This window comes from Misgurnus anguillicaudatus, chromosome 5 (assembly GCF_027580225.2).
Source record: "Misgurnus anguillicaudatus chromosome 5, ASM2758022v2, whole genome shotgun sequence".
Classification (NCBI taxonomy): domain Eukaryota; kingdom Metazoa; phylum Chordata; class Actinopteri; order Cypriniformes; family Cobitidae; genus Misgurnus; species Misgurnus anguillicaudatus.
The window spans coordinates 5,133,102-5,205,190 of NC_073341.2; the positions used below are offsets into that span (position 1 = coordinate 5,133,102).

The following is a 72,089-nucleotide window of genomic DNA, read 5'->3' on the forward strand; positions in this document are numbered from 1 at the left end:
TTGCTGAATACAAAAAAAGAAAAGAGTTAAAAATGTCAGTAACCAAAATCAGTTGATGGATCCCATTGACTTCATATGTAGGAACAAAATAACATGGCAGTCAATGGGGTTTATCAACTTTCTGGCTACTAAGATTCTTCAAAATATTTTATTTTGTGTTTAGCAGAAGAAAAACTTATACAGGTTTGAATGTTTGAACTTTAGGATGAGTAAATTATGACAATTTATTTAAAGTGAACTATTCTGGAACAGAACTGTAATTAATACCATCTATATTAGAGCACGTGGCATTGCACAAGATTTTGGGAACCATGAAATATATTTAACTTAATATTTAATATTTTCTAAACCAGTATTTATTTTCATTTGAATTTTCTGATTAGCCCTCCCTGACTGGTTCTTGGTCCCCCTTGTGCCCCCCCATTTATAAAATCCTGGAATCGCTCCTGGCTGTTGCATGCTGACAATGCAGGCGCATGCAACTTAGCCGAATGGGCTAGGTGCTCTGCGTCTCATATTTAGGAGTTCATCAAACTAAACATTAAAAACAGATGTTTTTCGACGGGTATACGTTTTAATTTGTATTTAAAATAGGGTGGTTATCTTGTCAAAAGTTAAACTACAAAACATGTAAGCCATTTCTTTCGGTGATGGCACAGAAAATATCTGCACCGAACCTATATTTATGCCTGACACGACTGTCTTTCTTGTGATTTAATATTGTGGTCGGTGTACACTTTCAAATGTTAGAAAAGAGATCCCTAAAATAAATAATAAAAGAATTATCAGGTGCTTCTGTACCTAAAGTGAATAGAGATGATCAAATTAAGCAAGCAGGTATTTCTGTGCATAGTGTCTATAAATTCATTAATTTCAGTGTTTTTGTTGTTATAAATTAATGTATTGAAATGAATTGTATAAAAGCTCAGTTTTATATTTTTACAGTAACAATCACAAATTATATGTCATTTGTCGTTTTTTGGTCATGACTGCTTTGACACGCTAAATCTCCAAACTAAATAAAATAGCCGGGGTTTCAAAGGCAGGATCACATTTGGGTTTTTTTTAGGTTTAGCTATATAAAAATGTTTTTTTGTTATATCTTTGTGTGATGTTCTGTAGATCATGGCTTTAAAATGAGGAATTATTAAACAAATGTTTATGTTGCCTCACATTTTACCTTAAAAAAAGATATATAAATGCATAGTCAGTTTTGTCTTCGTACATCACTTGAAAGACAGTTTTGGCCACTTTATCAAAAAGTTGTTTATGTGTGCTGCTTGTGAAAGGAAGTAAAAGTTACCCATTTGTACCTGGGCTGCGTTCAGCCCCGATAAAACGTTGCACAACGTTTATTAAACAGAACCGGTGATGCATTGAACGCCCTGTTGGGATGACGTAAGAGTTGCAACTACGGTAACTGAGAGGCCATTCTTTGTGTTTTTAAATGTTTTGGAAGCCTGATGAAATCGTTATCAATGTGTGTTTAATACTGTAAAAGACCCTCAATGTTACAGTCACTGACCTTGCCCGTCCAGAATGAAAGGCAACATTCCAACTTGAACCCATTGAGCGAGCTGTCTCTTTACTACCGCATGGTTTTATACATCTTGCCGCTGATTGGGCCGACATTTCTGACACACCCACCAAACAAGAGAAAACGCATCTAAAACCTGTTGCATTCCGTTGCACACCGTTTCCAGGAAACATGTTGTTCAACCCGGAAACCGTAGCAAAAAAAGTCCTTAATGTAAAATCCTTAATCGAGGACACCCATACTCTTCTGCCTGTGTTAATTTGTGTCTCCGCCCCCTTGTTCATCACCATGGACACTCATTGTTCCCTTGCATTACCCCTTGTGTGTTGTCATAGTTACTGATTGTTCCTGATCTGTCATTAGTCAATAGATGTGTTCGACTTCATGCGGCGCTGCACAGACGGATTGGCGGCTGACTTGAAGCAGTGCATTCCGGTTAGTATTAGTGCTGCACAATTAATCGCATCGCAATCGCGATGTCAGCCTGTGCAATATGACAGCAAAATGTTGCAATTATATTAAATAAATAAATTTGTGGACTTGTTAACACAAACTTTCTGATAACAGTTTGATATTTTTCCTTGCTGTTTAAAAAATAAAGAAAAACAAACAAAAAAAGGCAGTGCGCGTGTGGCATGCACGTGTGTGGTGTGCGTGATCACTTATACCAGAGCGAAGATGGATGCAGAGGAGGTTGACAGTGATCTGGTAGCTAAAAAAAAAACTACGTCTGTTGTATGGCGGTATTTTTAATTTAGGATTACTGACACTGAGCAGTTGCTACATCACGTGGCAATACGAAAACATTTCTAGTTTTACAAATACACATTTTAGCATAATCACTAAACTGTGTGTGGATTTTCCTTAAAACCCATCAAGTTGACTCATGATACCATTTAGTATAACCGCAATCGCACATCGCAATATTATCATCAATAACCGCAATGGGAAAAATTACCCAAATCGTGCAGCCCTAGTTAGTATTTTTGTCCGACTTCAGCTGGCGCTTCAGGCACGTGACTGTGTCATATGGTTTTTAACTCATTCACCGCCATTGACGAGTTATCTCGTCATTTATGAGTTCATATTTAACTAATAAATATGGCTTTTTGGACGAATTTCAAAGTGAAAGTGTAATACCGCTTTTATCCACCAGATGGCGCCAAATCGAATTTAACGGAAGTTAAAAAGAGTTAATGATTTTTTTTAACTGCCTTTATGTTTGAAAGTCATTCTGAGTCTGATCTCTAACACAAATTCCTTTACAAAAATGCAATTTTTTAAGCTTTTTGCTCAAAATGTTGTATTTTTGAAGATAAATATCCATATTTCAGTGGTTAAATTAAGTAGAAAATGTAAATATATAATGAAACGTTTTTTCCCCATTTTGTTTGTTTGTTTATTGTTTGTTTGAAAGCAGAGGGTGTGTTCTTTAATTTGATATAATTTGTATGTTTATATATTTATAGAAAATGATTTTTCCTGCAAGGAATTTTGTGAAAATTTTGTTAAAATCACAAAAATGCAGGTGGGCAACTTTTCTCAAAAAAGCTGGCGGTGAATGAGATAAGTACCGCGAGAGCGTTTCGAGAGTAGCCGGCTAGCTCAGCCGGTGCAGCTTCTCCAGAGCGGCTGCCCGGAGTTGTGATGACGTAACAGCTTTACGTGATTGGTCGCCTCATTGATAACAACGATCACGTGCGTTTCAAGTTTAATCCAACCTTTAGTTCCACTAATAAACATTACAAATTCATGTTTTAAAACAGGAAAAAACACTTTAATATGCTTAAATATGTTATATTGTGTCGTGTAATAAAATAAAAATGAAAATAACAAACTCTATTGGTATTTTAATAGTATAGGCTTGTTTCCCGTTATTTTCGGGTATACAGTATAAAGCAGCAATTAAAATATTCGATATAAAATGTTTCTGGTTGCAACTTTTTATTAAAAGGTTTGTTTTTATCAAATTCAGCATCTAATTCACCTGATTTGCGATTAAAAACAAGGAAACACGGCGCACACGTCACTACGGCAAGCAGCAGGTGTCCGGCTTGACGGCTCCGTCTTCAGTTCCTCCCTCGACTGCAAGCGGCAAACCTCGCCGATCGGTCTGCGCAGCGCCGGTATGTATATGTATATGTATGCATGTATACCCTGTTTTCACACTTTTTGTTTGTCGGTCAATGTTTATAGTTATGCCTGGTGTTATCAGTGTTTTTGTTTTTCCTTTGCCTGTACGTTACCTTTAAAGGAACAGTATGTATGAAATTTATATCATAAAATGGCCCTGATATGTCACTAGCAATGTTCCCTCTAAGCTGCGCGCGCGCACGGCCGCGCAGGCCAGTCAAAGTGGCCGCGCAATAGATTTGTCAGACCGCGCACATTTTTCAGACCGCACATAAACATTGATGCATTTGCTGTAGTAAAAGAATTAGAGAGAGAGAAAGCAAGTGTTCTAGAAGGAGAATAAACTTCCAACCAATCGCTGATCTTGCTACGGTGACAGACACTTTTATGAGCCAATGGTAGCAGCGCATTCAGTTCACACAGGTCCCAGCACGAGCACAGAGTGAGAGCAAGTCAGATGAGCAGCTGCACGGGGCAATCTCAAGAAACTAAAATATTTATTAAGAGGAAAAAGTGATTCAAAACAGTGATTTAAAACAAATTATTGGATTCCTGAAGTGATGCGATAACTTGGAAAAGCTGTCTCTAGAGTGAGGAGAGAGCAAAATAGAGAATTAGAACGGAGGCAGATGCAGAATCACAGAGCATCAAAACACTGCGAATGAACTTCTTTTAAATAAGAAGTTAAAATGTATGCTTTGGTGAGTTATATTCTAAATATTAACAGTCAAGTAACGTAAATGTGATTAAAAAATAACATTTTAAGTGTCAATATGTTCAATAAGTGTTGAAACCCTGAGTTAGGTTGATATTTGAAATGTTTACATGATGCTTATTGATAAATCTGTTGAATTGAAGATTAATTACTGTTCTGCCTTGTGTTTTTACAAGGCTGGGTTTTTTGTGAGAATTGCGAACATCTGTGAAGTTATCCTGCTCCATCTTGGACACGCGAGACAATTAAGTATATACTGAAGGTGTATACAAAAAGGTGAGCCAACCAGAACTGTGCTTTGAACTCATCAGAACTGGTAGGAGGATATTTTTCCTTTTTGTTTCGGACAACTACTAGGACGTGAATTTGCTGAAACTTAATTTTCCGTATTTTCTTGGATTTTCTTCAAAGGACACTGACTTTGAACTGAACTATTTGAACTATTTAAAGGAACAAACGGTCCTTTGAACCGAATCAACTGATTCATGACAGTGTTTCCCATACATTGATTTATTTGTGGTGGCCCACCACAGAATCAACACTGACCCCCACAAATAGAATTTTCATGATTCCCATTTACATTTTTATTCCACTATTTAAAACAGCTTAATTCGGCTTAAAATATAATTTGATATATAATACAGATCAAATACAGATACAGATCAAAGAGTAGAAGTGAAACATATTTCAGGTGCCAACACTAGATCAAACGCAAACACGACATGATGACGTCAAATATATGCTAATTAGCGGGTGACGTCATCACCACCACAGTGTCTCAAAATCCTGTGGGAAACACTGCATGAATTCAACCCAACTGAGTCATTTAAGTGAATCATGAATTTGGATTACAAACAAAATGAAAAAGTGTTACACTTTTACAAGTATTTTATTTATTTATTTATTTATTTGCACTGTAGTATATGAGAACTGATTTTCAGCTTGAGTTGAACGGTTCAATCTGCTAAACCCAGGTACCTGGTAAATTCAAAGAGAGTGTTAACCCTTAAGAGTTCCTAGGGACATTTGGTGCCATTTTGATTTTGATTTTTAAACCATCTTGACTGTGATGATTGAATATTGCCCAAACTTGCCAAAGGTTAATCATTTTTGATACATTTTAGAATATTGGTTTCAGTTTTTTAAATTAGCTTAAAATGGCTAAGCTACGCAAAAACCGATTAATGTGTTCCCAAGGACAAAAAATGCCCCATTGAAAACCATTATAACTACCATTTTTGACCCCCCATTTATCTTAACATAAACTAATACATACCTTTATGTCAATATATCATTTTAAACTACTGGCCTTGAAGTTTTCATTTTTATACTTGTCCACCAGGTGGCGCTACTTTTTACCATTTAATGCATTCATCAAAATGTCACAATTTTTGCTGTTTTCTGCGGACCGCATAGCTGCTGAAAAGATAAACCTTTAATGTTGAAAATTGGTGTGTGTGTAAAAAAAGTGTGTCTGAGTGGTAAGGGGGTGGGGTGATGTCGGGGTGGGGTCGGTGATGAGTGGGGCAGGGGGGCATATTCAACATATCCAAATTCTTCTCTCTTTGAAAGGCACATTCTGCGTTATAAACTAATTCAGTAATAAAAACGATGAGAGGCCAGAACCGAAACAAAATCAATCTTCATTTTGTTTCTCGCTCATGTTGTTTATGCAAATACACTGCTATAAGTATGAACAGTATCGCAGAAGTAGTGAAAATGGCAAGGCATTACAGCACACATAAGGCTCCTGAAATAATCATGCACTTCAAGAGTGAGGATGGCTCCTCATCTTCCTCCGAGGATTCTGAGGTCGACACGGAGGCCTCAGAGGTAGAAGTAGACCAGCTGGAGTCTAATTCATTAGAAGGATCTTCAGAAGACTTGTCAGAAGGTGAGAGCGGAGAGGAGATGGATGAAGTGGCGGCAGGATGGACGTAAAAAATTGAAAAATCTTCTGGTCTCCCACAAACATGGAGACGCTCTGCTACTTTCCAACAGCCAGAGATTTAATCCCAGGGCTCACACACTATGCCACTGCCCGAATCAGCCCTGACATCAAGCTTTTCATTGATGCTGATGCATGAAATCCTGCAGCATATTGGGGCCATGACAAACCTACATGGGAGACAGTCACAGACTGGAGAGATCTTGAGACAGAGAAACTGCAGGCTTATGTGGGGCTGCTCATTCTGACCGGTGTTTACAGATAAAAAATTAATTAGCTCTCAGTCTCTGGAGTGAGAAATCAGGACAGGTCACTATTTGGGCTACGATGTCCCACAAAAGGTTTTACGACATCAGCCGAACACTGTGGTTCGATTAATGTTAACATATTGGCATTTAAAGGTTTAAAATTTCTACAAATTTAATTAATATTTGACATGTAAGTTTCAGGAAGAAGTAGTGTTAAAAGATTTAATAGTTTAAAGTGGAAAAAAATATTTATGTATGATATTTTTAGAGCAGGTTTTGGGAAGGTGTCATTTTGGCCTTAGGATCACAAGTGTGAGTTTTGTATAAAATCTGACCCTGTTCAAAAAATAACAATGCATCAAAATCAATGTTGCTACCAATCTTTGACCCATCCCAGGGTATTATAATAATTATAATCAAATGGTAGTTCAAATGTTTTTTTGTGGGAAAATTTTTTGTTTTTTCTGTTAAAAAAACATGGACTAATGTAAACAAACAGGCATATAAAGGGTTAAAATTTCCACAAATTATATTAATATTTTATATGTATGTTTCAGGCAGAAGTAGTTCTAAAAGACTGCATCGTTTAAAATGAAAAAAAATATTCACGTATGATATTTTTAGAGCAGTTTTTGGGAAGGTGTCATTTTGTGGCCTTAGGAACACTAAAGGAAGTTTTTTTTAAAATCTGACCCTGTTCAAAAAATAACAATGCATGAAAATCAAATGTTGCTACCAATCTTTGACCCATCTCGGGGTATAATAATAATAATCAGATGGTGGTTCAAATGTGTTTTTTGGAAAATATTTAGTTTTTTTGTTTTTTCTGTTAAAGGAATAGTCTACTCATTTTCAATATTAAAATATGTTATTACCTTAACTAAGATCATCCCTCTATCATCTGTGTGTGTGCACGTAAGCGCTGGAGCGCGCTGCGACGCTACGATAGCATTTAGCTTAGCCCCATTCATTCAATGGTACCATTTAGAGATAAAGTTAGAAGTGACCAAACACATCAACGTTTTTCCTATTTGAGACGAGTGGTTGTGCGAGCAGGTTTGGTGGTGCAGGATGGAGCGTGGCGCTTTTCTGAGCAGATTTAGAAGAGTGGCTGTGTTTTATGGCGTGATAGCGCTTTTGGGAGTACTTCAACTCGCCTGAAAAGTCCGCTCCCCTTCTCACTCTCATAATGGGAGAGGGAGGGTGTTACTGCGCCGAGTCGAAGTATAAGGTGTCATTTTGTGGCCTTAGGAACACTTAAGGAAGTTTTTTAAAGGAACTCTTGAGGGTTAATTACATGTATTGGGATTCATACACAGGCCCACATTGAACATTATACGTGTGTATACACTAAACCCCGTTACACGCTACACTGTCATCTCTTTAAATCTCCTATGGTTAACGCAGGCTCGTGGTCATTTTCGGCAGGTCGTGTGGTTGCGAATTGCTCACAGTACTGAAATGTGCGCTCTGAAAAAAAAGAATTTGCTCAGGGCTGAAAAAAATAAGAGGGAACATTGGTCACTAGACATTAAGAAATCATGTTCATTTCAAATACTTATATCACTGACAACAGTGGTCTGGCAAAGATATTGTCATTTAAAAAGTGGAGTTGCAGCCCTCAACTGATGTTTATGTTGTCATTTTGTGTATTTGCCACCAGTTGTGTAATTGCAGTACCAGTTTTAGCCACAAGTTTTGTGATTGTAGTACCAGTTTTGGCCACAATCTTACATAGTGTTCCTTTAAGTATTGAATTAAACTGCATTTGGATCCGCACCTTGCCTTGCTTTGCTGCTGCCCGTGACAGATTGATCGACCGTACAGGATCCAGCAGCAAATCCTCTGTTCCCGTGTGTATTCCTTGGACCCTAGTATGTTTTGATATCATGATGTGAATGTTCGTAGCATGCCTCTTCGGACGTCCAAATCACCTAGCCGAACTAAACCGAGAGAGTCATTTGAATCAACTGTTGCAAATAATTTGGTGAAGTTGTCCGAATCAACCGAATCGGCGAAAATACCCAAGCCATCTAACTCAGCGGAATTACCCGAGTTAACTGTGGGATTATCGGAGTCAGTTGAATCTCCAGAACAGCTTTGCTCAACCAAGTCATCTGAACTATTTGAATCTTCTGTGTTTGCACTGGCTTTGTGTTGTGTTTGGTCTGTTTTTTGCTCCTCTGTTTCACAGAAAATCTCTCATGCTCCTTCATCCAAGTATTCGGAGTTTCCTGTCATGGCTGTTTGCTATGGCCTTGTGGTGTGTGTGGTCTGTCACCTGTTTCATGTGAAGATTCTTAAGCCCATGAAACTGAGTCATGTGAATCACCAGAACTAAGTGAATCACCAAGCACTTTCTGCTTCGGCTAGGAAGTTGAAACCTGAATCCTTTGTAACATCTGTTGTGGCCAAAAGGTATGACTGTGAGTCTCTTGAGCTTTTTGTGTCGACCAAGCTAATTCAACCTATGTTTCCTGAAGTTTTTGCCCAGACCATAAAGCCTGTTTCCAAGTTCTCTTCCTGTTTCCTGTTAAGGCTGAGATGATTACTCCCGGGTCCCCTTGTGTTCAGTAGGCTAGCTGATATGGTCCCTTCCAAGCTTCATAGACCTTCACCCCTTGCCAAAATGACTATGCATAATTCACAGAGTCTCTGCCCTCACCAAAATGGCCACGCATGACTTCCAAAGTCTCTCTGCCCTGCCCAAGATGGCCAATATTGAACTCTGTGCCCTGTCAAAGATGGCTACTCCTGAGCTCCATGAACTCTTGGCCTGGCCCAAAAAGCCTTTGCCTAAACTGTGTGTTTTTTTCCTTTGTGGTCTGTCTTGTGTTCTGTTCCCCTGGCTTTGCCAGCCTCTCTCACCTCTGTCTCTGTTCGCCAGCCCCGCCGTGTCATGGATGTGGCCATCTGTCCCTCCCCCTGTTCTGCCGCCGCTCCACCTCCCACCTGGACTTTTTGTCTGGTGGAGCGTCTGGAATCTGCGCCTTAAGGGAGGGCTATGTAACAGTTAAATCTCCATGCGTTACCTGTGTTTGTATTGTGTTCATGTATGCCCTTCTGCCCTGTGTTAATTTGTGTCTCCGCCCCCTTGTTTATCACAATGGACACTCATTGTTCCCTTGCATTACCCCTTGTGTGTTGTTATAGTTAGGGGTCAAGCACCGAAGGTGCTGTGACACCTTTTGGAATTGTCAGTATTATTATTCTTCTATTTCTTCCCCAATGGGAGTCTATGGCATAAAAAGTAATGTGACCAAAAATGGGGTCTCTAACATTAACTCTATAGCGCCACCAGCAGTTCAAAATTCAATGTTCATAACTGGTGATCTATTTGATCTATGAAAATTCTACTTATTACACGTGATTGCTTTCCTCATGCTTATTGTTTTTAATACTTTACAGTAAAGCAGGGACGTGCACAGGGGGGCCCTTCTCGACTCAAATTGCCCTTCTGAGGTGGAAAAAAATAAATTTACTTTTACTTTTTAAAATAAACTTTCACTTCGTTACACTGTGCGGCGTTTCTTCGTTACTGTATTTTAATTAATTACGAAATGTGTATTTTATTTTTAAATTGCTGTCTCGTGTTTCTGAGGCATTCACGAATTAATGACTTGTTTGAGTCATTTACTTACAAAGTATTGCAAATAAATAAGTATTTTGAGTCAATTCTTTACAAAGCAAATGGGCCAAACGTTTTGAATTTGTTCGCTAATCAGTTTGAATGAATTGTTCAGATGCTGCAAAAACTGAATCGTCTGATGCGGTTATACTCGTAGCCTATGTAGATTGAAACACGCAGAAAATGATGACGTGGATATATTATGAATGTACTAATCTTTTAATTAAAAGCAAAACTTTACACATGTAACCACCATTATATACGCGTGACCTGTTCGTCGTCAAACACAGTTAAACGCGTGCAACCTCCAGAAACACTGTAACACAGATTGAAGAAAATCCATCGATGATTGACGTCTGATTCGCTGTATAGCTACTGTACTGTATGATGTAAGTGCTTCTCACAACACACACGTGAGATTACAACATAAGAAAACATGAGTTTTGTCTAAAATCAGTTTGTATCATGTAAGTGTAAACTGTCGAGACCATCTTAGGAGATTCTCTAATGCAAAACTCTTGTCAGTTTACTTATTATTTCAGCTATAAGCTACATCAACATTTAGACTAGAGTTAATTTTATAGAAATGCTTGTCTATTCTGTGTTTGTATTCTTTGATTTGTACTGTTTGTGTATGTTGCAGTTTTACACATACATACTGTATAAGTGCCCTTCATAAGTATTGGGAAAATACAGGCAAAATTCCTCTGTTTGCTGTGGAGCCAAGAAATTTCTAATCATTAAAAGATGAACATTAGACAAAAGTACAAAATCTGTCACATAATTTTTTTATCTGTTTTAACATGGACAATATTCAACTTCATGGAACAACACATTTGTATTTTACTCTTATATAATGTGGGCATATTGAGACCATTGGCTCAGAAGTGTTGAAGTGATAAATGTGTAGGATCAGTTTGATTCACTTATGTGCATTTGGGTACAACACACATAAGTCAGCATTTAATGCTGTTGTTCTTTGTCGGTAAAGCATGTATGTGTTGAAACATAAACAAAGTTTAATAAGATGTGACATTCTGAACTTCTGACAAACTGATATTCATCTTAACAATTTATGGTCTCCGCAGCAAACAGAAAAATCAAGTAAATTCAAGTAAATTTTAAAATCTTTTACTAGTAATTCTTTATTTAGTTACTTGTACTTTTACTTAAAGGTGCCCTTCCACACAAAACCGTTTTTACTTGTATTTTTTGATATGTGTTAGGTCTATATGTGTTTGTGTTGTTTCGGGAATGTGAAAATGAACTTCTACCTCCTATGTCAGCTCTAGCCACTGAAAAGAAATAAGCAGAGAAATTAGGTCAGTTGGAAAAGCTGATCAGTGTGACGTGGAACTGATCGAGCTCATTATTATTCATGAGCTCTCCCACTTGAGACCGTGCCCACAAATTTCGTTCAGCTCTGTGAGTTTTCTATACCGCAAGGATGGCTGAACGTCAACGGGCTTGTGCCCTATGCAGGAATAGAGGTTCAACTATGCACATGTGACCCAAGAACCCAGAGTTAAGAATGAAATGGCTTCAGTTCATTTTTGGAACAATGCCAAACCAGGATCATTCGACTGTATTTCTATGTTCATCACATTTTGAAGAGAGTGACTTCATCAACTTCGGGGAGTACAGCAAAGGCTTCACAACACGGTTGCGGTTGAAGCCTGGAGCAGTACCGTCGCGGCAGTCTACGGCCAGTGTCCAGCCTGTAAGTAAAACAATTATCTCAAGGAAATGCTATATTATACAGGTTTAATGCACTCGCTTGCCTAGCAGGTTTTATGTTGATTTGGACTATTCTAGCACTCGCTAGCCAAGCTTAGTTCATCCAATAAAGCTAAAATTAGTTGATAACAGCTGTTGCCAAGCTGTAACGTTAATGTTATTGATGAAACCGACGGAAAGCATATTTTTGCAAATGATATTATGAATTAAAAAAGTTCAGAGCAATAGTAAATCCTCAGTTGGCTAAGCACTGACGTGATTTACGAGACGCCGTTGCAAGTCATGATTATGTTACCTAAAAACATAGCTATTCGGCGATTTTGTCGTTCTTACCAAACAAAATTAAGTTGGTTAATCAAGAGTAAAACCCTACTTTGAACAAGGATCTCATGCATGGTTTGACTTTGTTTTTATTGCATTTAGAGTTACATTCATGTAAGTTTTTGGTCAGATTGTTTTCTACCCTTTTAGTTGGTTTCAGGACACGATTTGATTTGCTTTATTAGTTTTTCTCTGCTAACATCGTTGTGTCGTGTCTTATGCCACAGAGCACATCGGGGACACCTTTCAGCCATGCATTTTCACAAACCGACCCACCTAGTCTGTCATCTCGGGGGACTCAGCTATCAATGGGTACTTTACGACATCATGTCAAAAGCAGAGATTAGTGATTTGATTTTTATTTTTAAATTGTTCATGTGTGTAATAACTGCAATTATGCAGTGCTGTAGTTGTGGCTGAAAAGATAATGGTTTCTTGGTTCATAAATCTTTCAGACTTCAGAAATAGTGTTTGTCGACCTCAAAATAGAGGTTATATACCTCCTAATATACTATGCACTAAATGCCAACTGGACTTGGAGCTTGCTAGATATTGTATCCAACTAAACATGAAAGTCTCTGCATTTTCCACATTTAATTTTCCACTCTGCAACACTCCATCTGAGTAAACTTGTAACTGCCACTGGTATTTTAAGTAAAAGAAGACAACCATAATCATCAAACATGGGCTGAATGGGTTTTTAATTTGTATGATACAACATGCTGTCATCCTCCTTATCATAATCACTCATGTTTCGCAGACCACCCATAGTTTACACTCCCGAGGCAGTACTTTATGTAACCTGTCTGTTATTGTTATTTAAATTCAGTTACAAACCAGTAATATACAGCAATGTGCTTTAGGAACACAAACTACTGGCTGTTCCGAAAGTGTGAACATTGGCACAACTACATCAGATGCACATTGGGGACCTCTGACCTCCACGTCAATCAAAGTTCGCACGCACATCCAAGGCCAGCTAAAAGAATCCGGTTAGAAGAGGAGGAGGAATATGACACCAGTCATTCAACAATCATCCCAGAACCACATGACTCAACATATGACCCAGCTAACTCTACACCGTGTGCAGAATTATTAGGCAAGTTGTGTTTTTGAGGATTACTTTTGTTATTGTACAACTACAGTGCTCTTGGTCAATTCAAAATGTTAACAAACCCTCAAACCTGAACATTTAAGTAGTAAAAGTGAAATTTTGGCTTTCTTAAGAGAATATTTCTATGTACATCATTATTAGGCAACTATTAGTGTGCAGAATTATTAGGCAACTAAATGAAAAACAAAGATTTTACCGTCTCACTTGGTTTTTTCACCTGTTAAAGTGAGAATAATAAACAAACTCTACATTTACAAATAAACATGTAATAAAAAAATGTAAAATAAAAAAAATATATAAACACAATGACCATATAGCCACCCTTCTTTTCGATAACAGTCACAAGCCTTCCTTCACCCATTCAGTCAGTTTCTTGATCTGAACCAACATTTTGTGCAGACGCAACCACAGCCTCCCAGACACTGTTCAGAGAGGTGTACGGTTTACCTTTACTGTCATGAAACATGAGAGGACGCAAATGCAAGTTAAGATGTTTATTGAAAACAGAGTGAATTGATGAATGATGACAGCTGAGCGGGTGACACAGGCATGAGAGGTGGCCAGCGTGGAAGTAGATGAAACCGGTCGATGATAATCCAATAATAATCCAGACATGAACACAAGAGCAGGAACACAGCAGACTGGAAACACACAGCACGAGACCTCACTGACATCCACAACGATCTGACAAAGGACATGAGAACTGGGTGAGTATATATAGGTGAGTAAATGAGCTGCAGCTGGAGCGAGTTAATGACAATCAGGTGCGCTGGAGGTAAGTGCCAAACACGCCCACTACACACACACACATACACAACATACACAACACAGCCATGTGAATCAGGAAGGAAACAATGCATTCATAAACCGTGGCAGTACCCCTCCCCCTAGGAATGCCGCCTGGCGTTCCCAGACTCCTTTACCTGCCGATTGAATTCATCAATAAGGGAGTGATCCAGTATGTCCCGAGCAGGAACCCAACTTCTCTCCTCCGGACCGTAACCTTCCCAATCCACCAAGTACTGAAATCCACGTCCCCTCCATCTAGAGTCCAGAATACAATTTACCGAATACGTGGTCACCCCATCTACGAGACGAGGCGGAGGGGGACCAGGGTAGGCGGAATAAGGCGTGAAAAAAACACAGGTTTGATTTTGGAGATATGAAAGGCGGGATGTACTCTCCTGTACGCAGGAGGAAGACTAAGGCGGACAGTCACTGGATTAATGATTTTAGTGACCTTAACGGGCCCATGAATTAAGGAGCTAACTTATTAGATACGGATCAGAGAGGAATATTCTTGGTAGAAAGCCACACTCTTTGACCAACGACATATTTCGGAGGCCTAGACCGGTGGCGAACGGCTTTGGCCTTGGTGCGCGCCCGCACCTGGAGTAAAGCCTCACGGGCTCTAGTCCAGGTGCGACGACACCTCTGAACAAATGCGTGAGCAAAGGGGAACGTGACTTCGGATTTCAGACTGGGAAAAACAGGTGGTTGGTAACCTACACTACACTGAAACGGAGATAGGCCCGTAGATGATACCGGTAAAGTATTGTGGGCGTACTCCACCATAGAAAGTTGTTGACTCCAGGATGAAGGATTCTTGGAAACCAGACATCCCAACACTCTCTCCAAATCTTGGTTGGCTCTTTCGGTTTGACCATTGATCTGGGGATGAAACCCAGAAGAAAGACTAACAGTCGCCCCTAGTAACTTACAAAATTCTCGCCAAAATTTGGACACAAACTGGGGACCCCTGTCGGAAACCACGTCTGTCGGGAGGCCATGTAAGTGAAAGACGTGGTTTACAACAATCAACACTGTCTCCTTGGCTGACGGTAATTTGGGCAAGGGAATGAAATGAGTCACCTTCGAAAATCGGTCCACCACGGTCAAAACAACCGTGTTGCCCTGGGAGGACAGGAGGGCGGTAACAAAATCTAGAGCGATATGGGACCAGGGTCTCGAAGGGACAGACAGCGGTTGAAGTAACCCATCAGGAGGTCGATTGGAAGTCTTACCACTGGCACAAACCGAACAAGCCAAAACAAAACTGTGAATGTCCCGAGCCATACGTGGCCACCAGAATCGTTGCTTGACCAAAAATCTGGTTCAACTTACTCCGGGATGACAAGCAATATTGGAACAATGACCCCACTGAATAACATTGGACCTTAACCTCTCCGGCACAAATAAGCGGTTCGGTGGACACCCGGACGGAGGCGTTACCCCTTCTAGAGCCGCTTTGACTCGATTTGACCTCCCATACGAGTGTGGAGATAACTATCTTCTATAAGATATCGTCAAAATGCGTGATAAAGAATAGAGTTTGATGTTTTTGGAACCCAGATGATACGAGAGAGAAAAATCAAAACGACCGAAAAAAGTGCCCACCGAGCCTGCCTGGAGTTCAGTCATTTAGCAGTTCTAATATATTCCAAGTTCTTGTGATCGGTCCAAACAATAAAAGGTTCCCCGGAACCCTCTAACCAGTGGCGCCATTCTTCCAATGCTAACTTGACTGCCAGCAACTCTCTATTACCAATATCGTAATTACGTTCCGCGGGAGATAAACGATGGGAAAAAAACGAACAAGGGTGCATCTTGTCATCTGAGGAAGAGCGTTGGGATAGCACTGCTCCTACCCCCACCTCTGACGCATCGACCTCGACCACGAACTGACGTGAAGGATCAGGGGCAATGAGAATAGGGGCTGAAACAAAGCAACCTTACAGTTTGGCAAACGCAGCCTCAGCTGCGTCCGACCACCTGAACGTAGTTCGTGGAGAGGTCAAGGCGGTCAGAGGTGCGGCTAGTTGGCTGAAATTGCGAATAAAACGCCGGTAAAAATTGGCGAACCCCAGAAACCTTTGCAGGGCCTTACCGGAATCTGGACTTGGCCAATCTACCACAGCCTTAACCCTTTCAGGATCCATACACACTCCCTCAGTAGAGATGATGTACCCCAGAAGTGGTACGGACTGTGCCTGAAACGCGCATTTCTCCGCCTTGACAAAAAGCCCATTCTCTAGCAACATCTGAAGCACTCGTCTGACGTGCTGCACATGTTCCTGGAGAGATTAAGAAAAAATCAATATGTCATCCAGGTAGACATATATGAACTGGTCAACCATATCTCGCAGCACATCATTATCATTGACGAGTGCCTGGAAAACTGCCGGCGAATTAGATAGCCCGAAGGGCATCACCAAATATTCAAAATGGCCTCTAGGGGTGTTAAAAGCAGTTTTCCATTCACCCCCTCCCTAATGCGGACCAAATGATAAGCGTTATGTAAATCCAATTTTGTGAAAATGGATGCTCCCTGCAACCTCTCAAAAGCTGAAGACATCAACGGCAAAGGATAAGTATTCTTAATCGTGATGTTGTTCAACCCTCGGTAATCAATACAAGGTCGCAGAGAACCATCCTTCTTCCCCACAAAAAAGAACCCCACCCCTGTTAGTGAAGAGGAAGGGCAAATGAACCCGTTTGCTAGAGAATCAGAAATGTATTTCTCCATAGCCTCCCTTTTGGGAATCGAAAGCGAATCTAACTTGCCTTTAGGCGGAGACTTACCTGACATTAATTCTATAGCACAGTCATAGGGACGATGCGGAGGGAGAGAAGCAGCCCGCGACTTACTGAACACTTTCTTCAGGTCATGGTACTCTGCGGGCACGTTAGATAAATCCACTGCCTCCTCCTGAAACACAGACAAAGGCACAGACAAACAAGCAGAAACAAAACAAGACTCATGACACTTTACACTCCAAGCACACACTGAATTAGTTTGCCAGTCCACTTTGGGGTTGTGTAATGTTAACCAGGGATGTCCGAGTACAACAGGAGCCAGGGGTGAGTCCAGAATGTAAAATGAAATAGTTTCAGTGTGGTTGCCAGAGGTGACGAGTGTAATGTTCTGAGTGACGGAAACAATGGTGGGAAGATCTTGTCCGTTGACTGCGTGAACTGAAATCTGGCGCGAAAGGGTCTTAAGTGGAATCTTGTGTCTGACTGCGAATGAATGGTCCATGAAATTACCTTCCGCACCCGAATCCACCAGTGCCTGACAATCATGATGATGTGCTGACCACCTCAGTCTCACCGGGAGGAGCGTAGATGTAGATGAGGACTTCCCGGCTGAGACCCCGCCCGATAGTAGCCTCAAACTTACTACCGGACTGGGCCTTTTACTGGACAGTTGTATGCAAAGTGACCAGTCCCGCCGCAATACAAAGGATCTGGGACCTCCGCTGCTCCTTCTCCTCCCGAGAGAGTCGGGCTCGACCCACCTGCATGGGCTCGGGATCGTTGACAGGGCTGACCGCATCTCCGCCAGTGGCCCAAAACATCTCCGTTCCGCTGACGCCGGATCTGGGCGTGACTCTTCAGTTCACTCTAGATAACCGGGAATTGACTCGCAAAGCCAGTTCAATGAGTCCATTGAGTGTAGTGGGTAACTCCATAATGTAGATCTCCTGATGGACGCGGTCAGCCAACCCATGCAGGAACAAGTCCCACTGCGCCTCCTCATTCCATTGACACTCGGCAGCTAACGTCCTGAACTCGATCGAATAATCCGAAACGGACCTCTCTCTCTGCTTCAACTCCGCCAGTAGACGAGCCGCTTCTCTACCAGCGAGTGCCCGGGCAAAGACTTGCTTCATCTCAGCTGAAAGTGTCTGGAATGAGGCGCAGCATGGATCTTGATTCTCCCACACCGCCGTTCCCCAGAGCGCCGCCTTCAGCGTAAGGAGGGTTAGAACAAATGCCACCTTGGTTTGTTCGTTGTTGAAGGTTCTAGGTTGCAAAGAGAAATGCATTGAGCAACGTGTTAGAAACGCTCTACAGAAATTTGGCTCACCAGCGTATGATTCAGGAACAGGTAGGCGGGGCTCAGAGGATGTGTTGTTATCCGGCGGTATGGGCTGAGCGGGCGGTGTGGGCGGCGCAGTGGGAACTCGCAGTTGTTGGAATTGTTGGGTGAGCTCCGACGCCTGTGCCACCAACGCCTGAACAGCGCGACCCATCTTACAGAGATTACGTTCCTGGGATTCGAGACGTCGGTTGCTAGTGTTGAAAAATTCCTCCATGGATGTAATATTTGAACTCGCTGCTTCCATGATTTGGTCAGATCGTTCTGTCATGAAACATGAGAGGAAGCAAATGCAAGTTAAGATGTTTATTGAAGACAGAGTGAATTGATGAATGATGACAGCTGAGCAGGTGACACAGGCATGAGAGGTGGCCAGCGTGGAAGTAGATGAAACCGGTCGATGATAATCCAATAATAATCCAGACATGAACACAAACACAAGAGCAGGAACACAGCAGACTGGAAACACACAGCACAAGACCTCACTGACATCCACAACGATCTGACAAAGGACATGAGAACTGGGTGAGTATATATAGGTGAGTAAATGAGCTGCAGCTGGAGCGAGTTAATGACAATCAGGTGCGCTGGAGGTAAGTGCCGAACACGCCCACTACACACACACACATATACACAACGCAGCCATGTGAATCAGGAAGGAAACAATGCATTCATAAACCGTGACATTCACTGTAAATGTCCTGCTTAAGAAGGGCTCAAAAGTTCTCAATAGGGTTTAAGTGAGGTGAAGAAGGGGGCCATGGCATTAGTTTTTCATCTTTAAGGCCTTTACTGGCCAGTCATGCAGTGGAGTATATTGATGTATGTGATGGAGCGTTGTCTTGCAAAATAATCAGTCTTCATGAAAGATGCAAACTTTTCCCTGTACCACTACTTGAAAAAAGTTTCTTCTACAATACAGGCAGGCAGGCACAGACAGGTATTAATAAAGATGAGCTAGTTGGACCTTTTTGGGATGAAAATGGAAATAAAAAACAACTCTCAGACTTACTGACAATTTTTAGAATTTAACTTTTTATCACACTACTTAAAATCAGTTAATAGGCTACCATTAATCAGGAAAACTAAAAACAATTATCAAAACATTAAATAGAAACAATTATATGCATAGTAATTGTTAAATTAATATATTTTAATTAAAACAAACAGTGAAATGTTAAAGCCAGTATGTGGAAAATATGCCATTTGTCAGCCAAAATCGGACCAAATGCGCATATCCACAGCCTAGCCGAATCTGGCAACTTTTGCTGGGCCAGTGCTGGCTTAATGCTGGTTAGCCGCAGCCAGAACACAGCCGCGTGTGCCGACACTCAGCCGGATCTGGCCCGAGTGCACTGGCTACCTGGGTAAGGAATATCCATTATTATTTACCAAGAATATAGGTAAGTCAAATCAATATAAATGAAAGAGGAGTGAGTAAACATCAATTTCTGAGAAGAACCATATACTGCACGTCTAAGGTCTTCACAATTGCTGTCATACTTTATCCACCTATGAGAAATTCAGCTCTGCAGATATAATTGTAAAGACTTTAAGTATTGATTCTGGAGATTGACAAAATTAAATGACACACTAACACATGAAGTAAAAGCAAGCAAACAAATTAACATTAAATTAAATGGTGGCCCCAATGTACTGTCACTAACATGAATGTCACCTCCTCCTGTCCTGTCAGCATTCTTGTCCCACCTCTTTACCTGAAGCAAACACAGCAGATGATTAACAGAAAATTATTTCACAGTATTCCATATATTCAAAATAGCTGTAATTTTACAATTTTCCTTTGTATTCAACAATGCAATTCGAGTAACTAAAGTAATGTTAGGCTATGGTCATTTCTTAGTTACATAATCAATGAAACCACTGTCCAGCTCTCTGTATTTATCAGCTTTTACTGAAATCAGGTCATCATACTTAAATGAACATACTGCAAGTTTCAGAATTGAAAACGTCCGTGCTACTAAAATATATAACAGTTTCTGGCACCAAGCCAGTAGTACAGCCACGTGAGGAATTCTGAGAAATATGACTTCAGAGTAGAATTGAAGCACCTCCCCAAACCCAAATACAACAACCTTTTTTTTAGCCCCGCCCACAGCTTTGCGTGACACGTGTGGGCCAGGGGCAACGCAAACCATGCCGTGTCTCAACAATCAGTAAACATGTCTTTAAAGATTTCCAAATGTAACCTAAATTACTTTTAAATACATTTTTCCTGAGGGACTTTTATTTTGACGCGGTGATCTGTTATGATATAGTAACCATGGAAACGGGGTCTTCGGTTGTGGAAGCAGCGTGTGGAAACACCACAGAAGCTGTATACCTTGATTCGAAGGCTCTGAACATAACATTAGGAATGTGTGGTTAAAGTTTGTTTTTGAAGAAGTTACAGCTTGCGTGGGGAGTGTTTGTTTACTTTGTGTACCGCGGATTCATTTGTAAAGAAGCAAGTCGATGCTGGATTTGCAGAGAGACTGTGATTAAAAGCACCACTAATATTGGATCTGACAAAAATGACACGGCAGCATACATAGTAAGTAAAACATTTTACTTTAAGATAACTTACTGCGTTTTACTATTGCTTTGTAAGAGATGTCCTGTTGTTACATCCGTGTCTAAACATGTATGTTTGACTATTATAATTTACAAAAAACATTAAACGATTAATAAAGGTGCAACACTTAACAATACGACTGTAATATAACAGCAGAAATATACAAAGTTAGTGATGAGGAAAGACTTACCAGCCGCAATTTCGATTCTGATGCCCGTTTACTGTGATGTTTACGTAATTTAGGCAAGTTGTGTTTGAAAGGTCCAAAACTCAACAAAGCTTTTTTTTTATCATATAACTGTGGTATGTAACGTTACGTGTATGTAAGAGCAACCTTACAAGCACAGTAGAAATATATAAAGTTATTGATAAGGACTTATCAGCCGTGGTTTAGATTCTGATGCCCTCTTACTGTGTTGTATACGGTTATTTAGTCACGTCGAGTTTAAAGTTTTGTTCCTACTTTACTATACGTATTGTCAGGGCCGGTTCTAGACATTTGGAGGCCCTATGCAAAATTTATGTTGGAGACCCCCTGCACCACTCATTTCTTCCACTTTTTAGAGTAAACACAAAGCACCAGAAAAAATATGGTTCTTAACCTTTTATTATATATCTTTTATTACTATTTGTACATTTTCACTAATATATGTAGACACATACAAGAACTGTAGGTTTTTTGTTTACATGTAAATTTTAATTTAACGAACACTAAATCAAGTTAAATTAAAGAATCAAATAATCTTAAACAAATAAAGAATGAGAAGCATCTGGACCATCTCTAGCTCCTTTGTTAAGGATGATATAATGGCAAAGACCACCTACAAAGGCACTCTTCTGCTTTTTGTTGAAGCAAAGTCATCAATAACTGATTCATAAAAAATCGGCCGTGCAAGTTCTCTGTTAATGCTAATTAAAGCAAGTCCACTAAGCCGTTCCTGATTCATTGTGGATCGCATATATGTTTTTATAAGCTTTAATTTGGAAAAGCTTCTCTCAGCACCTGCTAGTGTTACTGGCAGGGTAACTGAAATTCTGAGTGCGATACAGAGATTTGGATAAATGTCCTGCAGTTGTTTCTGGTGAAGAAATTTCAAAAGCTCCATCTTTTTTTATGGTAATGGTGGAAGGTTGAGGATCTCCTCGGCCAATTCTATTTCAAAGATATCTGCATCTCCTTCCTTGCTGAGTGCCTTCTCAATGTCTTCACAGTGTTTTTTCACTGTACCTCTTGACATGGATGAAACATCATTAAAATTCAAAAGAATACCAAAAGTGTCCCTGACATTATCCATGCTCTGAAATCTCTCCTCAAGAGAATTAGGGGCTACATCCACAACTGTGTTGAAAAAAGTTACTTCCAAGTTCCGTAGTGCATCATGTAGAGGTTCATCAGCAGCCTCATTAGAGAACTGCTTCTTGGTGGTTCGGAGTCTTTTCTGTACAAGAACTGCCTCTATATTCATCTCCTCACAAAGATCCTTTGCATTTGCTAGTGCTGCGGCAAAGCCAGAGGTCCTGTACTGTGAAAGTGCTGCTTTGGTGGAATTAATTAGGTTTGAAGCAACATCCAGTTGCATAGTGGATGACTGAAAAAGCTTATTAACTTGGTTGACAAGTGTCAGAATGTCATACCACACAACAGAACAAATCAAAAAGCGATAAGATCCCAGTTCTTCAGCAAGCGCTTGGGCCTCCACCTTAGAAACAGGGTCAGACAAACTCTGACGTACTGCTAGAAGTGCTTCCCTGATTTCGGCTACCTGGAACCTGACAGCCTGAACACTGTGTAATCTGCTCTCCCACCTTGTGTCACTCCATGATTTAAGAGTGAGGTCTACGTGTTTTTTCAAAATAGACCATCTCTGTGTGGATGATGAAAAAAAGTGAAATAGCTTCTGCAGATGTCCAAAGAATCCAACAGCATCCTTTAAAGCTCTTGCAGCATCTGCCAGGACCAGATTTAATGTGTGTGCCCCACATGGGACAAACAGGGCTCTAGGGTTCTTTTCCAGCAGCCTGGCTTGTACACCTTGCTTCTTGCCCTTCATATTGGATCTATTGTCATATGACTGACCTCGACAATCCATAAAGTCAATCTGAAGGTCCTTTAGCTTATTTAGGATCACTGTTGACAAATTTTTGCCAGTTGTCTCCACCACAACCAAGAATCCCAGAAAATGTTCTTTAATTTCTGGCTCTGGCTGTAGTTCCACGATGCGTATAATGACAGACATCTGTTCCTGGTGGCTAACGTCTGGTGTACAATCAAGGATTATTGAAAAGTACTTTGCAGTGTGGATTTTTGCAACTATTTCTTTGATTAGCTGACTACTCATCAGATTCAGTAGCTCATTTTGTATGTCTTTCTCTAAGTGGTGTGTGTGTGTGTGTACTCCCATCTTTGATTTTTGCCAAGTGCTCCTGCATTACTGGGTCAAACTTTGCTAGGAGCTCCACTTCCTTTATGAAATGACCATTATCAGAAACATTGAGTTTGTCTGAAGATCCCCTGAATCCAAGATTTCTCTCAGCAAGAGATTGTATTATTGCTAAGAGTCTTGTAAGAACATTTCGCCACCTCTGTTTTTCTTTCTCCAAGAGGGTCATCTGCCTCTGGTCTATGGTTTGACCTGTTGCAGAGCGCAACTCAAATTCTCTCCACTTCTGCATGGTGCATATATGATCAGAAGTGTTCTCATGGCTGCGCAGGATGGTGTGGATGTTCTTCCAATCTTTTAATCCTCCCCTTTTTAATGAGCTTAATTACTTGAGTAGAGAAAAGTTTGCAACTGAAACAAAAAACTGCATCATCTATTTCTGAATATAACAACCATGACCTTTTGACTCTTTCACCTTTAGGCATTTTTCTATAAAACAGACTGTGGTGAAAAGATCGTCCATTTTCTTTTTGGAAAAACATGACTTTCTTTAACTTGAAATGGTCCTCTGCGTACTGCCTCTGCTTTGAAACTTTGTGTAATTGTGTCAGGCCACAAGGCTGGATCAATAGGTTGAGCTTCTGGTACTGTGCTTCATATTTCACTATTTGCTGATGTTCCAGGTGTGGCATCATCTCCTGCAGATTCTTTCAGTATTTCACTACTGCTCCCTTTAAGTCTATTCTCTGGCCCTTTATTCTCTTTGTCTCTGCCCTGTATTTGTGTTTCTTCACAAACACTTTTTTTGCTCTTCTCTCTCTTTTCCCTGTATTTGTTCTTCCTCACAATCACTTTGTTGCTCCTCTCTCTCTTTGCCCTGTTGTTTACCTGACTCTCCAGTGTTCTTCAAAAACCTCATCATCGATCCTACAACATATTTTAAAAAGTGTTCCAGTAATGTCATGAGAACGTCTACGAGTAAAAATAAACTTTAGTACAGTAAGTTATGACATGTACTTCAAAATTATTAAAACTTTAAGTCTGTAACTGGTTATTATCATTTTAAAATGAGTAAGCATTTAAGTAAGCCAGCCAGCCAGGATTTTAGTAGTAGTTTTGCTGTAATTTGTTCCGTAATTTATTCATTTTGCAATAACACAGAACAATGAAAACATCTATACAGAACAACATTACATTTACAGAAGTACACTTGCTGGACATCACTTTAGTTCATAAACATCAGTGCCTTTATAGTTATTTTCTATCTGGGTATGAACAGGATTTCCCATAAAAAACAATGATTTAATAATGCCACATTATGCCATTGCAATACATTAAACACACTATACACAAATAAACTGCTAGTGAAAGTGAAACAGACAAACTAAGCAAAAAGAACAGTTTGTTGTTAAAAAATATGCTTATGATTGTTATGTATTTATTGATTTAAAAATGTAGTATGTTTGAGCAACTAAACAACAGCGTAACTTATTTACAATATACAGATATTTGAAACAATCAAATTTATTTACTGTAATATAATGCAAATCATTTCCTGACGCAATGTTTTATACGCGCAGTTTCATCACGTCTGAAAGTCTCGAGTGGACGCGTTACGACGGTCGCCTCAGTCAGATTAAGCCAGCAAAGTCATTAAGCGAATGATCCGGATTTGGCACAGGTTACATTACAAATTACTTCAAAAGATGATGACATATCACATACCTTCATCACGCGCTGCACTTTCTTTGCGTGCCTGCTTTGCCTTTCGCTTAGCAGCCCCCGAAGGATGCACTCGTTTAGGCGCCATCATAAATCATTTACTTTTTGCATATCGATCTTATCTTAGGTTCAGAGGGCGGGAGCTGGGGGACCCACATAAGTGGTTTCACTACAGGTGAGTGACAATTCATTTATAGCCAATAGAAAAAGAGACACTTGTTGCTGTCCATCCTAATTGGTGTATTAGCGTATAGGGATTTTATGGCTATGGAGGCCCCACCTCTAAGCTCGAGGCCCTAGGCAATTGCCTACTCTGCCTATAGGTGGCGCCGGCCCTGCATATTGTCATTTATGTGTATCATCTTTAGCACCCAGAATCTTTTGTGGCTCAAACATATATGTGTTCGGCTGCTATTTTTACACATTAATGTTTTTAAAACATTTCCCCACATGTAATGACTGGGAATGAAGCTATCCAATCATAGCAGTGGGCGTTTACGTCCAGGTCTTCAGTGCGGCCCGCCCCTTCAAATGAACAATTTCTCCAGAGAGCCACTAATCCATGTTACAAAATAGCTTATTACTTATTGCTTTTGATGTTTTTGAATGTAAAAACCACGCGAAGATCATAAGTAGACCTCAGCCAACAGTATAAAACATAACATCAACAATTTCATGGCCCCTTTAATAATATGATCACAGTAATTCTTAACCTTGTGCCAAATATATAGAAAACAGCTAATTTAATTGTCATTACACAGACAATATAACACATCACATTACACATACATCACGTAAACTACCTATATAGCACTTTTTTCAGACCTATGGCCTTCCAAAGTGCTTTACAGGTTGCCTCACATTCACCCATTGATCAGGTGGAGTCGGAGATTAAACCAACAATCTTCCGGTTTGTAGACAACCTACATGAACCACTGAGCCACTGCCACCCCCATTATAATGCATTATGAAAAGTAGTTTGTGGTTATTATGCCGTTTTAAAATCTCTTCTAAGTGCTCTGTCTTTACCAGTAAGTGAGCTGGAACTGGGTTAAGCAAATTTTAAAATATGTAAATAATCTTCCTGACTAAAGGTCACTGCATTTGCCAAATAATAGCAATGGATTTTGTAAAACAATAGTGTTAATCACAATATATTTCAATTGATAATTTTTATTGTTTTTTTGATCATCTAGTTTGTATAAGCCCTTTTAAATGAACATTTAATTTAATAAACACAATTCATTAGGTTCAATCTGTGGGATGCTTTGTGTTTATATTGTTTTATAGAGCCTTTTACAGCTCATGTGATCAAATAGCCTGCGCACGCATTTAGGCAACAGAAGTGGTGTTATTTCCCATTGGTTCTAACGTGTTAGCAACTCAGTTTAGTAAAACAGTTTCCCAGCATCAAAATGTCTGATTGTTGCGTTTGGTTGCACTAATATAATATACGTAGGCCTATATATGTAGCCTATCTGGCAACTTTATTTTTGGCCATCTGCTAACGTCTTCTATCCACTCCACCGTACACGGATCTGGTAGTTGTGTTGAAAAAGTTGATAACGTCAACTTTTAAAAATAACTTTCTCTGTCTGTGTTGCTTAACTGCTGATTCTTGCCATACCTCCATTGCCAAAATGCGTACGCATACGCTACCACATCATCATTGTGTACAAACAGTAAAAGGGTCTATACTATCGGTTTGCTGGCTTCTCAGATTATGTAAATAACTATTGTATATTTAAATCATATAATGGTTTACATAATCTTAAACTTAACATTTAGCTAAATCATAAAGAAGCAAAAAAGCTAAATGAGTGTCATAGAGCTACTAAATGCTCTTCTTTTCTATTACATACAATCATATGCATCTTTAAAAGATTTATGATTTCTTTTAGGCAGATGTTACATGAGAGATTTCTATAAAGTCTTACGATGTTATGGATAAGATCAGCAGTCAGAATACTCTCATATTTTGCATTATCTATTGTTTGTGGTGTGGTGTAATGCTCTACTTAATAACTGATTAGTTTCTGCTTTGTGAATTTAGATATGAAAATTGACATTTGTGTCAGTAAACAAAGTGGTTTAAACAAATTGAAGGACAGTATATGAGCCACCACACGTCCCTGTTTCTTGAGCAACAGTCTATTTTAAGTCATGCTTCCGAGTCGTATTTACTCTTTCCTTTTGGGTTTTATAAATTGTGCCTTTTTAAAGGTTTCTTGCTTATCATCTGAGTTCACCTTGGATGGAGATTACCTATTGGGTGCCCTTTTTCCAGTACATGAAGTCGTATTGGCGAAACCCATGATCTTCCCGGAGGCCATTAAATGTAAATGGTAAGCCAAGACCTTTCTATTGCTTTTTCATACGGTGGGTTTAACAATCCTGCCATCAATTGATGTTTATCACACTGAGTCTATGGATATCATCACTAGGCAGTATTGTTCATTGCATTGAAATCACAAATAAAATGATTAAACTCAGGTACTGAAGTAAGCACATAAACAATAATGAAACCTTATAAACCATTATAAATATGCTTACCATTGTGAATTGTTATAGGTGTTGGTTTGGATTTTGAGAAAAATGTTACTTGTTTTTAAAAAAATGTAATATCCTGCGATTTTATATCTCAAACAGAAATGGTGATAGTGAAGCCAAGTTACGCATTACAGCTTTAAAATAATGCTAAGCTGTAAATTATGTTAATAATGTTTATGAAGATAAGTGCTATTAACCTCTGTTATTTCTCTTATTAATGTTTTCTAGGCAAAGTTTCAGAACATCAGGCTATCAGATGTTTCAAGTAATGAGGTTTGCTGTTGAGCAGATTAATAACTCAACCACCTTGCTGCCCAATGTCTCTCTGGGTTATGAAGTTTTTGATCATTGTTCTGACTCTAAGAATTTCCCTTCAGTCTTCAGTTTTATCTCACAGAACGGATCAATAAATCCTCAAGAAAAACTAAACAACCATCAGACTAAAGTCATTGCTTTAACAGGACCATATGGAAGCACAAGAGCTCTTACTATCGCACCGCTTGTCACAATGTACTACATACCATGGGTAAATTATGTTTATTTTATTTAAATGTCTTAAAATAAACACCAAAGCAAAGTTTGTGGTAAATCTTCATCAATCTTCTTCAATCTTGTGTTATTATTGAGAATTAATTATTTGGCTGAATTTGCTTATCCAAGTTAGTAACATAAGTCACATTAAGTTAAATGAACTTGAATTTTAGTACAGACAACTTGAAAACGTATGTAGCTAATATTTCAACTAAACTTTGTAAGTCCAGGTTACTTAAAATAAATAGTTGAGTCAATTATTTAGGTTGAATAACCTTGAATTTAGTAAAGACAACTTGAAAAAGTAAGTTCATGATTTTCAACTAAACTTTGTTATTCCAGGTTATTTGAAATAGATAGTTGGGTATCACAAAAAACATTTCAAGTTGAAAGTACTTATAATTTTAAGTAAATATAACTGATATATAATGCTCCAGCTTATTCCGAGTCAAAATCATTGTCGAGCAAATCTGAAAGAACTTGTGGATCATTACTGACTTGTGACAAGAACAGTTTTAAACAATTCAGTTCAATTTGTTATGCTTGTTGAAACTGGTTTAAAAGAACATTTGACAAATTTTAAATCAAAACTTAACATGCAAGTGCAACTTACAAAAATGTGAAAAGATATATGGCAAAAATTAAACCGCACAATAATTCCAAGCAGTGCTAATAACGCTTCTTTACTAACACTTAACATCAACGTGGTGTTTAAGCAGAAATGTTGCAGATAGAGTGAAATGCTTTTTCTTTTACAGGTTCAATATGCAGCCACAACTTCTGTGTTAAGTGATAAACTTCGCTATCCAACTTTAATCAGAACAATCCCCAGCAATAAAGACTTGGTACAGATGATTATTCACATCATACAGTGGTTTGGATGGAATTGGGTTGCCTTTATTGGAGGTGCAGACGATTACAGTGGAGATGGCCTAAACCTTTTTTACAAGTATACTAAGAATACTGGTATTTGTTTGGCCTATCAGGAGCTTCTTAAAATCCAGGGAAACTTCAATCAAACACTTAAAAATATCAACATGCTAAACATTAATGTCATTGTGGTTTTCACTGTGCCACTTTATGCAGAACGCATAATGAAAGCTGCTATAGCAAATAACATCAGAGACAAGGTTTGGATTTCTAGTCAAGCGTGGGCTATGGATCAGCAGCTTCTAATTGAGCCAGGAATTGAGAAGGTTGGAACAATTATTGGCATTACAGAGAGAATCATGTCATTGCCTGGATTTGATCAGTTCATTTATAAAACGAAAGCAACTAATAAACATAATAATGGTGATGTTGAAGTCCCAAATAAGATATGCAATCAGGAATGTAGGGAAGGTGCATTTGTGTCCGCAGTGGACATTATAAATGAAAATCCCACATCCTCCTTTGCCATCTACGCTGCCATATATTCCATAGCTCATGCATTACATAAAGTTCTGCAGTGCAACATCAACCAATGCAGCAAAAATACAACAGTTAAGCCATATATGGTGAGTGAACTGTAATTATCCTAATAAAGAAAACAATCTATTTATATAATATAATCTATAATTTTGGGAAATTTTTAATTTTACTGCACATTAAAACAGCTTCTAGGAGAACTGAAGAAGTTGAATTTTCCACTCAATGGCCGTCAGGTGAAATATGATGTTAATGGTAATCCAACCATCAGTTATGCCGTAGTGCTCTGGCACACGGAAACAAATCATTCATGGATTGAGATGGTGGGCACTTATGACACATATCCAGACACTATTTTTACCATCAATAACACTCTCATGCCCTGGCGTAACAATACCTCTGTAAGTTATTTGTCATAGTAAGCAAAATTTTAGCTGTCTAGATTCAATTGTCAATAAATTTACCACTATTTTCTTGTTATAGGTTCCTTTCTCAAACTGCTCTGTTGAGTGTATGGAGGGATATTCGAGGAAACACGAGGGATTGCATAGTTGCTGTTTTCGGTGTAAAAAATGCCCACAAAATACTTATGTGGACTATTCTCGTAAGTACTTTTGGGATATAGCTTTTTAGTCACAGCATCCACAACAGTATAGATGTGCCTTGATTTGATTTTCATAGTTGCTGTTTGGTAAAGGCTGGATAAGGATTATTTAAAGGCAAATCAGGGGCTCATATTGTTTAACCCTCAGATATCCAAACATAATTGTTGTTGCACATGCTTATGTCACAGAGTGACTTCTAGGGCTGAACCAAAAGTGAGAGGGGAAGTTCCGCCCAGACCGAATTTTACAAACACCCGTCACTTCTGGGTAACCCCGGGCAACCCAAATCAAGCACAATCCGCGGTATTTGCTGTTGGAAGGAGTATAAAAGGAGTATTGGAGATGCAGGAAGTTGCTGTTGTTTTGGGAAGAAACTGTCACGGTCTTGTCAGACATCTGTGCTAGATGTAGGTCTGAGTGCATCTGACAGGACCGTGACAGTATTATGTTCTGTGTGGGGACATCTGGAATCACATTGTGTGTGTGGCTTCCACATGTTCCCGGTGTCTTGTTGCTGTCGTGATCTTGCCAGACCTTAGTATAGGTTCAGGTCTATGTTCTGAGGGCAAGGTCAGGGCAGCATTGTGTTTACGTGGGAACTCGTGTGTTTCACATCATGTATGTGTGACACGTGTTCCCAGTGTCTTGTCACTTTCACCCTACTCCCTTATGTACTCGTGTCTTACGTGATTAATTATGTTCACCTGTTCCCCATTGATGTGCTGTCTTTATATTGCCCTCGCGTCCTCTGTGTTGTGCGCGTGCGTTGTCTGATGTTGAAGGTGCAGAGTGTTCATGTATTCCGTGTCTCTGTTACCAGTTCCTGTTTTTGTTCCCGTGTTTTGGTTTGTGTTTTATCACAGTGTTTTGTTATCCTCTGTTTTACCCCCTCGTGGGTGTTTCTGTTTTATATTAATAAATCATAGTTTATTTTCTTATATTGAGTCTGCGTTTGGGTTCTCCTTTTGTTTTCATTATTCGGTGTTTACACACCGTGACAGAAACACCATGAATGAAACGGTGTGCTGGAACACGGAAGAAGGGCAATACAGGCAGCGGCATTTGGTAGATCCGCTAAACGAATGGAACGATAGAAAACCGGCGATCCGAGCAGGGGTGAGAAAAACGAAGTTTGGAGGAAAGTATACTTATCATTTGTGTGTGTGCTGCATCAAAGGTTTTGTGGAGAAACGTTATCTGGGCGGAATTGCAACGACATTTCTGGGCGTTTGATGAGTCATCTGAAGAGGGAGAGAGGAGAGGAGATTAATGACACGGAAACAGTGAGTACAGTGGATTGTTATCTTCGTTGTTACATCTGAGGACGGATGCATGTACCTGTGTTGGAGTGTTTATCCACTGTTTAACGGCCCCACCATGTATGCTGAGACGAGTGGGCGAGCCGAAGTGTTATAGGCCAAGTGGATGTTATCTCACGGGGCCACGACGTCAGGTTGATCATTGCCTGTGCCAGCAAACTCAAGTCTCCTTCAGGGCGAATCCTGACCAGGCGTGGAGTACGGACCTTATCAAGTCACTGAAGTGTGTGTAGTGCAGTGGGTGAGTCTGTCTTTGACGTGTGTGCACCTGAAGTCTTGCAGTGTTGTGCCGTATCTCTTGTCGTCAGTACTCGCCCCCGGGTCAAGAAGGTCCTTGTTGGAACAATCGTGAGCTGCCGCGGCGGTGACCGCTAATTCTATAACTGCCCACTATAACTCCGGCCCCCTGTGTCCGGCCTAGAGAAAGCAGAGTGTGTACGTCGAGTGAGGTACTGTGGGAAGATTGCGGGGAAAACCATATTGTTGGAGGGAAGCATTGGAAGTGTTGCATGTGAATCTGACTGCTGTGTGTACTCTTTGTGTGGCGGTGTGAGCTAAGCAGTCCACCCCACTATCTAGATCTCCGTCCTGTCCATAGGAGGGGAGGAAGAGGGCGTGTCAGCCCAACAGCACGAGCTTGGGGTAGCTGCTCTACCAGAACCCGTCCACCGAGACACCATCGGCCATACTTGGTCCAACGAGCAGCAGTGTTATTATTGAACCGAATCGCTACAAACATAATATGTCAGATTACAAGTTGCCCATAGATGGCTGCACGGTGGTGCCATCTTCCACGGTTAAGAATTTAGGCGTAATGTTCGACAGCAATCTCGCCAACATCTGCCGCACAGCATTCTTCCATCTTAGAAATATCTCAAAAATACGCCATATGCTGTCTGCATCAGACGCAGAAAAGCTTATACATGCTTTTATGACCTCTAGAATAGACTATTGTAACTCGTTACTCGGGGGATGCCATGCAAATCAGGTAAACAAGCTACAGCTGGTTCAAAACGCCGCCGCAAGAGTGCTTACTCGATCTAAAAAGTATGACCACATCAGTCCAATTCTGGCATCTTTACACTGGCTACCAGTTAAATATCCCATACAATTTAAAATATTACTAATCACCTACAAAGCCTTAAATGGCCTAGCGCCCTCGTATATTAAAGAACTACTATCAGAATACAATCCATTACGTAAACTGCGCTCACAAAATTCTGGTCACTAATTATCCCTAGAATATCAAAAGTGTCTAAAGGTGGTAGATCCTTTTCCTACTTAGCCCCTAAGCTCTGGAATGATTTACCAAATAATGTTCGAGTATCAGACACAGTCGATCAATTTAAATCTAAACTTAAGACATTCTTCTTTAACAAAGCATTCACATAAAATGTCCAGTAAATGTACATTTCCCGCAGTAGTTGGTTTGTCTAGAACAAAGCACTCACATACCTCATATGGGTAATATACTATTGCCGCAATAGTTAGCCTGTCTGGAACCGAGCCGACTTGAACCACTATAATGTTTGACACTTGCATTGCATGCGAACGGCCCCTACGCTAATAGAATTCTGTTTTTCTCTCCCTGTCTCGTCCTCGACCACGAGGACCATGAGACAAATAGACCCAGTTCCGATTGCTGTGAAGATCATTGCATCACTGATCCACTGGCTGTCCTTCAACGTGATGACCAGCCGATGCCCGACCAACGACCACCGGCTAAACCAGTTTAATTCGCTTACCCGCCTCCTATCCCTACCGTTTCTATATATATATAAATATATATTAATTCCTCCCAAGGGTTTTTGTCCTTCTAGGACTTTTTCCCATTGGGTTTTTTTTTCCTAGAGGGTTTTTAGTCCCAGGGAGAGTCAGCCAACTTTGGCTTAACTTAGCACTTTACTGTATACGTTACATTATTAATATGCTCGCTTGTACGGTTTAACCGCTTTCTCTACTTCTTATGTTATCTATTGATTTTCTGTGTTCTCCTCTACATCTTCTCATGTAAAGCTGCTTTGCAACAATTAACACTTGTGAAAAGCGCTATATAAATAAAATTGAATTGAATTGAAGTGTGGAGCTGGTAAAACCCCCCCTCGCCCTTGAACGAAGCCAAGAGCTGACGTATGGTTTTCCCTATTTGACTTACCTTTGTCTAAGCGTTGTAAGAGTAGAGCAACATCACCAAATACCTACCTGCAGACCGAGCTAAAGCTAAACTCACCTTGTGAACACTGTAAGCCCAGAGTAAAGAGAGCGACATCACCAAATACCTACCTGCAGACCAAGCTAAAGCTAAACTTACATTGTGAACCCTGTAAGCCCAGAGTAAGGCAGTGGAGGCATATTTAGAGCGTCTCGTGGAGCCGGACCTGAGGAATAAAATACCCATCAGTCACAGCTGGTTGCTCTCCGTCTTCTCCATCATTCCTTGTGTGTTTCTGCTCTGCCTTCAGGAGAAGAGAAGGGCGCCACGAGGAAATAAACCCCTAGGAGGAGGATCAAGGGTCTTGCGAGAGTGGATCAGAGTCTTGTGAACGGGACGAAGGAGCTCCGTCCTGTCCTTTCCCTGTGTGCACTTACCTTTGACGTCCAGCCCCTCCCCCTTCTCAGACCCAGTCTCTCCCTTTCCCCTTCCTAAATCATTTTTTAATTAATTTAAATAAAGTTTGTTTTAATCATACTTATCCTCTTTCGTGTGTCTGGTCATTGGGGTGTTCTTGGGACCTCCTCGAGGTGGAACTTAGGAAGGGGCGTGACTCACGACAGTAGTGGTCCGCTCCGACCTGTGACACTTAGATTGTGCATACAAACTTTTACATAACTGAATTAGTATCCAAACCTGTAAAGAATTTTCCCATCATCATTTATTGTCTTGAAAGAACTCTGATGATTTTTTTTTCTAGTAGGACATCGGCAACAAAAAATGCCAGTGGTGCATCATGCATTTAGCTTTAAAGGGGACATTCCATGAAAATCAGACTTTTTCCGTGTTTAAGTGCTATAATCAGGTCCCCAGTGCTTCTACCAACCCAGAAAACATGAAAAATAGCAACCCTGTAACTTTGTTTTGGTAAGGCTCTCTCTGCAAGCATGTGAATAAATAGGTCATGCGGATTTCGCTCCCCGCATGACGTAGCTAAGGGATCTCATTATAATGATACCGCCCCTGCAACTGCGCTATCCAATCATGATGCTATCTCGAGTGAGAGTGACCGAGAGAAAGTATGACTGACAGCACGACGCGTTTGTATTCCATCAAACACAAACAGGAGCCTACAATCTTATAACTTGTAGTTTTAATAATCTTTCTAAAGATTGAATTAACGTTCTAAAGGATTAACGTTACCTTAGTGCAAGAGAGAGAGCGAGTGAGCGAACGAACGAGAGAGAGAGAGAGAGCAACGCGACGGTTCGCTTTCAAGTAAGTTATGTTGTTTAATATGTTTCTCTGAAGTTTATATAAATGAACACGATGATTAATGCACTGCACGAGACAGAGTGAGTGAACAACGCGTATTCACTATCATACACAATAAGTAAATATGTTGTTTAATGTTTCTCTGAAGTTTCAAATGAATGAGGAGTTACAAAATAGATGAGAGACTGACAGAAACGCGAATGTGTTCAATATGTGTGCACAATAAACTTAAACATGTCATTTGATCTGTTTCTCTGAAGTTTAAGCATTAAACGTGTTGTTTTATTACAGATCATTTAAATGTGCTCGTGTGGTTTGGTCAAAAAGTAAACTTCTGAGTGTTTGTGGACGTGTATTTTATTGTAACATGCTGAAAATCATTGTGCCTGTTTAAAACAAGTGCAGCATGATACCTAAAAGTCTTTATTTTTATTCCACAATGTTCCCCATCTGCTGATAAACATGTATTTAGTATGCATAAAACAGATAATTGACTTTTTAAACTTGTTCAAATATATAATGCTTAACATCGCTCACAAACTTCTTTCGTGAGAGAATCTCCCTCGATGTTCTGTCAGCTCTACAGCGGGAGCGCTTGAGACTCCGCCCACCTGAGCAGCTCGTTTGGATTTAAAGGGATACACACAAAACGGTGCATTTTTGCTCAGCCCCATAAAGTGCCTATTTTAACATGCCACAATAAATTACCTATATGGTATTTTGAGCTAAAACTTCACATATGTACTCAAGGGACATCAAAGATTTATTTAATATCTTAAAAACGTCTTCTGGAATGTCCCCTTTAAGAAGAAAAAAAACGTTTTAAAACGTTTTGGTCACAGAACTGATTTTGGCTAAATTACTAAAATGTTCACACTCTTTTCTTGTTTTGTTTCATTTTTTCAGGAGACCCTTACACCTGTTTTCCATGTGCAGAGAGTGAATGGTCTGATGAAGGCAGCACAACCTGTAAGACACGTGCTGTTGTTTATCTACACTTCACAGAAATCCCCTCCATTCTTGTCATATTTTCTGCTGTATGCCTCATTGCTCTGCTCATTTTCATCTTTTGTCTTTTTGCTTACAATTACAACACACCAGTGGTGAGATCTGCTGGCGGCAACATGTGTTTCCTAATGTTAGCGTGTTTAACAATGTCTAGCATAAGTGTGTTCTTTTTCTTTGGACAACCCACATCTGTACATTGTGTGTTGAGAAATTTTATATTTACATTTTTCTTCACTATCTGTCTCTCTTGTTTGACCGTTCGTTCCTTTCAAATCGTTTGTGTCTTCAAAATGGCTGCAGAGTTCCCTAAATTACACAGCTTGTGGGTAAAGCACAACGGCCAGTGGCTCTTCATTATGTCGTCTTCTTTCATTCATTTCATTTCATGTGTGTTATGGGCAACTGTCTCACCTAACGATCCTGTCAGAGATTCAATTACTTTTAATGACCAAACTATGCTCATTTGTGAAAGGAGAAACACTGTAACCCTCAGCATTGTTTTGTTCATAAGTTGGTTTCTTGGTTTCCTGTGCATCTCATTTTCTTACATGGGAAGAGATCTGCCAAAAAGTTACAATGAGGCCAAATCAATAACTTTCAGTCTGCTTATGTACTATCTGAGCTGGATTATATATTTCACAATATATCTCAGCTTCAAAAGCAAATACGTTCTGCTTTTGAATGCACTTGCCCAAATAAGCAGTATATATGGAATTCTCTTCAGCTATTTCATACCAAAATCTTACATCATGTTATTTCAACCAAAGAAAAACACTGCTGCATACTTTCAAACAACTATTCAGAATTACACACAAACCATTAGTAGAAGTTGAACTGCAAAAATCTTTCACAAGCAAACTGCTATTGCTTTTAGTGATTAAAGTGAAATGATTTATATTTCATAGATAAGTTAGTTATTGAATATTTTAGCAAGCTCTTTTTCAATCAATGTGTTAACTAAATAGTAGTGTCTTTTAGTAAGATTAAAGGCAGTTCTATTTATGTTAGTCATCATAGATTTATTAATGACTATAATATATCTTTTTTAAATTTGGCATCTTGTATATTAGTTGCTCTATTGCTCAGGATCACTATTATTTTTCCACAATGTTAAGCAAACACATATGCAAAACAGAAAATAAAGATGAAATATAATTCACTATTGTAATTTATTTTTTGTGTGAGTTGAATGATTATGATGACCTCATAAATGTTTCTTCACATCTAGATGATGCTCGTTCACGGGAAACAAAATGCAGATAATCAAAAAGCACACTGCTTCAAGCAACTCAGTAAATAAATTGTGAATGCTATTTTGCTAGCTTAAGAGGTGCACAGATATGCTGCAGGGTGATCCACTCTGCATACATTTATGAGGTCTACAGTTTGGACCTTACCTGGGAAAATTGTACTTGTAAGTCTCTCTTTGTACTTGAAAGTCTTTCTTGTCATCAAACTTTAAAAAAGGCTACATTATGTAAGCGGCATACCTGTAATTCTGACATGCCTACATTTGTTGAGTGCACTTAAACACAGGCTCACACAGACGGAGGACGAACTCCAAACGGCGCTTCGGGAATACAGAAAATTGCTCACTTTAGCGCATTTTAGCAGTTAAATTGTTTAAAGTCACAAGTGATAACATTTACAAGCCTTTGAAACACATGGTGAAAGTTGATCATTTGCACATTTAAATTTGCGTAATCTGCGAATCGCATGCGAGCCGAACCGTGGGTCGTGATCTCTACGGATCACGGATCAACTGCGATCCGTTACACCACTAATTAGTAAAAAACAAACATCTTGAGATACTTGGTAGACTACAATATTTACCTCTTATGATTGAGCATTAGAGACTTGGGCTTGAGTAGGCTACTTGCTGGTGGCAAGCTTCTCATATCTCTGATAAGTCAACAATGACCTGAAGTGAACTTCACAGTGTCATATTGCACAGAACATTAACGGTATTAACCGGTTACCATTATTTTAAATAAACCTTTCTGTTCCGGAACATATATATTTTTTTAAAGTTTCTGGTTTTGTTTCTGTTTCTTGCAAAACATCAAAAGATTCCGGTTTTCGTTGTCGTTCCGTGAACCGACTCGGGTGAAACAGGCGACTCAGGTAAGCCAGGCGATTCACTTTTGACGGAATGTGCAGGAGGCTCAGGTTTGGACCTTCTAGTCGTGACAGGAGGTGCATCAGATGATTTAGATCAGGGGTGTCAAACTCATTTTAGGCTGAGGGCCGGATGGTAAATAACGCCACAAAGTGAGGGCCGGATAATTTTTTTAAACCTTAGTGTGCTGATAATTGTCTTAAAATTAACTAAACAAACCAATTAATTAGTTTGTTTAGCAAGAAAACCAGAGAAACACACAGCTCTGTGAAAACTACATTTCATAAGTCACACTCATTTTGTACATATTATACACACAAATTTACATCTGTACAGAACCTATGGTACTATTATTATGGTTTTAATGAAGTATTATAAATATGATGTGATATATTACTAGCATCAACTTAGACAAGTGATTATAATGGGAAATATAATAACAAGAATTAAAGTCTGCTAAACATTCAATATGATTTACCTGTTGGCTTGATGGAGCTTTGAATCCATGTTTGCAATGTTGAACTGCCTTTAGCAGCCTCTCTTTCCGTTCTCTGTCGTTATTTTGTGAAGGCATTGGTGTTTTTGTATTTTTTTCTACAAAGTGTGCCAACAACAGCAAATTCAGTGTTTATATTAACTTCGATCTGATCGGGAACATTAAATCGATTAGACAAGCATTGTAACGTTAATACTAAGAATGTGGATATTTTGTTGTTGTTTGCTTGTGTTGTGGTTTTCCTTTTCCTCAAATGAAACAATCTTCAGTCTTAGGTTCTGATTTCAAGAGATAGACTTTTATTTTCCGGACAAAATAAAAAGCTGAGGCCGTCCTGGTGAATCCCCCCAGAACCAGAGTGTGGTCCTGGGAGGATCCTCCAAAGTCAGTCTGACCCGCTGAACCAGGGCTTGGTAAATATATAGGTTTTTGTTCCCTCCCCTCATGCTTAAAACAATATGTTTCTGTTCAAGCTTGTAATTTGAAGAACCACATGACATTCCTCAGACCAGTGTCTCCGTCCCATGAACTATTTGACTCTAGACTGTTCTATGACCTTTGACATGAAACTATGTGTATATACACAGCTGGGTTGTAATAGTAATCTCATGGTAAACTCATGACACACACATACTGCATAACTTCATGGTAAACAAATTGCATGTGATTATAATGGTAAACTCATATTCATGTAGATTGGGATTAAAATAAACTTCTTCACTTGCTAAGTTGTTAGCTCTTTTAGAACATCGACAGCAAATGATTACCGGAAGAAATACATAAACAAACTTACAAATTACTAATTCTGCGGTTTAACAACTGATATAATGTAATCAATCTACCTGTTAATGCAACGAACTTCGGAAACTGTCGTCTTCGCTCTCCAGGCAGAGAATGAACACCATCACAGAGATGCTGCGGAGCGGTCAGGAAAACACGAAGTGGATCACCGGAATCTGTGGATCTTTAGCGGAGTGGTAACAATAAAACGGCAAGATTTTTGGGCACCGTGTTTAGTCTATGTTCCGCGTTTTGCTGCTTTCCGCAAGTCTCATATTAAAAACAAACTAGACACCCGCCTGAAAGGGTTTTTAAAATATGTATTTAATATTTAATAAAACTGTATAAATCATCATGCGGGCCGGATTGGACACCTTTGCGGTTTGACACCCCTGATTTAGATTCATGGGCTTAAGATCTCACAAGAAACAGATGAGCAGAAAGCAGACCACACACACACACCTAAGGGCCATGGCAAATACAGGAAGCACAGAGTTCAAAGGATATACCTCTGTTGCCATAGGAACCACAGAACAGGATAAAACTTGACGTATGTACAGTCTTGTTCAAAATAATAGCAGTACAATGTGACTAACCAGAATAATCAAGGTTTTTAGTATATTTTTTATTGCTACGTGGCAAACAAGTTACCAGTAGGTTCAGTAGATTCTCAGAAAACAAACAAGACCCAGCATACATGATATGCACGCTCTTAAGGCTGTGCAATTGGGCAATTCGTTGAAAGGGGTGTGTTCAAAAAAATAGCAGTGTCTACCTGTGACTGTACAAACTCAAAACTATTTTGTACAAACATTTTTTTTTCTGGGATTTAGCAATCCTGTGAATCACTAAACTAATATTTAGTTGTATGACCACAGTTTTTTAAAACTGCTTGACATCTGTGTGGCATGGAGTCAACCAACTTGTGGCACCTCTCAGCCGTTATTCCACTCCATGATTCTTTAACAACATTCCACAATTCATTCACATTTCTTGGTTTTGCTTCAGAAACAGCATTTTTGATATCACCCCACAAGTTCTCAATTGGATTAAGGTCTGGAGATTGGGCTGGCCACTCCATAACATTAATTTTGTTGGTTTGGAACCAAGACTTTGCCCGTTTACTAGTGTGTTTTGGGTCATTGTCTTGTTGAAACAACCATTTCAGCATAGGGCAACATGACCTCTTCAAGTATTTTAACATATGCAAACTGATCCATGATCCCTGGTATGCGATAAATAGGCCAACACCATAGTAGGAGAAACATGCCCATATCATGATGCTTGCACCTTCATGCTTCACTGTCTTCACTGTGTACTGTGGCTTGAATTCAGAGTTTGGGGGTCGTCTTACAAACTGCCTGTGGCCCTTGGACCCAAAAAGAACAATTTTACTTTCATCAGTCCACAAAATGTTCCTCCATTTCTTGTTAGGCCAGTTGATGTGTTCTTTGGCAAATTGTATAGCCTGACGTTGTCATACTCAATTCTAGTCAGAATTTGAGTCTGATACCGCTCCATTGAGCTATAATTATGAGGCGTGTCTCAACCGAAAAATGCCTCTGCACTCAATTGGATAGACCTACGACCAATCAGAGCAACGGAGTGTGTGTGTGAGTGTATGTTGAAATTACGTCTTTGCAGCCTGACCGAACTGCTAGTTATTTCGCTACAATGACACTAACATTGTGATTATACTGAGTTAGCGAATGTACATCAACACCTATTATGTTTACAACATTTCGTTTATATCACAACATGAAGTATTTACTAAGTCATAGAGTAAGACTATCTCTTACCGTTTATACGTTAGGTGAACTTCATCCACGACGATACCCATTACGTTTGCTTGAAAATATTGGAGCCTAGCATGTCCCTCCACTTATTCAGCAACCACGATTCCGGGCTTCCGAAAAGAAGCTGGCAACGACCGCTAATTATATCCATCTCGTCGTGCACGCTGAGTTGCATCGCCGTGATAACGTTAGCCATTTCAGTTGCGACCAACTTTTGCCGAATAGGAAGGACGGCAAAAACATCAACAAATGCCTTGCTCGCGTTTCTCTGTTCCTCTTTTAAAATCAATGCTCTGTCGATATCTTTTAGAACAGACTCAATGTCAGAATCCACACATCTGAACTCTACAGCGGCAGCCATTCAACACACGCGCTCTTTGGTGACGTGGTTCATTATGTTACTGTTGATTATCTGTCCATCATCGTATAAAGCCCGCCCTGACAATTTGATTGGTTCGCCCAGCTCTAGTCCTAGCATAGCAGCTCCTCAACGGAAAAACGCCAGACCGATCTGCCCGTTCTCAAATTCTTGTGGGCGGGGCTAAGATCGGCTGGCACCCAGGCTACAAATTGTAACCTCTTCTGCACATGCCTTTTTTTTAACAGAGGGACTTTGCGGGGGATTCTTGAAAATAGATTAGCTTCACACAGACGTCTTCTAACTGTCACAGTACTTACAGGTAACTCCAGACTGTCTTTGATCATCCTGGAGGTGATCATTGGCTGAGCCTTTGCCATTCTGGTTATTCTTCTATCCATTTTGATGGTTGTCTTCCGTTTTCTTCCACGTCTCTCTGGTTTTGCTCTCCATTTTAAGGCATTGGAGATCATTTTAGCTGAACAGCCTATCATTTTTTGCACCTCTTTATAGGTTTTCCCCTCTCCAATCAACTTTTAAATCAAAGCACGCTGTTCTTCTGAACAATGTCTTAAACAACCAATTTTCCTCAGCTTTCAAATGCATGTTCAACAAGTGTTGGCTTCATCCTTAAATAGGGGCCACCTGATTCACACTTGTTTCTTCACAAAATTGATGACCTCAGTGATTGAATGCCACACTGCTATTTTTTTGAACACACCCCTTTCAACCAATTCAACTAATTGCCCAATTGCACAGCCTTAAGAGCGTGCATATCATGAATGCTGGGTCTCATTTGTTTTCTGAGAATCTACTGAACCTACTGGTAACTTGTTTGCCACGTAGCAATAAAAAATATACTAAAAACCTTGATTATTCTGGTTAGTCACATTGTACTGCTATTATTTTGAACAAGACTGTATGTCTAGGACAACAAAACGATCTAGCTTATATTAAACATCATCTATGTATATTATAACAATAAAAAAGTAAGCACGCGGCTTCTGCAATTGTCTGCTCAGTCAGCTTGCCTCGCAAACTCTGAAAGTAATAAACTAAATCTGACACCTGCTGCTGTGTGATGTGACACGAATTCAGCTCCGCTGAATTCAGGCAGCAGACACATTCAGTTGTTAGTGTTTGCTCTCTCTAACGAAATTAAATTATTTAATTACAAGAAAATATCTAAACAACGGTGAAAGACAGTGTCGCGGTGGGCAAATGATCAAACCGGTGATAGACTGAAGCACCGGTAATCACTGTTTCACTGACTATCGTGGCAAGCCTAGTATGAAGGCCATCTTGATAGCAGGTGCAGGGGTAACAACAGCCCTCTTCAAGACAGGTGTGGTTGTGGCGATGGCTCTTTCCCCAGATAGCACAGGTACGTCTGCAAGATGTCTGGTAAAGATCTGGAGATCTGGAATACATCTGGTGTATAAAAACATCTTATAAAGGTCTTAGAAAGAGCTGCTTTAAATACATTCTAAATCAAAAATGTCTTGCAGACGACTTCAATATGTCTATATGACATCTTTTAGGAAACGTCTCAGAGACGTATTGCAGATGAGCAAACAATCTAAATAATACGTCTTGCAGATGTAAACGCAGACATCAAATAGACGTCTTCAAGATGTATGTGTGCTATCAGGGTGGTTAACAGGTGCAGGTAAGGCAGTAGCCATCTTAAAAACAGGTGCAGGTAACGTGACAGCCATCTTGGGTGCAGAGATGGACATTTTAGAGACAGGCATGGTGGCTGCCATCCTTAATTATGAAAAAATGTATGCCAAATGTTAAATGAATATGTTTTGATAATCATTCTGAATCTGCAGCACTGCGCAGACAAATCAACCTATGACATCAAAGTTCCGCGTGAGCCATTCAAAAGCGTGCATGCTGCCGTCATCTTGCAGCAGGAAATCCATTAAGGGTAGATATGAAAGGGACGCTCTCTCGGCTGGTGTTTATATTCCTTGACTCAACGGCGCGAGTCTCAAATAAGTGTACAGACACAGCCCAAAACGGATGTATAAATAATCAGCGCGTTGACTGTACTGTAAGTAATCGAGTACAAAACCAACACAAAGTAGCGCTTAGTACAGGTTTGCTTGAACAACACGCATCCATTAGAAAATTAACCATACTTTTACTATTGTTTCTGTTGGATAACCATATAAGCACACATTTACCATAGTCTCACGACAAGAAACATAGATAACTGTTCTTCTATTTTAAAAATGCGTTTTCTTTTCATAATGTTGAACAGCAATATAGCTAAGAGCAGCTGTCAGAATGTTTATGATATCTCCAGATATGCTTGGAGCTTCCTGATCAGACTGGAGGTTAGTCAGTCCCTCCAGAAAAACGAGATTGTGGGATCGCACGATTTATTGCATAATCAGCCAAACTCCGCATATTTATGCAGGCCACATTTTTTCCAAATACGACGCACTTTCGCCGCATTAATTACAGATTTCCGTGCACAAAATATGCGGGGCTTGCATGATTTTATGATCCCCGCATTTTCGTAGCAAAAAGTCACATATATTAGCAGAAAGTTGAAAAATTTTGCATTTACTTCACACAAGCGCAGCCGTGTCCTCTGTTGCCAAAGGAATGTTACGTGTGATGTGATTATGTGACGTGAACATCATTGCAGCTATTGCAAGTTTCCGCAGTTTTTGCAAGTTCCGCAATTTACGCAAATTCCCGCAATTCCATCGCATTTTTTTAGAAAACGTGCCCGCAACAATCACAAAAAAACTCCACGTTTTTCTGGAAGGACTGGTTAGTATGTTGGCTTTCAACAACCCCTGCACTGAAGCGCGTGAGATGGCATGCAATCACGTCCTCCTTTGAAGGTCTCTCAAACTGTGATGCCAGGTCCATTGGAATGGGGGTTTCCTTCAGCTTATCTTCAAATACCTCATCAAACACAAGCCTGATCACATCATGCACATAACTGTAAAAATATTGCAGTAAACAAATCTTTTGTTTTGATCATTTATTTCCCTGCTTCATACATTAAGTTTTTATATATGAATATATTTGAAATAAAAACATTACTGCTTACAGTATGTCACTTGTGTGTTTTGGGAACATAGCCTTGTACTTTCCCTCTCCTGCTTTTGTTACGGCTTGGTGACATTGTAATGGATGGCTGTGAGGTACAACCTGTAAAAATACAAACAAGCAGAGCCGGACAGTAACGGAGTACATTTACTTGAGTACAGTACTTAAGTACAATTTTGAGGGATCTGTACTTTGAGTATTATTTTTGGGGAGTACTCATGACTTTACTCAAGTACATTTGAGAAGCAAATTTTGCACTCTTTACTCCACTACATTTCTATCCATAACATATACTTCTAAAAAATAGGAAAAAGAAAAATCTCGGAAACCCTTAATTTGTTGTTTCCCTCTCAAACGTGATTGGATTGTGCAGGCGCCACTGATTGGGACAGCCTATCAGCTATCACCTTCAGCTTTCCGCCAAAGTCCCAATAGTCAGCTTTAGATAAGAGAAGAAACCATGGACGAAACAATGGATGAAGACACAGCAAGTCCATCCTGGGAATGTGACAAACCGTGGCTCCACCTCGCCAGACTATTTTAATTTTCTAAACAAGTTAATGATAGTTTTCGCTTTAAGTGTTTACCAAAACAGAGCTTCATCCCCGCTTACAGAAATTCAACCCCTTGAGAGCCGCAGGGATCACTGGTGATCCTGGATTATTGTTGTTCAAAATTCATTACTCTTCAAAACATCACACTCTTACTTGATCTGGACAAACTCAGCATCACAAGACAGGTTTAAGACTCCAGCTTCGACATTTGACCACTGTTTGTTATTAAACTGGTTTGCAGTGAAATTAATTTCTTCATTTATGCCAGGAGTGCAAAATAATTAATCTGAAACGTTCGCTATTTTGAATAGAAATCATCAAAACATTCATTCTCGTCTTCTCCGGTTTATTTGTATTCAAATACATAAAATATACAGAATCCGCCAGGGCTATTAGTACAATGGTGCACATATTTGAAAAAATAATGATTAATTATCACATGTTCATAAAATATTTAGTCATACAGAATAAGATTTGTATTCATTTTCAACTGAATTATGCGATCTGAAGAGCTCAAAGAGCGAACGGAGTGAGATGTGTGTCTCCTCTTCCTGATTTGCATCAGATTTGACCTCAGAGCTCTATCATTTGCTGTACAGCTGTCAATCATCTAACGTGGTTCAACGTGCACTGTGGCAGTAGTAATGCAAAATTTAAAAATTTACTTGTGTACTCTTGATACTCAAGTACTTTTAAAAACAAGTACTTTTTACTTTCACTTGAGTAGACATCTGACTGCAGTACCTTTACTTGTACTTGAGTAAAATTTAACAAGGGGTAACTGTACTCTTACTCAAGTAATGAACCTGTGTACTTTTAACACAGTTACTAAAAAAATACTTAAATACCTGCACAGCATTCCAATAAATGGGAAAATCAAATGTTTTGCTGCAAATCTGAAATTTCAGGCTACGGACGGCAAAGGCATCCACTGATGATGGTGATGGAAACATTGTGAAACGATGCTACTGCCTGGGTTCCTATGATTATGCAGAGAAAAAAAAACGTTGTCATTGTCAGTTATACATTTAAGACTGGTAGTGGTATCACTAGCTAAATACATCATATGTGTTACATACCTTTGCTCCTCATATGCCAGTCTGACTCCTTGTACTGTGTGCCCACTGTCATGTTGCATGTTTGGCACTGTACATCACGTCTACTGCTGCATACAGTGTAAAAGGAAGTGTCCAGCTGTGAATCTAAAATATAGACAAATAAAAGAAACATGTAATCAGTCAAAGAGACGACATATAACAATAGGGTACAACGACTATAAATCGTTAGACTATTTATTAAAACGTTCATGTATTACATATTAGCTACATGGCCCAACATTAGCAACACATTACGTGTTTACTTCGTTTCAAAATCGAAGAAAGCTTCAAGTAAATACAACAGTAAAACATATATAACGTTAAACAAATCATTTATAATGATACTTAGAGTCTCTTGAGTTTGATCATGAGAACAAACTTTACTAGTAACAGTTTAGCTGGTAACTTAGCAAGTTTGTAAACACGTCTAAATCAACATCAATAAAAAAACAATAGTCTGCATAATTCAACATACACGTGTGTAAATATGGTACGTTGTTTATGAAATACAGTATTACTAGGGCTGGGCGATTTGACCTAAAATCAAAACCTCGGTTAATCTAACATTTGACATCGGTTTTGATTAATAAACGATTATTTTTTGCCTCATAGTTCACTGACAAGGTTGGAAAGTTTAGGGCACACCTTAAATCAGCCTGCAATGCAATTATTCACATTTTTCCCAAAATAACTGCATTACTGAAAAATATTAAATAGACTTATGCTGCGTTCCAGAGCCCATCCAGGCCAGTGGGATGTGGGACTTGTCCTACCTCCAACTAGGAAAAGTGCACTGGAATGCCTGTCGAAGTGGAACCTCCTACCGGCGAACTCGGGGGAGTTCGACCTACCCCGACTTCAGAAAAATAAGTCGGAGGACAATGGCGGTGCCCATAGATCGCGTCGTCGTGAGAGGAAATCTTCAAGGAATAGACTATAAATTGTACTTCTCTGCTTGTATGGTTGTTTTAGACACTGTAATTTTAACACAACTTGTTTTTTTATATTATGGCGTGAAATTATGTCGTTATTATCTGTTATCATGAAAATACGGTAAAAATATACCAAGTTACTTAGCGACATGCAGCGCTTTTATATAATGGCTCCAGAACACTTTGTAAAGTTGATTAACTTGTTGTTTTACTGTAGTGTGAACTGCACAGTTCGGATCGACGTTTAAAAGTTATGTAGTCTGTACGAGCCTTAAGAAGACCGGTCGGTCGTCCATGTTTTCTGTTTACGTTCCACTTCAAATGTCTGGAACGCTTTGAAGTAGGAGCTAGGACACTTCAAGAAGGATAAATCCCACGTCCCACTGGTTTGGATGGGCTCTGGAACACAGCATTAACTCTATGCAGATGTTGCATGTCATTATGTACAATTGATGAAACTTTCAGAATGGGAAGTTATGAACCAAAGAATCATACAACCCCCATGACTAATTATAGACATAAGATACATACATAATAAGTTGTATCCAGATAGCATATTGTAATGAGATGAGTAGGGCAAAATTGTAATGATACGTATGAAGCGGAAGCAAATGCAGGTGAAATATAAACAATGTTTATTAAATGTAAACAAAGAGAGAGTATTCAGAGTCAATGCGGAAGTAATCCAGTCCGGTGTTGTGGTGGGCAATGGTGACGATGACTACAGTGGAAGTTGATGTTTTGAGTGCGACGTTGGTGGAGTGGTGAGCAGTGGTGAAATCCAGGCTGACACGGAACATCCACACGAAGACGACGACGACAATAAACATGAAACTGAAACACGTAATCCAAAGCACACGAAACAACCAAGCAACACGGGGACTGAGCAAACATAAGAATCTGGCAGAGAACAGAAAGTCAGGTGAGTATATATGGAGATGATGTAATGATGAACAGCTGGAGCGAGACAATCAACACACAGGTGAATGGGATTGCTCTAACGAGCACATGGCAGGGGTAAGTGAACAACACACACACACAAACATGACACGGAGGAAAACAATGGATTTTCCTACCGTGACAGTACCCCCTCCCCTAGGAACGCCCCTCGGCGTTCCCAGCCTGCTTTACCTGTTGATTGAAATCATCAATAAGGCGGTGATCCAGTATGTCTCGAGCAGGAACCCACCTTCTCTCCTCCGGACCGTAACCTTCCCAATCCACCAAGTACTGAAATCCGCGTCCCCTCCGTCTGGAGTCCAGAATACGGTTAACCGAATATGTGGTCTCCCCATTAACGATACGAGGCGGAGGGGGAACCGGGGCAGGCGGATTAAGACGGGAAAAAATCACCGGTTTAATTTTGGAAACGTGAAAGACGGAGTGAACCCTCCTGTACGCAGGAGGAAGGCTAAGACGCACTGTTACCGGATTAATGATTTTGGTAACAGAAAACGGGCCAATAAATTTGGGAGCAAGTTTATTTGAGACGGAACGCATCGTAATATTCTGGGTTGAAAGCCACACTCTTTGACCGACGACGCATCGGGGAGGCTTCGACCGGTGGCGATTGGCCTTAGCCTTGGTGCGCGACCTTGCCTGGAGCAGAGCTCTGCGAGCTCTGGTCCAGGTGCGGTGACACCTCTGGACTAGTGCGTTTGCGGAGGGGACCGACACCTCGGATTCAGTACTGACAAAATTAGGTGGTTGGTACCCTAAACTACACTTAAATGGAGACATGCCCGTAGATGACACCGGCAGAGAATTGTGTGCGTACTCCACAATTGAGAGTTGCTGACACCAGGACGAAGGATTCTTGGAAACCAGACATCGCAACACCCTTTCGACGTCCTGATTGTCTCGCTCGGTTTGACCGTTGCTCTGGGGATGAAACCCAGACGAAAGGCTAACATTCGCCCCTAGCAATTTGCAGAACTCTCGCCAAAATTTGGACACAAACTGGGGACCCCTGTCAGAGACCACGTCTGTCGGGAGGCCATGTATACGGAAGACGTGGTCAATGACAGCTACCGCTGTTTCCTTGGCTGATGGTAATTTGGGCAAGGGAATGAAATGAGTCGCCTTCCAGAACCGGTCCACTACGGTCAAAATCACCGTATTACCCTTAGAGGGTGGGAGGGCGGTAATGAAATCTAGCGATATGTGGGACCAGGGTCTCGAAGGGACAGACAGCGGTAAAAGTAACCCATCTGGAGGACGATTGGAAGTCTTACCAACGGCACAAACCGAACAAGCCAAGACGAAGTCGTGGACGTCACGAGCCATACCAGGCCACCAAAATCGTTGCTTGACTAGAAACCTAGCTCTACTAAACCCTGGGTGACAAGCAACACTGGAACCATGACCCCACTGGAGGACGTCTGACCGTAACCATTCCGGCACAAATAAACGGTTCGGTGGGCAGCGAGCCGGGGGCGTTACCCCTTCTAAGGCTGTCAAAACCTTCGATTCGACCTCCCATCTGAGCGCGGAGATAATGATTTTCTCCGGCAAAATGGGCTCGGGAGTAGCAGTACGATCGGAACGCTCAAAAAGACAAGATAAAGCATCGGGTTTGATGTTTTTGGAACCCGGCCCGTAAGAAAGTGTAAAATCGAAACGACCGAAAAACAATGCCCACCGAGCCTGCCTAATGTATTCGAGATTCTTATGGTCCGTCCATACAATGAAAGGTACACCCGACCCTTCAAGCCAGTGACGCCATTCTTCCAGTGCTAGCTTGACTGCCAACAACTCTCGATTGCCAATGTCATAGTTAACTTCCGCAGGAGATAAACGATGAGAATAATACGCGCAAGGATGAACCTTTCCGTCTGAGGATGCGCGCTGGGACAACACTGCTCCTACCCCCACCTCTGACGCGTCGACCTCCACTATGAATTGACGTAAACGATCAGGGGTAACGAGAATGGGAGCTGAAACAAAGCAGCTTTTCAGTTTGGCAAATGCAGCCTCAGCTGCGTCTGACCACCTGAACGTCAAACCAGGGGAGGTCAAAGCGGTCAGAGGTGCGGCTAGTTGGCTGAAATTGCGGATGAAACACCTGTAAAAATTGGCGAACTCCAGAAATCTCTGCACGGCCTTGCGAGACTCTGGGGATGGCCAATCTACCACAGCCTTAACTTTCTCCAGATCCATGCGAACACCCTCATTCGAAATGATGTGTCCTAAAAAAGAAACAGACTGTGCATGAAAAACGCATTTCTCCGCCTTGACAAAAAGCCCATTCTCTAGCAACCGCAGAAGCACTCGTCGTACGTGTTGCAAATGTTCCTGGAGAGACGAAGAAAAAATCAATATGTCATCCAGGTAAACATATATGAACTGATCTACCATGTCTCGCAACACGTCATTAACGAGTGCTTGGAAGACTGCCGGCGAGTTCGTGAGACCGAAAGGCATCACGCAATACTCAAAATGGCCACGAGGGGTGTTAAACGCAGTCTTCCATTCATCCCCCTTCCTGATGCGAACCAAATGATATGCATTACGTAAGTCCAATTTAGTGAAGACGGACGCTCCCTGCAACCTCTCGAAGGCTGAAGACATCAACGGTAAAGGATAGGTATTCTTTACCGTGATGTTGTTCAACCCTCGGTAGTCAATACAAGGTCGCAAGGATCCGTCCTTCTTCCCCACAAAAAAGAACCCCGCCCCCGCTGGAGAAGAGGAAGGCCGAATGAACCCCGTTGCCAGAGAATCAGAAATATATTTCTCCATGGCCTCCATCTCCGGAACGGACAGAGAGTATAACTTGCCCTTAGGCGGAAACGTACCTGGCAATAAATCTATCGCACAGTCATAGGGACGATGAGGAGGAAGAGAATCAGCCCGCAACTTACTGAACACCTCCTTCAGGTTGTGGTACTCCGCGGGCACGTTAGACAAATCTACTGCTTTCCCTTGAAACACAGACTCAGACACAGAAACACAAGCGGAGACAAGACACTCCTCCATCCAGCTGGTAACAGAACCCAGTTTCCAGTCAATTCTTGGGTTATGGGAATGATGCCAAGGGTGTCCAAGAACTATGGGGGAGAGAGCAGTGTCAGTAATAAAAAATAAAATAGTCTCAGTGTGGTTTCCAGAAGTGATGAGTGTGATGGGTGCTGTGGTGTACTTGATAGTGGGTAACTGATGTCCATTGAGGGCGAAGGGCGCAATCTGGTGGGTGAGTGGAATGAAAGGTAACTTGAGCTTACGTGCTAGTGAGCTGTCGATGAAGTTGCCCTCCGCCCCCGAATCCAGAAGTGCGTGCCCTGAGTGCGACATAGTGGACCACCGTAGTCTCACCGGAAGGAGAGTGGATGTTGAAGAGGTCTTCTGTGCGGAGATCCCGCCCGATAGTAGCCTCTGTCTTACTATCGGGCTTGGTCTTTTACCGGGCACCTCTGACATTGGTGACCCGGCTCGCCACAGTACATACAAAGTCCCAGGGATCTCCGCTGCTTCCTCTCCTCCCGGGGTAACCGAGCTCGACCCACCTGCATGGGTTCCGGATCTGAGAGACCACCGGCAGAGACTTCGTTGGACGGATCCGTAGACTCCCCTCGACATTGTGACGTGTCTGGCGTCTTCCTCCTGGCTGCGATGGAAAGGCGTGCGTCAACCCGGATCGCCAAATCCACCAGACCGTTAAGAGATGTCGGTAACTCCGCCGTGATGATCTCTCGCTGGATCCGATCCGCCAACCCATGCAGGAAATGATCCCACTGCGCTTCCTCGTTCCACCTGCACTCCGCCGCCAGGGTACGGAACTCGATGGCATAGTCCGAGACCGACCGCTCCCCCTGCTGGAGTTCCGTGAGGAGACGGGCGGCCTCCTTCCCGGCGACGGAGTGATCGAACACCCTCTTCATCTCTTCAGCAAGCGTAAAAGTACGGCAATAGTTGGGCTCACCAGAGTACTTCTCCGGAATGGGAAGTCTCGGTTCCGGGATGAAGCTACCCCCTGGAGGTGAAGATGGTGCGAGCGGCATGGGTGGCGCAGTGGGAGGCGTGATGTCCGGAGATCGCTGAGAGAGCTCGGAAACTTTTGCCACCATTGCCTGGACGGCCTTCCGCATATCTTCGATGACCAAATCCTGATGATCCATACGAGCCAGAGATCGCTGGAGAAACTCCTCCAACGCGGAGATCGGTTGACCACCTGCTGCTTCCATGTTGGCCAGATTCTTCTGTAATGATACGTATGAAGCGGAAGCAAATGCAGGTGAAATATAAACAATGTTTATTAAATGTAAACAAAGAGAGAGTATTCAGAGTCAATGCGGAAGTAATCCAGTCCGGTGTTGTGGTGGGCAATGGTGACGATGACTACGGTGGAAGTTGATGTTTTGAGTGCGACGTTGGTGGAGTGGTGAGCAGTGGTGAAATCCAGGCTGACACGGAACATCCACACGAAGACGACGACGACAATAAACATCCAACTGAAACACGTAATCCAAAGCACACGAAACAACCAAGCAACACGGGGACTGAGCAAACATAAGAATCTGGCAGGGAACAGAAAGTCAGGTGAGTATATATGGAGATGATGTAATGATGAACAGCTGGAGCGAGACAATCAACACACAGGTGAATGGGATTGCTCTAACGAGCACATGGCAGGGGTAAGTGAACAACACACACACACAAACATGACACGGAGGAAAACAATGGATTTTCCTACCGTGACAAAAATACATACTTGGACTGTATCCTTTACACATTTCTTGTATTCAATCCATTTTTTCTTAACTGGGCACTGATGTCTAAGCCATTTATTCTCATCTGTAATGCTTTTGGTGTTAATGTAGACTAGAAGTTCTCCCGTTCTCTCTCTCCGTCATCTCTGAAGTGTCTAATTAAACTGACGCGGGTGCGTCTTTTCGCGATTTTGAGTGAGTGAGATGTGATGACATTACCCGGGCTGCTTAGAGACCCATCGGTAGATTAAACTGAGCGCGTGTGCGGTAAAAACCCGATCGCGCATTCCGTATTTTTGTCACAGGTGCCTGCACATTCGCGAGTACTTCTTAAAAAAAAGTACTGTGCTTCTTTTGGGCACTAGATGATCCTGCTGCTCAGTTAAACAGTGTTTGAGTTCTCCTCCATGTTTCGCTGTGCCACTGACAGGACGGGGCAGAGTTACGCAACATCACACGCAGCAGTTTGTTTTTAAAGGGAAAGTATTAACAGGATTAAAAACCGAAATAACCGACATGATAAAATAATGTCAGTTAGAGGTTCTGAATTTCGGTTTCGGTTATTTTTCTATTAATCGCCCAGCCCTAAGTATTACAACACGAAACAATTAGCTTGCATGTTAAGCTCCGGTTACTGGTAACGTAACTTACAGTAAAAGGCAAATAGTAAACCTGAATACTTACAGCCTGTGATCCAGAAGTGCACAGTAATCCAACTTTCAGGAGGAGACGTCGCGCAAATCCAGCTTCGGTTCATGAAGCAGTCATTGTGAAAACTCTGTGAACTTACAAACAACTTCTGACTGGATTTTGCCGGAACCGTATTAAACATGATGTCCTCTGTGGAAGTCCATAAATTGCTATTTTGCCCTCGCATCTAAAGAGACAGCGTCTACTCGAGAGATTTAATCGCTTAAACGATGAAACAAGAGTTTGCAAACAGAGTCAAAGCAGGGACTCCCAACCTCCGCCATTTTAGCTCTCTTCTGACTCAGCGCTCTCCACCCCCGTCTTTGAGGGCGTACCCAAGCAAAGCAGAGAGGGCTGAACTATGATAATGTTGGTCTTCTCTATGTCACCAATCCCAGGAAGTAAACTTTTGCCTACAATCCGAGTGTTTTTCGTAGTCCTAGAACGTTAGAGACGATAACTCGCGTCATCATTTTCTTTGAGGTATGTACTTTTTGAATATTGTTAGCGTGTACTAATACACACCTACACACAAAAGGATGTTTAAAAACGTGTATCTCATAATAGGTGCTCTTTAACTGTTATGAGTCATTTTGATGAGCTTTACTACATGAAAGAATGCTAAAATTCAAGTGACATTTTGCTGAACACTGAGTGAGGAACCCTTTCCTCAGTTACTTACATTTTATAGTGTTTTGACCATTTTTTTTTATATTTGTAAGATGTTTGAAAAGTAGTTTCATAAGCTCTTACTTGGTGTGAGAATGTTAAATTCAAGTGAAATTGTGATTAACAACATACCATCATACCGCAGCCCTTAAAAAGGTAGCTAGAAAAAGGAACGAAACTACAGAAGCACAAAGTTAGAGGTATGGCGTGCAGCATGGAAAGAGAGTGTTCAACACTACAGACAAGGCTATAAAAACCGCCAGATCTACCCATCTCAGTACGCTTATTAAAGAAAATCATAATAACCCTCGTTTCCTCTTTAGTACAGTTGCGAAACTGACTAGAAACAAGAAAAAACAGAAAACAATAGCAAACTCCAACACAATAGTAACTACTTCATGAACTTCTTTTCTAACAAAATTACTGTTATTAGAGAAAACATCAAAGCTAACATCCAAATCATCGTCCTGTATATTAGACCCTGTTCCCACAAAAAAACTTAAAGGGGTATTCACTGTAGTATCAGACCCAGTACTATATATCTTTAACTCATCACTAGAATTAGGAAACGTTCAAACTAGCAGTTATCATTAAAAAGCACACCTTGACCAGGGAGATCTTAATAACTTTAGACCAATCTCAAATCTCCCTTTTAATAATAAAATTTTTGTGAAAGAAATTTGGTAGAGATCAGATTCAGAATGATTATCAAAACATACACAGAGTTTAAAATTAGTAAAAAAAAATCCTTTTTTACACCGTATTTTTCGGTCTATAAGAGTTTTATTTTTCCTAACTTGGTGCTGCATCTTATAGTCAGGTCCGCCTTGTAAGTCAGTATGAATTAATTTTGACATTTATGAGGCAAGAGACAACATTACCGTCTACAGCCGCTAGAGTCCGTTACAGTATATGCTGCTCTTGTATTTGTGTAATTCAATGGATTCAGTGATGTGGAATGACGAGTAGCCTATGCGAACTTTACGCTAGGTGGCTTTTTCGGTTAATTTAGCCGTTTCAACCTTCGAGGTAAGTTCTGTATGCCAGTGGTTCTCAATCCTGGTCCTGGAGGTCCGCTGCTCTGCACATTTTGTATGTCTCCCTTGTTTAACGCAGCTGATTCAAATCATTAGCTCATTAGCAGAGATCTCATTAGGTGTGTTCGACTTCATGCGGCGCTGCGCAGACCGATCGGTGGCTGACTTGAAGCAGTGCATTTTGGTTAGTACTTTTGTCCGACTTAAGCTGGCGCTGCAGGCACGTGACTGTGTCATATGGTTTTTAAGTACCGCGAGAGCGATTCGAGATCAGCCGCCTGACTTAGCCAGCGCAGTTCCCGAAGAGGAGCTGCACGGGCTGTAATGACGACACAGCTGTTTCACGATTGGTCGGATTCACCACATGACAACACTCACGTGTGTTTCGTGTGTATTTTTACGCCCTTAGTTCCACAAACGCTCACAAATCTGTATTTTTATAACAGTTAAAGCTCTTTTCATGTAGTCGCGATGTTATATTGTATCATCTTCATCAAAATAAAATGGATAAAAAACGTAGACCCCACTACATTGGTATTTAAATAATATATGCTTATGTTAAACTTTATTCTTGTAAAAACAGATGCTGTAATCCTCTTCAGTTCCACTCATGCTCATACACGGACATTCAAAACAGTATAATTCACTTTTTATGTAGTTTACATCTTACAAATCATGTTTATTGCGATAAAGCAAGCAAACGGCACGTGATCAGCCATGCTTGACGTAAAAGCCGCAAACTACGGGGAGCACAGCGCGTCCGACTTCACGTCTCCGTTTTCAGCTCCTCCCCACCTGCACGCGGCTAATCTCGCCGATCGGTTACATCCAGCCACAGCCGATGTCGAACACACCTATAGTCTGTCAGATAAGAGAGACATACAAAATGTGCAGAGCAGTGGGGCTCCAGGGCCAGGATTGAGAACCACTGCTGTATGCTATGGTTTATCATTTAAATAACTGATAATATTACTTTAATGTACAGACATATATTCAGCCTGCTGTTCTGTCTGCTATTGTTTAGTTGAATAACTTGCCTGTCCAGATTAAATGTCTGTTCTTCGGCTTGGATTTTGTGAAATCATTTTATAAATAAACGCAACATATATTCCACTGCGACTTACATGTTATTTTGTCTTTATGACACATTTTTGAATGATGCGGCTTATACGCCGGAGCAGCTTATAGTCCGGAAAATACGGTAAGTTGGGTAAGTGTGCCATCTAGTGGATAATCGCGGTATTATAGATTAACACAAAACCTCATCGAGAACAAGTTTTTTATGCAAATGTTCTCTCTTTACTGACGAGATAGCAGGAGTTATCAGGAGATTAGCATTTTACAGCACTTCGTGTTCAAGGGTGTTAAACTTAACCTGGCTCTTTCCCATTTGGAGTGTGGAACAGCCTGACCCGTGGTCGACGTGCCACTAACGGACTGCTTATTTGATCGCAGAGAACGTAAATATCACTTAACTAAACATTCTCCTGAAACCTTGGCATTGGTGTATTCTGTGTGTAATTATTTACCATAGATGCTTCTCAATATTGCATAACTATTTTTTTTAAATGTTTACCATTAATTATATTAGCATATATTCTTTAATTATTTGTGTTATGTAGTTTTTTAGTTTCCAGTGTTTTTTGTTTCTTTGCATTTTAGTTTCCATCTTTTTCTATTCTTTAGTATTTTAGTATATTCTTGTTTATCTTTTGTTAATAAATTCTATTTTATTACCACAGTGTCTTCATTGTGTTGATAATACAGTTAAAGTTTTACAAGCTAACCAGAATCTCACAAAACCCTTCAGATAAATTATATAACAAACTCCCTCCAAGATCATTCTTTTTATATATATATGGGGAGGTTACTTTGCCATTATTTGACAGACAGTAATCAAGAGATGACAGGAAAGTACAGGGTGGAGAGCGGGACATGGGTTCGGCAAAGGACCTCGAGACGGAAATCGAACTTGGATTGCTGGAAGTGTGTCTGGACCATATGTTGGAGCACTGTCCACTACATTATCGGCGCCAACTATTAAGATCATTCTTATTGTTAAAGTGAAATTCTTTAGTGGTGCCCCAAAGTATAGGAGGGAGAGGTCATCTGACACACACACTTGAGGTGGAACTCACCTCTAATGTCCTGTGAATGGCATACTACCAAATTGTTGCCCATGTGAAAATCATTAAATTAATTGGTTCTAAGGTCAAAATCACTACACTACCTCACAGTTTTCTCCCAGTCTGCCCTCCGGGATCCCAGGTACTCAGTGCTTTATCTCTGCTGGCTGCTGTCAAGTCTGCTGTGTATTCTCTGCCTCGCTGCCCTTCTGGGTCTTGAATTTATGTCTGCTGCTTTCGCTACACTGACTCTGCCTGCTGGGTACTGCTCTTGGACTTCCACCCACTGCTGAAGCAGTGCTTTTAGTGACTATCTTTTTAGCCGATTATTCCTGTGTCAACATTCAATAACTGTTTCACTGCACCCCACTTTTGAGTCCAGTTGTTCATGACAGAACAGTCTGACCAACCCATGGACTCAGCTGGGTCGGACCTGCTCCGTGCTGCACCAACAAGACATCATGTTGGGCCAACAGGCAACAGGAGGCTTCCGCTTGTTGGTGCCCTGCCGCCTCTAGTCATGTCGGTCATTCCTGTGATCCTGAACCTCACCCCAACAGCCCGCCAGTCTGTGACGGTGACCCTAACGCATTTCAGGTGTTTCTCTCTCAGGCTACATCTACACTAATCCGGATATATTTAAAAACAGAGTGTTCGTCTAAAAACATTCCACATCCACACTATCATTTTCAAATGTATTACAAAGGTTGCTCGTCCACACTGCAACATATGAAAAGGCTTACGCCCCCCTACTGCGCATGAGAAAAGCTTTGACCTGTGTCATTTCCGTTAGGCGTTTATTTACTTCCCGGCTCTTAGAAACTTTGCCGCAATGTCGAGAAAAGGCACTGAGTTTTTTAAATGGACCGACAGCGAGGTGGAGTTGTTGCTGCGAGTAACACAGGAGTATAAAGTGGCCAAAGCAAGCGAGAATGTAGACTGGAAGACATGCCTAAACAAATACGGCGAGATACTGTACCGCTTCAAAGAGCAATATCCTGCGGATGACATCGATTACCCCCACAGTAAGGACGAGGTCACAAAACTCACACTAACTACAAAATTAAAGGCTATCAGGCTTAAGTACAGGCATGCAGTAGACTCCGGAAGGAGAAGCGGGCATGGCAGAGTGGTATTATTGTACTTCAAACTCTGCGAGCAGCCATCACCATCATTAATTGTGGCATTGAAACAAGCGACATAAACAACAGAAGCAGCAGCACCACCACCAGCAATGAAAGCTATTCACTGTCAGTCAGTCGCAATAGCCCTTATCCTTTGCTCTGTAGTTCTGCTCCTTCTCCTGCTACAGCAAGTGAGGACTCCACTGGGATGTCTACAGAGACTCAAAACAGACGTGACAGGCTGAACGCAACGCTGTCATCATACAGACAAGACAGGCTTCAGCAAAAATTATCAAATGAAGGACAGCTCATTACACTTGCACAGGAAGATCTTAAGCTAAGGAGGCAGACATTTGAGAGGATGGAGGCTGCAAACAGAGATTTTTCCGAGAGCATTGGCAAACTAACATCAAACATTGAAAAACTTACAAATTCAGTTACAGACGTATGTACACTCATGAGACAATCAATGGCCCATACTGCATTTGTTGCACCACCGCCGCTGCCACAACATTACAGCTCACACCATCAGCAACCTGGTTACCTCTATGGTTCAGCTGTTGCCTCCGCTCCAATCAGACAAACACCACCACAGCAACATGAAGATTCTGCTCCATTTTTGTTCACTGAATTCCTTTACTTTAATGACACAGAGTAGTGATGTCTTTAATACACATGATATACGTGCATGTTAAAAAAGTTACTAAAAAAAAGAAAAAACTTTTTGTTGTTGTTGGTTTAATTCTAATGCCTTGTTCAAGTTTCCTGTAGCCATGGTTACAATGTTGGTCCTGTGTTTAAGTTGTTTGATGGACTTTTTTGGTAATGCTCTGTTTTTCTCTTACTCCTTTTTGATGACAGACATGTAAAGTTTACATTAAAGTGAAATGTATTTTTGTGTACATTTTCAGTTAAAAAAATTCATGATTACAATGCCTACAAGGGCATGAGTTAATTTTCACTATACTGTTTGACAGTGTTTTTATGCAGTAACAACAAGTAGCCTTACTTTTTGTAACAACCTCTTGGATCCGAGAGCCTCAACTGATGCGTGAAGTTTGTTTCAATTAACCATACGAGACAACGCGATGTATACAAACAGCATCTTTATTAAATACATCAGTGCATCGACTTGCGACACCCCACAGCACCGTGAAAACTATACAAAAGACAAATTCATATTCAAACATCAAATTGCATAAATAGACATCACAAACATTTATTGATACGTTAATTTCATTAATCGATCAACATACCTTGCTACGCTCTCCAAGGAGTGCAAACCAGTAGTGGTGGGCGATACGGCAAAATTTGGTATCGATCCGATTTATTATTATACAATTTATTATACAATTATTACTTTTTACACGTATCAAGTTACAGTATTATTATTTAGTTATTTAGAGCCGTAAAATAGCTACACACAACGCTTCTCTTCCTCTCGGCCATCCTGATCTCTCACTGAGTTCGCTGCTCCTCAGCGCGTTGTGTCAGTGAGTCACGTGACGACACAACAACGAATCACAGCAGAGCAGCAGGAGGGGAAGGAGTAGCAAAGTGGGCCAGGATGTGAAAGCAGCGTTTGCTCAGGATTGTAGCGGTAGAAGACACAAGCAAAGTATAATGAACGTAGAGGAAAGATATTTAAATTAAAGTATCGATTCAATTACAATTGTATCGATCTGATACCAATACCAGTGTTGGCATCGATACTATCGATATTTAGATCGATCCGCCCACCCCTACAAACCAGATATCATAATCCTGTCGTCAACGTTAAACGTGCATCCAATTTCATTCAAATGATGCGAAGTATAAAAATACACATTAAAATACCAACTCAAACAACTGGCGTCTACCATATGTCCACCTGCCATCTCATCATGATTACTTGTGCAACTGTTCACTACGGTGCCTGAAGAGGACAATTTCAACACAAATATCAGTGAGCTTCCGTTTGCAATTCACATACATCAAGTACAAAGACATCAATTTGTATCGTGAATCAAGTTACAAAATTAATTACACAAAAGTATTTAATTATTTATGACCTAATTCATACTTGCATAAAATACATACAGTATTTTAAGTGGTCCCTTACACTCCCACCAATCATGACATGATTAAAACAACCTCATAAGATCATACATGATTTCAATCTTAAGGGCCATAAACCAACATATGCAAGTAAGTATAAAATTATATTAATATGATTAGGTCAAACATTCATATACAAATGTGTTTATTTTCTGTCATTTTCACTACACTCGTCTTTCACTTTCAAGCAGAAGCACTAACTTTTGAACTGGTCTTTCTATGACTGAGGATTTAAATTGAACATCATGCTTTCCTATTGATTTCCGCTCACTAACTCGCACTTTCACTCTTCGTACCAATCCATCACTGTCCACAGTTGTTTCCAATATTCGTCCCAGTTGCCACTGATTTCTTGGAAGTAGATGATCTTTTATCAAAACTACATCATCCACTTGAAGATTATGTCGTATCTTATGCCACTTCTGTTGCAGGGTTAGGTTTGAAAGATTCCACCGGCTCCAGAATTGTTCAATCAGACATTGAATACGACGCTTGGTACCATACATGTCCTCTCTTACAAATCCCCCTGGAGGAGGAAGAGCAATCTTTGATTTCATTTGAATCAAATGATTTGGTGTTAAGGGCTTAAGAGAATTGGGATCATTTATTCCGTCAACTGTTAAAGGATGACTGTTTACAATGGACATGGCTTCATAAAAGAGTGTTCTGAGAAAAGCAACTTCACGCATCAGTTGAGGCTCTCGGATCCAAGGGGTTGTTACACTTCCTCCCCCCAGCTGCATATCTTGAAGCAATTACACAATAAATGATTGTTTAAAAACAAAATAAATTTTATTCATTTATTGAATCAGTGTATCACTATTTACAGATCTGATGAGTATAATGTGTAACAATGTTGAGTTAACACTTTCCAGGAGCAAGTTAGATTTATATCATGTTAACAGAAAACTATATATAAAACAAACTAATTGAATAGTTTAATCACACAAGCTCAGTGTCATCCAAACATGAATCATTGTACTGCTTTATACAGATATGGTGAATATAGTGACTGTTTCAATGCTGTTTACATAAACACTTTACAGCCTAAGCACTTCAATAGACATTATATCACAAAGCTCAATGTCTACCAAACTGAATTTTGATTAACTTTTTCATTCAGAGGATTAAGAGTAAGTGGCAAAATGTATATGCAATAATCTGAAATGAACATCATTCAAGGGTCAAGAAAACTGGTGAGCACATTTCTTACTCGCCTCCCCTCAGTTTCATTGCATTCTGTTCTGATATTATTGTGCCGTGTTGGTGGCTGGAAGTCTCTGTCATATTGGACCGCTGCAGCAACATTTTGGTCTGGAATGATTTCTCTTTGCTTCACAAAAGTTATGCAAAACAAAACAGGCATTGATGACGAATGTAGGATAATCCAGATTTATGTCGATTGCCCTCCGTAATGCTCCAAATCGTGCTTTTAAACGTCCAAATGAGCATTCAATCACCATTCTGCATTTGCACAGTGAAAACCCAAATTATTGTTCCCGAGGAGTAGATCCTCCACTCGCATACTCTTTCATAACATAGGGCAGCAGGGGGTATGCTGGGTCTCCAAAAAGAAATACAGGAACAGGATCTTCTCCCTCCACGATTACTTTTGGACAAGAAGGAATTTTTCCATGTCTCAAGTAAGTATTGATTTGCGAATTGGCAAATATTTGAGCATCGTTAATGCTGCCAGGCCATTTAATAACAACGTCCATGGATGTGTACTTGTAATCACAGGTAGCCTGTACATTCAATGAGAATTTTCCTGTTGATGTAATCAGTGGAGTTTGATGAAGGCTGCTTAATTTCGATATGCGTGCCATCAATAGCCCCTAGACACTGTGGCATTCCGTGTATTTCATAAAAGTTTGTGACAAGTCTGTGTACCTCTGGTTCTGTGAATGGAAGTGAAACATCCTCGGGACCCAGGTGAAATGTGATAGCTCTGCACACTTCTCTGATTATTTTAGACACAGATTGTCGGGCTAATCCGAACGCATTCGCTGTTTTCCGCAGTCTACCTTCGTCGCTTAAATAGTATAGAGTACATGCAACCTTTGTAACAACCTCCACCGATGATCTCAGTCGTGTTGTCAGGCCTTGATTGTGAGGACGTAATAGTTCACTCAGATGGTACAGAGAATCCCTAGACATTCAAAAGTTTTCACGCCACTCCTCAGGCACGACAACTCCATGCACAAAGTTATCCCACCACGCACGGCTGTGTCCAGGTCTCACACAAAATCTCCGCTCCATGTACGGTCTGAAACGCAACTTTCCTCGAGTTCCGCCACTAAACAGCACCTGCGAGTAAACATCCTGGCTTCTTTGAAGAAATGCAATCTGCAGTATGTACAAACTGACATTAATTTCTAACAAAGCTGTCAAAACGGAGAGCATCCAAAACAACTTCTGTACAACGTCGTCCACCATCTTGGCTGAATTCGTCACATGACTGCATCACATGACTGCATCACATGACTAAAAATGCGTCATCGTATCTAAAAGTCTCCGCTTTCACAGGCCACACTACGATACGAAGACGACGTCTTCAACTTTATCTTCTTTGGAGAGCGTGTTCGTTTTGGATGACTTAAAATGCTGTCTCAATGTGGATGGAAGGCCAAAATGGAGAGAAAAATCTATGGTTTCAAACGAAAACGCATTAGTGTGGACATGGCCTCAGTGTGCTCTCGTTTTCTCTCTCCAACCCCACCGCTATATGGCAGGTGGCAGATCTTGAGAGTGAATAAATCTCTTATGTGTTGAAGGACGCCTCGCTTTAAGCCACCAATGGTGCCTCGTGACCAACCCCACGAATCGGGAAAAAGCTGGAAAGTATTCCTCCTCCACCTGAGGCTGAGCCCATGTAACTGGAAGCTCAAAAACAACATTGCCTGCTTCAAGGACTTTGTTTTTATTGCAGAAAGACTGGTCATTTTATTGCTCAGTGCCCAGTAAAAGCCCGCACCCAATAGTGGACCAGAGAGTCCTGGTGGGCGTGTCTTATGGGTCAAACTCTTAGGGATCTTGCTGCTTGTTACCATGCCACCGTTCATTTAATGGAACTTGATGCTCTCTTGGAATTGGGATAAGGAGGACACTTTATTGACTTATCTACTGCTTGAAGTTTAAATATTCCTACTAGTGATGTGCGGGTCGTCTCGTAACCCGCGGGTCGGGTTGGGGCGGGTAAAGAAATTGTAACTTTAATGCGGGGCGGGTTGGGGCAGGTCATTAAAAACAAAATTAAAAAACTGATATGTTGCGTCTAATTCCCTGTAGCATATATATTAAATATTTGGGAATATATATTTTTACATTTAATTACATTCTTTGATAAGGTTAAATTACGTAGGCCTATGTGGCAACGTAACTTCCGCAACGTAACTTGATATCCCCAAACCTTTGACGTCACGGAAGCGCCAAGTAGCTCCCGCTGCCAGCCACAACAACAACACAAACGGAGAATTAAAAGATGAAAGACGATCTGCAGGAGAAATTAAGGTAGGGAATTTGTGAATAGATAATACAAATGCTGCTTTTTGTGTGGTGATCTACTTTTAAAATGATAAAGCCGACAAGTTCTACATGTTAAAAACACTTTAAATGCGTGGACTATACTGCATATATCTCTACATTGGATTAAGGGATGTCACCATTACTCTATTTTCTTGAGGAGTTAAAAAAAATCCTGGAGCACATGTTGAGTACTGTTTAAAATAGTGGAGATTTAGTAAAACAAACTTGAAAGAAAATTACAATAGTATCAGAAGCATATATCAGCACAACACTGCCTCTCTCTCTCCCTCGTTCGCTCGCTCTCGCGTGCTTCAGCTCGTGCATGAAAGCAAGAATGCGATGCGATTGCATGCTTGTAAATTTCGGAAGTTTACACGACTGAGCTGCAGCGGGCAGGCATAAGATTTATAAAAACACATATGAGAAGCAAGGCACAGCAACTCAAAAAGACTTAAGTGTTTCACAATTACTCAATGCCAATTTTCCCGTGGAGGCATGGAGCAGCATGAGAATACAGAGTTAACTTATGTGCGATCTACCGGCATTGCCTTTGCGATCGATGTATTGGACACCCCTGGTTTATCATTATCCTATCTCTATATTAATATGACCATACTGGTTTCTATGGCTCATTGGTGTATGTTGTTGCAAGTTTACAGGGCGATGTAATCTAATGGTTGTTTCCAAGCACTCTTAGGCTGAAATAAAGCCTCTTTTTATTTACATTACAAATGCCTAGTATGTCTATTTTAATGGTCGTGGGGCGGGTTGTAAAAATAGATACAGTGTTGCAGTGCGGGTTGGGGCGGCCAAATATTTTATAAAAGCGGGTTGGAAAAAACCCCAACCAACGCATCACTAATTCCTACCATTCCTTCCTCTTAAAAGCTGGCACTTCTCTCACTACGATCACCCACACTACTTCTCACATAAGTATTTTCCTTTCTGGTGACTACCGTGAGTGTATTGAGCTGTACATCCTCATGTCCCCCAATACTTCCCATCATACTTGGGCATCCTTGGTTGTAACAGTACAATCCTCACGTAAATCGGGTTAAAAATTCTTTGTTAGCTTGGAGTCCGTCTTGTCTTGCATCCTGCCTGGGTGCGGTCCCTTCCCCTGTCTCTCTGCCTTTTGTGTTACAGTCGGAGAGGGTCGGTCCTGATGGAGTATCACGATCTCCGTGCTGTGTTCAGCAGGTCTTGGGCCACCGCTCTACCACGCATCGCCCCTATCACTGCTCCATCGACCTCCTGCCTGGTACTTTTCTGCCCAAGGGTTGATTGTATTCCCTTGATTTATATATTGCCTTTGAATTATTGCAGAGGGCCCGGGTCTTTACGAAGCTAGACACTTGCAACGACTACCATCTTCTGCGCATACGTTAGGGGGAAGATGGCATTTAATACACCCTCGGGGCATTATGACTATTTGGTTCTGCTGTTCGGCCTTTCCAACATGCCGTCTGTCTTCCAGGGTCTTGTCAATGCCATGTTGGGTGACATGGTTAACTGCTTTGTTTTTGTGTATTTGGATGACATATACATTTTTCCTCCTCTCTCCAGGAACACACCCAACATGTCAGGCAAGTCCTCCTTGCAGTGTTTTCTGGGATTCGCCAACTTTTATCAGTGTTTCATCAGGGGTTTTTGTCAGATCGCTGCGCCACTTACAGTGTTAACCTCCACTAAGGTACACTACAAATAGAATCCTCAAGCGCAGAAAGCCTTTGAAAATGTAAAATGCTGTTTTGTATCTGCTCCTGTGCTTTGTTTTCCAGATCCTGTGTCAATTTATTGAAGAGGTTGATGCATCAGATGTTGGGGTAGACACGGTGCTGTCTCAGTGTTCCTCTATCGATGGAAAACTTGCACATGTGACTCTTATTCCTATCGTCTCAACCCTGCAGAACGTAGTTATGACATGGCAACCTAGAGCTTTTGGTGGTGCGGCTAGCCTTGGGCGAGTGCTGTCATTGGTTGGAGGGGTCAGCGCAGCCCTTATTCGTCTTGACGGAACACAAAAACCTAGAGTACATCTGTTGTGCCATGAGGCTTGCTGGGCGCTCTTCTTTGCCCGTTTTAACTTCACCTTCTTGTACTGGCCTGGGTCCAAAAACATCAAACCAGATAAGTTGTCTCGCCTCTTCATGGCCCTTCAGGATGAGCCAAGGGAATTGCGTCTTTCATCTGGGGGTGGGGGTCGAGCAGCGGGTAGCAGAGGCCAGACGAGGGGTATAAGTGACGGAAGAGTGCTCGAAGGGTTGGTTTATGTACTGCTTGCGCTGCGACCTAATGTCCTCCAGTGGGGTCATATGTCCAGAACCGCCCCCCAGGCATAAAAAAAAAAGTTTGGTTCCGGTTGGTTGTCAGTTTAGGTCATGGGTCGGTAGGGAATTTATTTTATTTTATTTTTTCTTTTTTTTTTACAGTGGCAGCAAGGGATAGGTAGGAAATTGTTAAATATTTAAATTGAATAGCGGATATATTTGAGGTGACTTTGGCCATATTGCGTGTTTGTCTCACGCAGCGCAGAGCCACGGATCTCCACGGATTATCTCTTTTTAATTGTGTGTGTGTGTGTGTGTGTGTGTGTGAGTGAGAGAGAGAGAGAGAGAGAGCAGTAAATGCAGCTGAACGAATATACTGCGTGTTTTAAAGTAAAAAAATAAATAAATAACGAAACGCAATATGTGGAGGCCGGTGTTGAATCTGTCTGTATGATATGAAAAATATCTTACGTGAGCCTGTGGCTAAAGTATAAAAGTGGAACTCTTTGTAGCATAATCAGGGCTTGACTTTAACTTTTTTGCTCACCAGCCAAAGTGGCTAGTTGTTTTTCAAAGGTACTAGCCAAAGTTAAATTGTATATGATTAATTTTGACTTTGGCATCCTAAAATTACTTTAATTTGAGCAAATTTACTTGCTAAATTAGATGCAGACTGAATTTCAAATGCAGTCTGACTACCCGAATTAAGACAACATTTAGCTGGTATATAGCTGGTATATCAGTATAGATCATATAAGATGCATGAAAAACATGCTAGTAATTAAGGCATAAATAGATTAACTTTGAATGAATATATTAAAAGTAGAACAGGGGTGTAGAAGAAACACTAATTCTAAACTGAAAAGATAAACACAAAACCCATCGATAATCACTTTAAATATTTATTAACAACAGCAGTAAATATTTATTAACAACAGCAGTAAATACTGTCTAGATATGTACATTAATTTTACTGTCATGCAGATGTATTTTATAAGCTAAATGGTTTCTGATAAAAGTGATTTAAGACTTTTAATGACAAATGTCGGGAGGGCATTATTGTTACATTAAAATGATGCGCGAACCTCTCGATGGCGGGTTTCTTTTGATTTCGTGTGCATTCAGATGCGCTGAATTTCTCTTCGCTCTTGCCCTGAGAGTTTGCACGCAATTTTTATCTAATCAATCACTTCCATGCAATTGTTTTATCTTTCCCGAAGTGTGTATGCGCTCAGACTGCGTCCTCTTGTGCATTCGCAAATCCATCAGCTCTCTGGAAGGTGACGCTTTGGTCCGCAACGCCCCGCTGATCGCGTGCGCGTCTCTCAACAGATCTCTGTGCGTTGCTCTGGGTGCAGAATGCTCATGGAAGTTGTAGTTTCCCAGTGTCGCATTGCGTATTGTTTATCATTTCGCATAACTTAAGAAAACAGACCCGCCTTACGGCCGAAATCTTACCCGCGTTTGGCGGTGTTAATGTCAAGCCCTGGTCATAATACCATAAATTCAAATATTATAATTCACTTACTGCCAGCAAAAATTAGCCTTGGTTTGTGCTCTCTGGAAGAGAAAAGCCCACTTGCATATCGTTGTTCAGCTCGTCTTTTTTTTGTCTGTAATTTACAACTTTCGGCGGGGCAAAAGATCACGTTGCTGTGCACGAAACAGCATCTCGAATGCACACCAAAAATTACCACTTTACCAGTGCTTTTGTAAATGGCGACAACGATCTGTGAACTATTGTGTTAACGACTGTGTAGCTGCTTTGTTTGTTGCTGGAGGACGCGTGCTTTACAAAAACGGTGCTGTACTAAAAGGTAAATTATAGTTCGCCTCAAATTTTTTTTTTTTTGTGTATTTATTTAATGTGTATTATTTCTTCCCCAAGCTCATAAAATAAATTTGGGTCGCACATAAATTGGCAGGGTCGGTCGGAAACCGGAACCAAACAAAAATTTTTTTTAGGCCCCATCCAAGTGTTTGGTGCCATCCCGTGATATCCTATACTGTTTGCTGATCATGGACGTCCAACAGCGACATGGTGAGCCCCCTTCTGGTCCCCTTCTACCAGTAACTGATTGCTAGTATAAGTCTTGTCTAGTCATAGTGATAGATTTCTACAAGAAAGAATATTCTATAAGAATATTCTATAATATTCTAAGCACTTACCTTGTCTTTTCCTGTCCAGGCTACAATTTTGCTGCTGTGAACTCCGTTTTGCTGCCTCACAGTTCTCTCCCAGTCTGCCTTCTGGGATCTCAGTCACTCTGTGCTTTACCTCTGCTGGATCCTGTTGCTGCACACACTCTGCCTTGTGGTGCTTTTGGGCTTTGGATTTATGTCTGCTGGTTTCACTGCACTGACTCTGCCTGCTAGGTACTGCCCTTGGACTGCTGCCTACTGCTGAACAGTGACTATCTTTTGTGCCGTTTATTTCTCTGTCAACATCCAGTCGTTAATGACAAAGAATGCTTCACAACATTGTCCAAACTGTTACAAAGCGCTGAACACGAGAAAAGTCAGGCATAGGAACAGCTTCTTTCTTCAGGCCATCTACCTCAGTTAAACCGATAATGCCACCGCTGGCAAAAAAGTAAACAACTCTGACTGTGAGGTCAGAAAATATGAAATTGGTGACAGTACTGGCATAATTGAGCTGTCCTTATGTGATTCCCAAATCGGAATGATGATGAAAGGGAAGAGACTTTTACACATGTGAGAATAAGAACTTTAGGTAGCTGCATCACTTTAGCTGCATCACTTTAACAACCACAAGTCAAACCACTTTTGACCCACTGACAACTTCTTTTGAGCTGCCAGAAATGACCAATGAACATGATGACACTGAATCATTGCATCAGCTGGAGTATAACATTATAGGTGCACAAGTCACATTAGCAAAGCACTGTCCGAAATGCAGCTCTCCCCAACCAATTCTGACTGAACAGCTGTCCTTTCTTCATTGCCAAATCTGCAAGATTTTAAGAAAAATGACAAACTACATCACTAAGTGCCAAGCTGCAGTTTTCTGCAGTGTAAAGGGGAGCTGTCTCTAACTCTCGCAAATTCTGTTTTGTGCAACTTTCTCAAAGGTGATGGAGATATTTGCAGAATGGATGCACAAGATATGGAAGAAAATCTACTTACCAAAGTTCCTTCACCATCAATTACACACAAGAGCGCAACATCGTACAGCTGAACAACTTCCACAGTGATTTACCACCAGAAAGCCTCGCATCCAATCTTATAGATTTTTAGTGATGCCGGTACTTTAAGCAGCTTTGAGTAGAATGAGTATACCACACCCTGCAAAGTCCAGTAATGTCATCAGTTCACCTAACAAGATCTTCATGTCATTTCAGGCTGTTATGATGTTTCTTATCCAGACTAAATATTTTATATCTCAAAGTTAAATAAGCTAAATTAGCCATTGCTCTGACAAATGTAATTACTTGAGCTGAAATAATAACCTTATTGTTACTTGCTTGTGCTATTTGAAAGAGCATTTGTTTTGTTAGTTACAGTTTAGTTAATGACACTACTTACGTTTCAGGTTTTGTTTAAAATGTTGCAATTTTTTTCTTTGCCAAATAAAGAGGTGTCAGTCTCCATGCTCCATGTTTTCCATAACCACTTTTAATAATTGCATGTAAATCCTAATAAAAAAATACAAGAAAAATATTTAAAATTGTTTTGGCTATCAGGGGTGCAAACTTGTCACCTTTCGGCGAAATTCGCCGTTTTTGATCCAAAATAGGTCATTCTTGTGATTCGTCTAGATCCGATGAGTTTTTGAAAATGAGGGGTGAGGGGGGTCTGCGACATGGTAGCAGTAAATGAAATTATGAAAATCATGTCCAGCTATTGTGGTAACGATGTCAAATTACTAGCCAGTTTGGCGGGTTATGTTTTACAATTTATAGCCACCTGATTTGCTGCCGAAGTTTAAGCAGTCTGCAGATTGAGTGCACATACTTAACTCATAGTATTTTTTTCATTTGAGGTTACGCGCCCACGTCACGTTGCTGTGCGCGTGGTCATAAAGCTTAACATTTGTTCACGCACCGCAGTTTTAATTTAAGTGATTTTAAGCCGTTGACAACAGTGCTATATGCGCTGTATACCTGTTTCTGTTTAAGAGGAGTGTGCAAGCCGCGTATCCGCTTATATAAGAGCGCTTGTGTCTTTGTCACCTTTTTCACCCCTGATGAGTTTGCACCCCTGGCTATTGTCAGGGGCATTGCTAGACATAAAGCTCTACTGGGGCACAGGCCCCTATTTGCTTACTTTTTTTGAAAGCCTGCTGTATGCAAGAAGTGTGCAACACTTCTATATAATGTCCTTTGCTTAAGCCACTATTCTACAGTGCAACAGTTACTGCGAAAGATACATATAAACAAGTGTAATCTTCATCATACCTAACATTATTAACATGTTTGGAGGCATAAATGGCATAACATGTTTGGAAATAATGACAGCAGAGAAATATTTTCTATACATTATTCAATGATAGCAATGATTAATAACTTATTTTTACAAGAATATTTTAAGAAAAGTCATTTTATGATTGCTATACAAAATAATCTCAGTCATAGTTACTACTAACTGTTATGCAAGTAAGTGTTAGTAAACTACATATTAATTTCAGATCTGAAAATACAAAACATTATAACACATACATCTGTTGATTTTCTCAGCAACAATGCAATCCTATAGACTTGACAAGAGGTTTTCCTGAGATTTTTCCTCTAATGTTTGAGACCTGACAGAGTGAGGATGTAGTTTGTCTTACCTCCCTTAAACTCATCTCTCCCTTCTTCTTCCCTTTACCTGCTTTGCACAAAACATTTCTGATGGACATCTACAGAAGCCAATAATGATCGATCAAAATAAGTTTAGCATTATTATTTAGAAACTTACTTTTGTCTCGTCATGTTTTCATAAGCTAACTCACTCGCGTGGCGTCACCTTTTGAATGCGGTTGTGCGCTAATGAGCGCAAAGACACGCGCGGACATGGATACCTGCGTGCACGCGTCAATGTGACTGCTTCTTCGCTTTTACAAGCGTAAATTGGGTAACTACATTGCATATAGATCTGTTTTTGTCGCGATTGTCTTTGTAAAGGATTGCACTAGTTAACTGTTAATATTAAAGTTGAGATTTACACCGGGGCACAAAAGATTTACACTGGGGCACGTGCCCCAGTAAAAGGGCTCTAGCGACGCCCCTGGCTATTGTTACTTAAAGGCGGAGTCCATGATGTTTGAAAGCCAATGTTGATATTTGAAATCACCTAAACAAACACGCCCCTACCCCAATAGAATCTGGACCTTCTGTTGATAGACCCGCCCCACACATACGCAATCCGGCATTTTATTTGATTTGATTGGCTATAAGTGTGTTTTGGTAGACGGCCCGTCTAATTTTCCAAAGCGTTTTTCAAACATCGTGGACTCCGCCTTTAAAGGAACAGTATGTAAGAAATGTATATCAAAGAATCATAAAATGGCCCTGATATGTCACTAGACATTAAGAAATCATTTTCATTTCAAATACTTATATCACTGACAACAGTGGTCTGGCCAGGATATTGTCATTTAAAAAGTGGAGTTGCAGCCCTCAACTGATGTTTATGTTGTCATTTTGTGTATTGGCCACCAGTTGTGTGATTGCAGTACCAGTTTTAGCCACAAGTTTTGTGATTGCAATACCAGTTTTGGCCACAATCCTTCATACTGTTCCTTTAAACCCATTTTTGCTTAATACCAGCAAAGCCAATTCTCCCTATACAAACCACTAGGGGGCTCCCTTGCTCTAAACTATCCGGCACTGCACAGACCACCTGA

The 72,089-nt window shown here is 40.6% G+C and overlaps 1 protein-coding gene across 1 annotated transcript; it reads left to right on the top strand.

Moving 5' to 3' along the window:
* Positions 1-24,625: 24,625 nt before the first annotated feature.
* Positions 24,626-36,838, top strand: LOC129413402 (taste receptor type 1 member 1-like). The gene is made up of 6 exons (XM_055167109.2): positions 24,626-27,286; positions 27,720-28,017; positions 28,781-29,518; positions 29,618-29,830; positions 29,913-30,033; positions 35,687-36,838. The coding sequence occupies exons 1-6, from the start codon at positions 27,105-27,107 to the stop codon at positions 36,619-36,621; spliced, it is 2,487 nt and encodes an 828-aa protein (XP_055023084.2). The 5' UTR covers positions 24,626-27,104; the 3' UTR covers positions 36,622-36,838.
* Positions 36,839-72,089: the final 35,251 nt, after the last annotated feature.

Coding starts and splice junctions, on each gene's coding strand:
- LOC129413402 (XM_055167109.2), top strand. CDS start 27,105: ATGCTTCCGAGTCGTATTTACTCTTTCCTTTTGGGTTTTATAAATTGT. Junction 27,287..27,719: donor GAGGCCATTAAATGTAAATG/GTAAGCCAAGAC, acceptor AATGTTTTCTAG/GCAAAGTTTCAGAACATCAG. Junction 30,034..35,686: donor TACTTATGTGGACTATTCTC/GTAAGTACTTTT, acceptor TCATTTTTTCAG/GAGACCCTTACACCTGTTTT.